Below are 60,130 nucleotides of genomic sequence, written 5' to 3'. Positions count from 1 at the left end.
ACTACAAAGAAATCACTCTCCTTTCTTTTTTGAAGACCTTTATAGGGATACAGACCAAGTCTAAAAGTCTGGTGGCATAGACCTATCATTTATATTTGTGTTACGATAGTGCCTGGAGGCCCCCATCCTGATCAAGGCCCCATTGTGGTATGTGTTGTAGAAATATAATGTGACACAATCTGTGCCCCAAAGAGCTTACTGTCTAAATGGACAAGAAATAGGCTGTAGGAAGGGATGGAAATACACTGACTGATCAGAGCAGTAGTTGCCAGACTTATTTCAATTTTTTTATTACAAATATGGCAAGAACATGCATATACTATTTTCCTTTCCTGATGTCACATTAATTCTGCATTTTTTTGGCTTTTTCTTTCATATATATACATCTCATAGAGAGATCAGATTATAACATGCTCTAGTTAACTCAACTGTTAGCAAAAGGTCAATTACCTAGGGAAGATTGGGTGCAAGTTTCATGTGATTCTCACGATGTGGGGGTTGGAATTAGTCTCCCTAGCAACCTTAAATATGTATTTCAGTACTGTTTAAATAGTTGGGGTTTCCTTTTTAAGTTGAAACTTTATTTTGTATTTCTAGGTTTAACAAAGTTCACATTTTTAAACTACGTTTTCTTTTTAAGGCATTGTCAAAGAACATTAGTAGAATGTCTGCTCAACCTCAATGAAGGGTGTTTTGTTTGGGAATTTTCTAAGGTTTTAAAAGCACTTAATTATTTTAGTTGACAGGAATCCCTTGAGTTCAGGGACTGTAGGAGCACAGATGGGAAGCTATGGAGTGAGGGAAGGCAGCTGTGGAGGGGAGAGGATTTGCAGCCAGAGAGCTGGCAATATCAGTTTCTCAGCCCCAGCTGTGTTCAAGAACAGTCCTGGCAGAGCTTACAGGCATCTATGGCTGGCTTGGAGAGAAGCAGGAACTAGCATGACATGACTCTAATTATGTTGTTTCATATTAAACCCTTTTGCTAGTGCCACCATAGAGTTGTGCAGGTGGGGGAAGTGAAATGCATGGATAGGTTGCTGGTGTCCTAAGACCAAAGCCCAGCATGCTGACCACTATTGTCTCGTTCTCTTCTTGTACTCCCCGTCTGTCTATCCATCTGTTGTCTTATATTGTAAGTTCTTTGGGGCAGGGACTGTCTTTTTGTTCTGTGTTTGTACAGTGCCTAGCACAATGGGGTCCTGGTCCAGGACTGGGGCTTTTAGGTGCTACGATAAAACAAATAAATAATAATGTTCTGAAAGAGCTCTGGCCTTTTCTATTGCTACTTGCCCCTTTTCTCTCAGCTTTGGGTTTGTGCTGGTTGTAGAATGATTTCATTATCCATTAAAATTGCCTTAGAATAATTTAAAACACCCACAAAATTCCACCAGTTAATTGGACCCCAGGATGCCTAAATTAATTTGGCAGAAAAAGCTGTTTATGTCCATGAAAATTTTAAATTTTTTGATTAAATTAATTATAACTAAAATTTTCATTTTTAATGAAAAAATAACCTGTGTCAAATTTTAATCAAAATGGAACTGATTTTTTGCAAAACACTTTGATTTTTGACAAAATTATATTTTTAATGAAAAAAGTGTTCAGTTGAAAAATATCAATCCGCTCCTGGTTTATACACTGATTAGTGACCCTAATCTTCATCCTAAAACCCCTCTTCCTCTCCCCTGCTCTTTCTGAGCCTGTTACCCCTCCCCCCCAGCATTCAGATGTGTCTAAAATTAAGATATTTGCTCAATGTTCATACTTCAGTGCAGTAGAACTGGACAGCTCAGCAGCAGGCAGCACCCATCCAGATTTAATGTAACACACCTGGAATAAGCAGGGAGTTTCTTGTATGTATTTGGAACTTGTAGAAATGTTTCTGGAATAGCCTTTCCTTTCATTTTAAAGGGCATAGAATCTTCTTGTTAAAAATAGTGCATGGCTATTAAGCTACTTTGTGGGTTGTTTGCATGAACTGAGATGTGACGCTTTCTGGGATACCCAGGGTTATGAGGCACTTCACTATTACCTGCTGGTAGCATTAGGAAGACTTGTCTGTGCCTGCCGTGAGTCAGCTCTCAATTTCCTGGCAACAGAAAGCCCTCTGTTTTAGGCTCTCCTGTCACTCTGCAGGTTAGCGATTGGAACATTCCAGCACTTGCGCCCTGTGAGCATTTCCCTGGGTTGTTCAGCTGCTGGTTCACTGGACACTCGAAATATTTGCAGACTTGCTTCTTCCCAAGAAGCAGTACACCCCAGCTTGCCAGTTTCACCTCTGATGGCTTCTTTGCTTAACACGCCACTTGGATGTGTTTATAGTGAAAACAGATGTTAGTCTAGTTAACAAAGAATAGAGATTCAAATAGTAGTAAGTAGAAGTATTGGAAACAAATGGTTACATATAAAATAAAATCATGACACACATTCTGGAACCTAGACTTAATTAACAAGATGCTCTCACATCTAACAATTATCGCTGACCCAAAATCCTTGCCATATCTAGATGGCCAGGTTGACTGTGACCTTTTCTTTCCTTAGTCGAGCGTGATGTCAGTTTGCCTCCTTGGTGAAAGATCCAGGATGTCGCTTTCCACTCTAGATACACCTGAACAATCCTTTGTCTTTATTCATAAACAGGACACACCCCTGTTTGTTTTTCTTCCTGTAGATTTCTTCTCTTGCACATTTCACAATATCTCAATTAGCCCTTTTCTCCATATGCAAATAACCATTCATTGTGAGGCACAGTGTACCAAATGGCCAAATGGAGATAGATATCTGTTACCTTCTGCTTGAAAAGACCACTTCTGGAGGTGGCCACTTCCTGGTGGCCTGCCTTAACTCCTAGACCTTAAGAACATTTTTGGTATAGGTACATAACTCCTTAGATATTATCAGTACATACATTTCACAATGATTATGATGACCAGGGAGCTACTGGCTCTTAGTGGAGACCTCACACACCACTCTATGGTGAACTATTTGCAAATCTCTGACCCAAGAGATGCCTGTAAAACAGTATGCATCCCGTGTCCTCTGCCAGAGATCCCTCTGTCACAGATGTATATAGATAATATGTATAAGCTGAATGTATTAAGATATCACTTGAAGATGTTAATATTCATCACTTACACAACTCTGTACACATTCAAGGCATGGAACAAGCATTAACTTCCACAGTATCATCTGTGCAAATATTTTCCCAATTTGCAGTTAGTGAAACTGAGGCAGGTATGTAAATGACTGACTGAAACTCAGAAGAGCAGTTTGAGCCTAACTCATTTCATTTCTGTTGAGTTGGATGGATGTTCTTTGAGCTCTGGAAACAGTTTCTCCTGCCTTCTATTCCCGAGATGCTTTCATATGAGAAACTGAGGTGTATATGGCATCTCTGCTCATGCTTCCTTTCCTGACACATCCACTTTGGGAAAGGGCACAGGCTGGGGTGATGAGTCCCTAGAACTGCTCCCTCCAGCCTGGATCAGGGGAAAGGGACCTTGCTGCAGTCCTCCCAAAGCCTGGGAGAGAGTGGTGACAAGCCTCAGGAGGAACAGAGGTGAGGCTTAGGGGGCTGAATTGCTGGAGGAACAGGAGAATGAATGATTTGGAGGTGGGGGCAAAATTAATTGCTAGGCAGGGATGCGCAGATGTGGAGGTGAGAGCTTCTGCAGTGGGAGCCATCATCATGCCTTACCCAATATATTTCTCACAAACAGGATGGGCAGAGAGTTTAAAAATCACCACTGGCCAATAACCGCATTTTTTGGACTTACGATTTTTGCTCTCTTGAAATTGGCAGTATGGAATAACTGAAGACAATTGCTAAATGCAGCATAGTAAGTATTTGGCCTGGGAAATAGGAACTTCAGAATTCTAATCTTTGCTCTGCCACTGACACAGTTTGGCCTTGAGTAAGCCACATCACTTTTCATTGTTTCATATTCCCCACCCGGTAAAATAGGGAGGATAATTGCATGTGTCAAGACTGTGGGGATCACACAGTTAATTATAGCACTTTTAGAAACTAGTATAGCTGCAGAAACAGATTTGTACAGTAACCAGTTATTAGTTCTTATGAAGGGAAATTCTAATTAAAAATGTAACTTGTTATGCTGGAAGATGTTAATAGCTGCTGTCAGGCATGTGAGATCTATGGGCAATTACAGACTTTGTTAAAACTGGTGGGTATGCAGCAGCTAGCCATCCTTCATTCAGGCTAAATGGAAGACAGCACAAGCCACTGTCTGAGGTGCTAAGCTACATGGAAATCTGAGCCATGTGGACTGAAGAGGTTCTTTGTGGACTGATTGCAAGTGCAGGGGCTGGGGGAAGGGTGACCAGATAGCAAGTATAAAAAATTGGGATGGGGGTAGGGGGTAATAAGTGCCTCTATAAGATAAAGTCCCCCAAATCAGGACTGTCCCTATAAAATCGGGACATCTGGTCACCCTAGCTGGGGGGCATTGATAGTTTGTAGCTGCATGTGTCTGTGTGAAAGTAACCAGACAGCAGTCTTGGGCATTGTCCTGAGGGTGAACAGAGATGGAGCTCTCTGGGGCACAGGATTGGCTGGAAAGGTAGGCTTGGAAATTGTTATTGTTACTAAGGAAACTGCCTACAGCTGTTTGTTTCTACTGTGTTCAGGGAAGCAGGGCTTTTGTATGTGCTTTGTAAATAACCAGGATTTTACTGAAGAATATACCTGCTGTGTATCATCCATGTCTCCTCCTACTGGAAACAAACCAGAAAGCCCCCAAATATTGGTGAACTGCTCAGGCCAAATGGCAACAAACCAAATGAGTTTTTTATTAAATATCAAATGGAACATCTTTTGCCCCTATGATAGATACAAATATGGTGAGATCTGTAAGCAGCATGACTATATTAGAAAAACCACCATTGCACTATGGAAATCCTTAACCCTAGTTTGGCTACATTTAAAATAATTAAACAGAACATCATAACATGGCAGATAATAAGGCTTATGGTTTGTTGTCTGATATAACATCTTATTGCTTCAGTTTTTACAGCCACGCTTGTGGAACAGTCAAGTGATGTGTTCTCTTAATTTGCTGAGAAACCCTGTATTTGTCTTTTCTTAGTCCTTGACTTTATAATCTGCTGCATGAGAGGCAGATTCCCTACAGCCACAAGGAGCCTCTCTGACTTAAAAGGGACTCCATATAGGCATGAGGAGCAGACTCCTGATCCAAGAGGGGATTGTGGGGGCTTCTCAAAACTGTTGTAGGGGGGTTGCAGGATTGCTGTACTCACTTCTATGCTGCTTTCAGAGCCCAGCTCTGGCACGCCTAGCTGCTAGTCATGGCCAGGGGTGGATTAACATGTGGGCCCTGCAGTGGTGGAAACCCCGAGCCCAGGCAGGAGCCAGGGGCAGAAGCCCCAAGCCTGGGTGGCCTAGAGTGCAGGTAGGAGCCGTGGGAGGTAGTAGCCCTGAGCCCAGGCACCTTGAGCTTGGGCAGGAGTCATGGGGAGGGGGAGTGCGGAAGCCTGAAGCTCGGGCAGGAGCTTCGGGGGGCGAAAGCCCCAAGCCTGGGCAGGAGCTGCAAGGGGCAGCACCCCCCATTCCAGGTTCCCCAAACCCAGGCAGGAGCCACAGGGGGTAGCAGGCCCCAACCCAGGAGCCACAGGGGGAGGGTGCCACTCTCACTTCTGTGCTGCCTGTGGAGGTGGGTGTAATCTCTCCCCATAACAGCTGTGCAGGGAAAGGACAAGTCCTGTTCCTCCCCAGCCTGGCTGATTTCAGGGACATCAGATTTCATGAGGAAGGGCTTATTTCATGGTCTATGACATGTTTTTCATGGCTGTGAAATTGGTAGGACCCTAAAGATAGAATCATAGAGATTCCACCACCTCCCTAGGTAACCCATTCCAGTGCTTCACCACCCTCCTAGTGAAAAAGTTTTTCCTCATATCCAACCTAGACCTCCCCCACTGCAATTTGAGACCATTACTCCTTGTTCTGTCATCTGCTACCATTGAGAACAGTCTAGATCCATCCTCTTTGGAACCCCCTTTCAGGTAGTTGAAAGCAGCTATCAAATCCCCCCTCATTCTTCTGCAGACTAAACAATCCCAGTTCCCTCAGCCTCTCCTCAGAAGTCATGTGCTCCAGCCCCCTAATAATTTTGTTGCCCTCTGCTGGACTCTCCAGTTTTTCCACATCCTTGTAGTGTGGGGCCTAAAACTGGACATAGTACTCCAGGTGAGTACCAATGTCGAATAGAGGGGAATGATCACATCCCTTGCTCTGCTGGCAATGCCCCTGCGTATACAGCCCAAAATGCCATTAGCCTTCTTGGCAACAAGGGCACACTGTTGACTCATCTCCAGCTTCTCATCCACTTTAACCCCTAGGTCCTTTTCTGCAGAACTACTGCCTAGCCATTCGGTCCCTAGTCTGTAGCAGTGCATTGGATTCTTCTGTCCTAAGTGAAGGACTCTGCACTTGTCCTTGTTGAACCTCATCAGATTTCTTTTGGCCCAATCCTCTCATTTGTCTAGGTCCCTCTGTATGCTATCCCTACCCTCCAGCATATCTACCACTCCTCCCACTTTAGTGTCATCTGCAAACTCGCTGAGGGTGAAGTCCGCGCCATCCTCCAGATCATTAATGAAGATATTGAACAAAACCGGCCCCAGCACACTCTGATACCGGCTGCCAACTAGACATGGAGCCATTGATCACTACCCACTGAGCCCAACGATCTAGCCAGCTTTCTATCCACCTTCTAGTCCATTCATCCCAGTGCAGTAGTCTGGGAGATTATCTTGTTTGCGAAGACAGGGGCAAAAAAAGCATTGATTACATTAGCTTTTTCCACATCCTCTGTCACTAGGTTGCCTCCCTCATTCAGTAAGGGGCCCACACTTTCCTTGACTTTCTTCTTGTTGCTAACATACCTGAAGAAACCCTTCTTGTTACTCTTAACATCGCTTGCTAGCTGCAACTCCAAGTGTGATTTGGCCATCTTGATTTCACTCCTGCATGCCTGAGCAGTATCTTTATACTCCCTGGTCAATTGTCCAATCTTTCACTTCTTGTAAGCTTCTTTTTTTGTGTTTAAGATCAGCATATTTCCTATTCTTTCTACATATCAGGATGGTTTGTTCCTGCAACCTCAATAAGGATTCTTTAAAATACAACCAGCTCTCCTGAACTGCTTGTTCCTGTGTCATAAACTATGCAAACACAATGAAACTGCCCACAGAACGCCCAATTCTCATCCCCTCATAAATCTGATTGCTGCAAAGGAGAATTTTTAAATAGTGTGCCTTGCACTGAGCCCTAAAGGGCAATACACTGGTGTTATTTTGGACTGGGGGAAACCTGTTCCAGAGTTGAGCCCCTCACAGAGAACACGCTGTTGCCTACCCTTCTTATTTAAAGCAAGAGGGATTCAGCGCGAATGCCCTGTCGACTGTTACAAATTTCTCAGCAACAGAATATTTGTCTCTTTAATTGTAAGAACAGTAAATACTACTACATGCTGAAAGGTGTCTGACAAACAGTTACAGCCACCATTTCAAATAATTTTGATCAAGACTACATCCTTGTTTACCTGTGAGATGACTGTGCAGTCAGCCTATACCAAGTAGGGCCTGTATTAAAAAAACACCAGTTTTTTTATTGGTGTTGCTGTGATCTGTGATTGAGCACCAGCTTGGGTCTTTCTGGGTTGGTAATCCTGGCTGTTTGTATGTGGGAAGAATTATCCCAGATGCAGGTTTTGGAACTAGACGGGTGTACATAGAATCTACCAATAATCTTTTCTCAGTGCGAACTGGATCTCCAAACAAGTTTGTTATGCTCTCATTGCAGAGGCCCTGCTAAACACGTACTGTTTGTTGTTGTTAAACAGCAGCTAAATTACAACTGTCTCATTCCTAACCTGAGAGGGTAATTGCTATGAGGACTATATAGTGTGTTCTAAAATTTAAATAATCTGGCTAGCAGGCTAAAGGGACTGATGATCAGCAGACTCCTTGTGTAGCCAATCTGGTATTTTAAGTATATTTGATGAAGCATGAACTAGCAAATATATAACAAAGGGAATTTCTCATTATTTCAGTATGGAAAATGTTGTTGTGGTTGTGGCTGAAGAGTGCAAGTCAACAATCAAAGCACACAAGATGTACAGCTAGGAGTTCTTTAATTTCTGACAGCAGTAAACAAGCTTGAAGTTGCTGAATACTACAGTAGCAAGGAATACAATTCTTAAACTTGCTCCCTCTAGCGACCGAGTGGGGTATTCAGTCACTTTATGCTCATAGTAAGGGACATCTCCTGCCTCAGTTAAGGTGGGTATGAGCTTTCTGTTTAAGAACTGATTTTTTTTCCAAAGTTCTTTAAAATCCATATGCATACTCTTGGACATTGCTGTGCATCCTCAGTACTGGGGTGTAGAGTTGCTGCAAATGTGAAATTTCTTGTTTATGACATTTCTGAGCGACAGTGGCCAGAAGATAAGGACCCATCAGTAAAACATTCACATTCTCATGGATTTGTTTGCACATACCTGTGGCTCATATTGTTGCACTGATTTCCCTTGAAAACTGATGTTGCCCAAATGGGTTTGATCTCTGGGGCTCATCTGTGAGCAACACAGGGAGCAATATAATTGTGAGCACTACTCCTTGAGCCTAGGGACTTGAAATTTGAATCTTGCCCTGAGGGGAGTGGCATGCTATTCACATTAATGCTCTCAACCTGCTTTTGTTGGTATCTGGGTTACACTGGGATTACTTTTGGAAATCTGAGTGGTGTGTACAATTTTGAAGATGTTCAGCACCCCACACATGTATTCTAATGCCATCTACTTGTCTGCCCAAGATGAACCAGAGACAGTGTAGGGAACAGAACTGTGTCCGGGATATGAAGCCTGGTATGGGGATGAGAGTGCAGGCTGATGTGACAGGAACTAGCTGCGACTCTGAAAATGATACTAGACAGTATCATTGGCACAAGAGTCTTGGCAAGGGCAAATCAGTTCCATTGCTGAACTCTGCTGGACAGAACTAGGAATGACAGAATGGATCTATGTTCAGTGCGCAAGGATTGGGGATGAGAACACCTACTGAGATCAATGGAGCAGTTCATCCCTCTCAATGCTATTGTTTTTTGTTTTATTTCTATGGGGTGTTCTCATTCCAGTGAGACCTGAGATGAAGGGGCCACCTCCCATCTCTGTGTGCAGAGCTCCTTCACCCTGTACTAGTACACTGAGTGGATTTTCCATCAGCTAGCAAATGAGATGTGCTCAGGAAGCCCATTGTACCACTCTTATAAATGCCCTTTGATCTCCATGCTCTGAAAAGGAACAAGGCAGTCTTAGGCAACCTTAATTCTTCATTAACAACATGTTTTGAAGTGATTTACCCTGAGTATGACATTTGTGAAGGAAAAGTTTGAAGGGCTTAAAACAACACTTTTCAGGGAGTGCCTTCTGCACTGCCAGGGACATACCGGCTTTAACATCTGTCTCACACGAATGTGAATTCATCTGTACATATAACCTGATTAGAAGGAGAACCCAAATAGCTCCGAGATTGAATTAGAAGCATGAATCTACAAATAATTTAATTAAAACCTCTTTCCATGACATGCAGGCTCCATGTGTTGATTTAATCTAGACACTGAACACTTTTAAATCTGATTCCCTAATGCACTTCGATCCTCTGCACTTTTGGGGCATTTCCTCAGCCAGTGCAAAGCTAAGCCAGGGTAAATTGTCAGAACTCTGTTAAAGTCAATGCACCCATGACAGTTTACACCAGCTGAGGACCTTTGCTCTATCGAATAGCTTTGTTTACAAGACTGAATATTCGAAGTTCCATAAAGGATCCTTCCTCTCTTACCTACTCCATAGATTTTTATACCATGCTTATCATGAGAACCTTAGAAGTTTCTAAAATTATTTTTTATTAGTAACTTCTATTACTTACATTTCTCTCCTACATTGAGATGTTTATGATGCTGATGAACATGGGAAACCTAAGTTAAATAAGTGAGATTTGCAAATAGTTTTGAAGATACTGAGAGTCATTGTTATAGGGTGGATGTGTTCTGGAGTGAGTTGCACAGCTGTGTCCAACTGCCAAGAAAACTCTGCAACTCATGTTCATGAATTTTATCCTTCTTGTTAACAATTCCATGGCTGGCAGGAGTGGCCTTTGCCGTGCAGAGAGGTTTTGAATCCCAAACCTCCCTCCGGCCTGAACTTAAGTGCCTAAGTCCCTTTGAGGGGCAGATTGAATGACCTCTCTCATCAGCAGTTCCTGGGTGCTTAACTCAGGGCTATGAATTCCACCGGGTTGCAAGGTGCCTAACAGTTAGATACTGGAACAACTATGTCCCTTTGTGGATCTAGTCTTACATCTGTAAACAAGAAGTATGGTCTAATGGATTGAGCAGCACCTGGAAGTAAAGAGTTCTACTCCTGGCCCTGCCACAAACCTTAGGCGCCCAATTTTGAAAATGTTGGCTTTAACCAATCAGGGTGTTTCCCCATCTGTTAAATGAGAGTAAGAATACATACCTCACAGGAACGTTGTGATGTGTATTCAGTCTGTCTTGGTAAAGTGATTCAAGTGCCTCATGTACAATGTGCTAGATAAATGTGGAAATTATTATAATAAATATTTTAGTTTTAAATCCACTGGAAATCCCAGCCTAAATAACAGGGGTAGGGTTTTGAAATATGTTCCCTGGCGTGTCCTGCTGCCTGGCCCAGAGGCTGTTTGTTCCACTCTCAAGCAATGCTGCATGATGTTTAATTATCACCGGATATTATTGATGGCTGGAACTTTGTCTTAAAGTCCCTTTAGAATTGAATTCTTCACCTGTAAACCTAAACAGAACACAACTGGTTTGGTCTCTACAAAAAGATCAGTGCAAACTGAACTAGACTCATTTCTCTGAGTGGTTAGTACGTACTCTTGTAATTTAAGGGCAGAGCAGCTGTAGCAGGGAAAGTGGCCCTTATGCTCTTGTTGATCAGATTTCTACAGATGCCATGTACAGTAGGAAATACTGACATCAGGTGGCCTATTAAATTAATCACAGGGATGCCTCTCATTAATTTCCCCTCTCAACTTCTCTTGGTTAAAAATGTCAATGAAACAGCTGCTGCCAACTAACTGCCCTGGCTAATGTATTTTGACTGACTGTGCCTTTCAAGTAAAGCACTCAGCCTTTCAAGCAAAATATACACAGTGCGTTTATTTACATGTTGTAACTGCAATACTCCACTCTCTAGCACAGGATTTTAGTTACAAAAAGAAGAGCTTATATAAGCTTGATAACTTGTCTCTCTCGCCAACAGAAGTTGGTCCAATAAAAGATATCTCACCCATCTTGTGGGCAGCTGCAAGCCGTTTTAAGCCAGCCCATGAGCCACACCATGCAGCTTGGCCTGGCTCCCGCTGGGGAGCTGGTGGGGGACCTCACCACCAGGCTCGGACCCACTCCCCTGGCTGGGGCCCTGGGTCGAGGGGCTGGACCATGCTGCTCAGCCCTGCTCTGGCGCTCCAGCTAGGGTGCTGGGTCAGAGCCACACCATGTGGCTTGGCCCCATTCCAACATTTCAGCTGGGGCACAGGGTCAGGATGTCTGTCCTTTACTAACAAAACTTAACCCTGCAGAGAAATAAGTCACTATGAACAAAATACAAATTTAGGGATAATGAGGGAGTTAGATTTAGGCTCTTTTTCTACTTATAATAAGAGATATACCCATCTCCTAGAACTAGAAGGGACCTTGAAAGGTCATTGAGTCCAGCCCCCTGCCTTCACTAGCAGGACCATTTTTTGCCCCTGATCCCTAAATGGGCCCCTCAAGGATTGAACTCACAGACCTGGGTTTAGCAGGCCAATGCGCAAACCAAGCTATCCCTCCTACCCCAATTACTTGTGAGCAATTCTAGTAATTCATTGGCAAACTACAACAAAATGTGATTGCTATGAAAAATCTCTTTGGTGGGAGAAAGTAATTATTTAGACCATGGCTCCTGAGGAGAAATTAGGATAAGGCAAGGCTGGAATTTGATTGATAGGAAGCTAGAGTCAGTTTCCCATTGTAAGAGTTTTATTTTTGAATGAACAAACCTGTAGCTGTTTCAAAGACAAAGGCTCTTCTGTGCTGACATGGAATCTCTTCCACTGGTTACACTGAATTCTTTTCAAAAACTACCTTCCTTTTGAAAGTATTTTGTTTCTAGTCTCACTACAAGGATTTCACTTTCAAGGCCCTTTATAAGCCATCAGTGCCCTACCTACTGCCTCTCATTCACTGAGATATCAGTTCCTGTCTCTGATCTGCCAGTGTTGCCCGCTTTCATTACTCTCCTTTGCTGTGATACCTACAAAAAACTGGACAATGGGTTGGTTATTGGTGTGCTGAGACCTTCGCTTAATACTATCTCATTGTTTCTTTGTACTCCCCCATCCATCTGTCTTAGCCATTGGTTGTCTCTAGTGTCATACATAGTTTGAAAGCTCTTTGTAGCAAGAACTATCTTTTTGTTCTGTGTTTGTACATAACTTACCAGAGCAGCAGGGTCCTGGTCAATGAATAGGGCTCCCAGAAGCTATGATAATACAAATGAGTTAAAAGTATATTTCAAAGGCTGGACATCATGTAGCCATTTTGGACAGGCCTACTTTATTCACACTAATATACTGGCCATGTCATTATTTTGTGTTTATACTGTGGTAGTACATGTTGGTCCCTCTATTCTAGGCACTGTATAAATGCATATGAAAACACTATTTATGCCTCAAAGAGCTTATGATAAATTTTCCTTTGACTCCAATTTAGGATTCATCCAAATCAGTACTCAGGCAAATCTTTGTGATTAACAACTTTATATTGACTTCTGTGTAATGTATGGAGCGGAGGGGGGCTTGCTCAGTAAGCTGTATCTCTGCTTCTACAAAGTGTATTTTTAAAAGTAGCTCTGGAATCAATTAACATACAAAAAGGTCATGCAGGTTGCAGTGTATGCGGTAAATGAGTCCCTTATCTGGTGCAAATTAAGTACCTGTTGTCAGATTACCAGCCACTATTAGTATAATCAAAAAGAGTACATGTAAAGCAACAGCCAATGAAGCATCTACTTAACCTCTTTTGGTTCTTCTTTTGAATACTAAAGGGAAACTGTCAAGGCTGGAGGGTTTAAAATTAGACTAGCTTTGATTGATTTCAAACAGGCACAGTACACTGCCAGTCTGCTTGGCCTGCCAGCTGTTCTTGTGAAGGTTACCAGCTGCCAGACAAATGCACAAACAGCCAGCAGGAATCTTGTGTTTATTTTTTATTTATCTAGCACGTTCAGAGTGAATGGCACTTTCTGGATATGACCCTTGGTCAGAGCTGTTTACCATCTAATTTAGGCTGATAAGCAGAAATGGTAGTAAACTACAGGAAGGAGGGGAAACAGAAAAGCTGCTGTTTGGAGAGCACTAGGCTCACAACACTTGGGTTATTTCATTTTGTGGTTTTTGGGGACAGGTTTCTTGAATGGGCATTTCTGGTACATTTACAGGATGATTCAGCATATGGGAACAGCCAGTGATAGCTGAGGTTGGTGAGGAAGAAAAGAAATCTCAGCAGGAGAAGGAAGGGGGTTGGCCCAGGAGCTGGTGTGTGGCCTAGTTGAAAAGCTGGGATAACGTTTTAGCACAACTCTCCTACATTTCTCAACAGCCAGAATCATGCATTTAAAAGTTAATTTTTAGGGAAGGTTTGATTTTTGTGTATAAGGTCACTTTAACATGCAAGTACAACATATTGCAGGCCTGGATAATATTCCTTATCCAGACAGATGATTTAATGTTCTAAATTAAAGTTCTCCATAGAAAATGTCCATATTAAATTGCAGCTTAAAGGAATTTTTATGACCAAGTTTATTCCTACCCCCATTCCTACTCCTGCTGGCAGGTGTAGCTACAATATGTATTATAAAAATCCATGTTTATTACAGTGAAGATTCACTTTGACACAGCTGAATTCTCATAAAAAAGATGTTTTTAAAAGCTTTGCTTTTATTTTCTATACTGGAGCTGAACTACTGGTCTGGCATAAAGGGTAAACTTAAGCCAGATCTCAGTTTCAGAGTGGTTTTTTTACTGCGATTGGATGTAGTGAAAGCTTTAACAAGTTCCTGGGAGAGGAGCTCACTGTGACACAAATACACAATGATATGTAACCATCTCCAAGAACAGCATTTATACACAATGCCAAGAAGGGGCCTAAAGTGCAGCTAAATAAAAATGCCTGCCAAATCTGCATCTTTCTATACAAAGGAGAATACTGCACTGCATGATCTTTTTAAAATGAAGTTACAAAATTATGAAGCATAATCCAGAAGATAATTGAGCCTAATCATAATCAAAACATGACTCCCATTGACCTCAATGAGAACTGATTTGAGCCCTCAGGGTACATCTACCATGCACAACAAGTAGCCTGTGGGACTCTGGTTTCTAGACTCAGTATTTCCAAGCCTATGCTTGAGCATCCACACTGTTTTGTAAACCTGTGCTTCCGCCTGTGCTGACTGTGTCCATAGTGCACTACGCTGACCTGAGTCATGCTGTTTCTGGAGGTGCATCTGCCAGGGTTCCTAGTGCCCGTGTTAAATACAGCCACTCCAGGGCATGGTTCATAGTGGATTTTGGGAGAATTTGTCTGTCCAGCCTGCGTGAATTGACTAGAAGTGGTGGGGTGAGTGGAAGGCAGGCTTGCTCTTCAGTGTCCAGCCCAGGGCCTTCCCTCCCCTTGTGTGATTAGGCTAGGGCAGATGATGGTCTGTGGGTGACTGGTGCCCCTGCACTGGGCAAGGAGGGCATTTTTTTTAAATAAAAAAAAAAAGAGAAGTCACAGTAAACAGAACTGTAACTCTTACTAAATTTAGTGACTACTCCATGATTTTTGACTAAAAAAAATGCTGTAACAAATTACAGCCCAAGCCCTAGCTTGTGGACCTGACTGCAACAGGCCTGGGAAAAGGAAGTTCAGCTATCTGTAAGATGTTGGTTGAATGTGTATTTGGCAGATTGAAATCCCGTTAGCTGGGCCTTCAGACCTGTTTGGATAACAGGGTTATCAATGCTATTGGTGTCCTTGTGGCCTGTGGCTTTCTGCACATCTGGGAGGACAAAGGAGAAACTGTCAATCAAGAGTGGATTCAAGGAACTCCTGGATTTCCAAACTGGCATGCACGGCCAGAAAGTGCACCTGTCATAACTGGGGCTGCATCCCCATGCACAGCAAAAATGATGGATGCTTTGTGCACTTATGTAACAGGCTTATGTGATCCCATGCAGGAGGAAGAAGGAAGCAGCATTTGTAAGTGAGCTGTCCCACAGGACAGGGGCTTGAAGTATAAACTGAATTATAGGATTAAATATAGGAATTCTTGTTCACATGGCAGTATCTAGCCTCATGTCAGGGACTTTTTAAATCTTCCCTTCAATCCCAGAGAAGCTAGCAAAGTTGAGGGTCTTCATGACAAACTATTACCTAAGCTTGAGAGAGGTACGCTTTGGTTGGACCTCAGTCCTGCCTGTCTGTGTTTCAGTCTTGTACATTATCACAAAAATACATGTAGGAGGGAACAGTCCACACACCCTTAAATCCAATTCCTATGCTATATATGATTCCGTTGAAGACTATATCCACTATCGAATTGACACTATACATTAAGTTTTCCTCTAATTTTCTACCTCATTTAAATTTTACACCTTGAAGCAAGGAAAAAGTTTATTCTTTACTTCACCTTCTAAAACGATGCATGATAACTAGAAGAGTTAAATATAGTGGCAGACTGGTTTTGCTGCACTGTATAAGTTTATCTTTTCTATACAATAAAATTATAGATGTGCCAAACCTGAAAGCTCTCATGCAATTCAGAAGCTTCTATTCCATCAACCTTCTGCAGTAAAACAAAACAAAACTGAAAGATGTCAATATTTAATATTCTGTTATACCAAAATGATTGCACATTTTGACCATGCCCTCTTTGCCGTTAAAACTTATAACAATTAAGCGAGTAACAGTTGACAGGGACATTGTTAATATATTCAGTTATTTGCTAATAAGAAATGTTCAGCGTTCTAACAGTTTCAAATGTAAGATTCACAATTAGAAATATTTATTCATGTTAAATTAACCCACTAATACTGGCATTTACGATAGTGCAGTATATCCCACAACGAGCAAGGGTGGCCATGCTTTGTGATTCAGAGGGCTGTACTGGCAATTGACTTACATATTTTTACATAAGGATTTTATGCACACACCTGTATGTATAGCTTCTTTACTAGAGGAACAAACCATGTACTTGTATTTACTAGAAATACTGTAATATGAATTTATTCAGCATCTTCCATTCCAAGACCTTTAAGCATTTTCCAAGCACATCTAGCCTAACTCCTCTCCTGTGAAGATTAATGTCTCTTTTACAGGAGAGGAAGCTACAGAAAGTCTGGCAGTATCAGGAACAGATTCCATTGCTTTTGACTCCTCATCTTGCATCTGAACTACATGACAATCCTGTGGCATACACCTGCAGTTTCAGCTTCCACTCACATTGCAGAAGTCATAGGGAGCAGGCTGCAGGAGAATGTCTGAAAAAATTTGCAGGTCTCATGTTGTGACACCTTCAGTTGTTTGATTTTACTAAATCTAATCCCCATCAGCAGTTTGTATAGACACAATCTTATTTATGGGTAAGAAGGGTTTACATGCATAGCCTTTCATATTCACAAGACTACATGAATGTCTATGATTAGTTTAACAGCTCTTTACATTTATTTCTGTATGGGATAGTTCTTCTCAAGAGAGTACACTGATTGCATTTACTAATGCATATCCTTATTGTGTCATCATATCAGAACCCTCCCCACCAGTGGCATCCTGGGAGATATGGAGATCCTCTAGCATCTCAGCCAGACTGATTCGTGGAGCACCTTCATCATCTGTATCACTTTCCACTGGAATTTTTGAATCTAAAAAACCAAATAAGGGAATAATAGCTTAAAGCTAGTACATCAATAATACACCCTGTCACTTTCATACAGGGTGCTGAATTATATACCAAATCCTTCCCACAACAGTATTTTTTCCAAATTAGACTTCCATTCCAATCCTACCTTTGTTGCAAATACAAAACATAAAGCACACAGTAATCAAAGGCTGTAAACTATTTATTGACATTATGACCTCAAGTAATATGCATTCTTCCAAGTGTATGTCACTTTACCCTGAGCATTCAAATCCTCTGAATTACCAGAAGCTAAATAAAATCTGAAGTCACAAGTGTTATGCACAGTTACATGGTTCAGGAAAATTTACCTTTATAAATATTGACATTCCTTCTAATTGCCTCATCTTCTTCAAGATCTTCAAGGAAGTCCTGGTACTGCCTAAAAAGCAACAAACTCAATTGACTAAATTAACTCTTCCTTTAGAATTATGCAAACTCTGGAAGGCTAGCAGCCCAGTGGAATCCAAACTGAGTCATGCCAGATAACTAGTTAGGGCCAATCCTAGAGGTGAAACGCTACTGCAGGTAAAAACCCCTATGGGGATGGGCAGGGAGAGACTTACTCAGAAAACTTCATGAGGTAACAAGTGCTCTTGTTTTATTATACACTGAGAATACTTAACATTTTGTAGAAGTTGCAGCTATGTGCTTCAAGTACAGATTAAAAAAACTCAAGGAGGAGCTGCTTATATTTCTATGGGTCCTGCGGGAACCAGTGAACAAGTGGCAGATCCCTAACTCCATCCCCCAAATCCCAAGTTGCCCAAATGTGTTCAAAAACAGACATAAAACTAGGGTTAGGGGACAAGGGTAGGCATGGACTCACTAACCACAGCCCTTCTTCTTGCATGGGTTTAAGACACTTATATTATGTCTCGGGCATGCTGTCAGCACTTAAATAATAACTGCTCTACATCTCACTTCTTTGCTTCCCGTAAGGCCCATGAAGTGTAGGGAAGCATTGCACACCAAGAAATGATTACAGGATTTGGTCCCTCACACACACACACACTTTTATAACCTCCCCTTCTTTGTAATTCAGTCTTTGTATAGTTGATATTTATAGTATGCCATTAATATTCTGTTGCTTTTACATTCCAATTTAACTGTAATCTTTTGCTTTCATTTTCCAGTTAGGCATTAGTCAGCTGTCATATATAATTTGTTACTGAATATACCAATGACAAATGTTTCCCCTCCCTTGCAGTGGTCTCTTCAGACAGCTTAATGTATAATTGGTCGTCCCACCAGACGTGGTCTGGGACTCCACTCACTAACGATTCCAGCTTTTTTATTTTTATCTATCTATCTATCTATCTATCTATCTATCTATCTATCTTTGTAGTCAATGCTTATATTGTGTAACCTTTAAGGGCTGCAAGATTGTGGGCAAAATTCAAGAAAGTTTTACTATATTGTCTCAAATATCAATCTCCCCTGCAATTTCACAGAGCAGTCAAAAGCGGGATGAGATTTCACTCTAAGCACTCAGGGCTAAATTGTGTCTTTAAGGCACTCCCTGCAGTAGGGAGCAGTGAAGAGGTATACCTCTCTCTAGAATGCAGGGAGACCAGACCTGCTAAGCATGCACTCCTCCTTATGGAGTGCCAGTTGAACCTGCCTGCGTGGAAGGAGGAGGAGTGGTGTCTCCACTTATTCTGGATACCCTTTAGACCAGATAATGGTACTAGATCTAGTTTGTGCGCAGGAGAGATTGAGAAATGCTACCCATTACTGGACCTGCACAGATGGTTCGAGGGGAAAAGTTACTGAGCAGAAACCAAACCTTTCATCATCTGTATCCATGCATTCTCTGTCCCTATCAAGCTCTTTCAGTTTCCAGTTTCTACGACGCTGGCGTTTAATGCGGTCATAACTCTTCTTTATTAATACCTATGTAGAAGATATCATTTTAGACTAACTTCCAGAAAAACACTAACATTCTTTGGATTTATGAATCAAGGAATTGTACTGCATTGTGGATTCTGCAATATTATAATTGGTCACAAGAGGGCGGCAAGGGAAAGCTGTACCTCAGCTGTGAATAAAGGATTGAGTAAGGCACCTCATTGAGCCTGAATAGTGAAGTTCTCACACTATATAGTGCTTGTCATACAAAGGGCTCCCAAAGTCCTTTCCAAGCTATATATGCGTATGGGAGGAACAGTACAGCATTTGCGTAGCACAGATAGGACACAATACTTTAGGGAAGGAAATGAATACTACAGATCCAGAAGAGCAGAAGGGATAATTGTGATCATCTAATTTAACCTTCTGCATAACACAGGCCACAGGACTTCCTTGAATTAATTCCTGTTTGAGCTAGTGCACATCTTTCAGAAAGAAAGCCAATCAAAACATCAGGGAAAATTTAAACAGCAAGAATATAATTTCCAAAACTGGTATTTGACCAGGATGCTGGTGCTAATACCTCGTTTCCCTGGATTTTTAGGCTAGGACTACAACATATATTTTATAGACCATAACGTACTCATCTTCAATAATCACAAGAAACAAGCTTCTCTTCAAGAAAGGAGACTCTAGGACCTTACCACATCAGGAACATTGTGTGGGTTCATCTTATTTGCAAATTCGTCATTGAGGTTACAATTGGCCAAGTCAAATCTAAAAGGAAGATATTTACAACACACTTAATAGCTTGAACATTTAAACCTTTCATTTTTATACTTTCAAGAAGAAACATTTTATAGTTCGTACAAAAGAGACAATACTTCCAGAAAGAAGTAATAATACACAACAGGGAAGAAAATCCATGCTACTAAGCATCCTTGATAAACAAGTTAAACTCTTTACATTCTAAGATACATCTCTCTCTCTCACACACACACACACACACACGACAAGCTATCAACCTGCAGAGCATACCCTTCAACCTGTTGTCTCCATCCCCTCTCGACTTCTGACATACTCCAATATACTTGGTCTTTGAACAAGTCACTACCATGGCATCTTAACCTGCCTCCCACCCGCCCCCCAGTCTCCCCATGTCTAAGCAGTGCGTCTGTCATATGTGCATTCTATACACTCATTGATTTGACTCTGACTGCTAGGTGACTGACCCCATTGCAATCTGCCTTCTGTCCCTCCATGCCATAGAGACTTCTCTCATTAAGGTCACCAATGACCTCTTCCTGCCCATGTCTAACGGCCTCTTCTCCACCCTCATATTTTCTGTCACTTCTAATTTTGAAATTAGAACAGTTCACAATTCTGTTGGTAAAGCATGAGCCTGAGCTGAATGCAGATCAGCTTCCCACAGATGTGCTAGCTCTTCAGCTCTAATCATAGCAAAAAGTGGAAAAACAGCAATTAGATACAATTCTGAACATGCACATGCAGCAGTACTGAGTCAAAAGGTGCCTTTTTACAAGTTTTGGTTTAGACCAGGGCTTCTCAAACTTCATTGCCCTGTGATCCGTGTGACAAGAAAAATTACTACACGACCTCAGGAGGGGGAACCAAAGCCTGAGCCCTGCCACTCTGAGTGGGTGGGCGGAAGCTGAAGCCCAAGGCTTCTGCTCTTGGCAGGAGGCCTGTAATCTGAGCCCTGCCACCCCGGGGCCGAAGTCAAAGTCCGAGCCCTGCCACTCAGGGCTCAGGCATTGGCCCTGGACCTCAGCAAGTCTAATGCCAGCCCTGGCGAGCCCATTAAAACGGGGTTGCAACCCACACTGGGGTCCTGATCCAGTTTGAGAACCACTGGTTTAAACGGACACTTTAAAAACAGAAGCCACCTCTCTTCTCCTACCAACCCCAAACCCTTTTCCACAATGACAGAATTACAAGATCTTTCCTGTCCCACATGCCCTGTAACTTTGAGGTCAGTGTTATAGGAAGTTGAGATTTTATTAACCTGCAGGATCTGTCTCAGGCAATCAAATATTGATTGAAAATAGCATATATCAATACAAACCCCACGACTAGATCTCCAGGATTTAGAAGGTGCCCCAAGTGAGTGCGGCAGAAATACTGATTATCTGTATTCATCTCTGAGGTTTTCTGTACCCAGGCTTCAGCAAGAGTGTGCTTGAGAAATGGAAATAAACATTTTTGTAATGAGATGCAAATAGTTTCATTTGCTGGTGCATAATTAAAACACTTCTATTGCTGTACTATGTATCATTTGATATTGCATCAGTAATAATACTGGCTTTTTCTGTAACCAACTTTATTTCCATTTTCTTATAGTTAATGATTGCCTTTTTACTGAAGACAAATGGAAACCATGGGAAATTTTCACAGATCCCATTTAGATTTCCTCTATAAATATGATCACAAAGATTGTTTTTACTTTGTTATGTACCACAGAGTTTTTGGAACAAGCAATATTGTTTAGTAAGGAAATATAACAACTTAGAGCAGCAAACCAAAGGTTAGGCATTGTTACATAGAAGTCTCTAAGTAGGACAAAAGTGCCAAGCCACAGTCTTGTGTTATTAAGAAAGAACAACTGCTACAAGATCTGTAATAAACTAGTAAGAGGTGAATGGCCTTCTGAACACCAGTCTCTAGTACTAGTTTGACCGAGGCAATCAGGTGGAATATTTGTCAAGATATTTGTCAATAAGGTTCATTTAGTTATATATAATCTTAGCTGGTATACAGAATCCTCTAAGTGTTGGAATGCATAAAATGCTTCATTACTAAATTTTGACTTAAAATATTAATCTAAGAATAAGAAGCTTATAACAAAATCAAATTTTAAACTTCATTTTGAAGCAAAATAATTTTTGAAAAAAGGGAATTCATGTGATGTGTACGCAATTCCCAACGAATGAGAATAATGTATTGCACTTTTCTTAGGGGAGGGCTTCACTAGCTAACAACAGTCAGAAAATTTTTGGATACATTTGGAAAAATGTGCGGTTTGCTTTGTAACACTGAGTGAGCCAAAACAGAATTCCAGACAAGGAACCAAGTTCCAAAAGTGTTAAATAAGGCAAATAAACTCTTACTTTGTTTGATCTCATCCCTGCACCTGCATCTTGTTTTCTCTCTTGGACCCTGGTGATATCTATTACAATGAACTCCTCCAACTGCTTTGGATGGAACAAGCTATTGAAAGGGTGACGCCAGTAAGTGTTTCCATCAATGTCAGCAACTGAAAGAGAAAATACAGACCTTTGTGGGCAAAGGAAAATTGCCACATACAAAATACGCATTACTAAGCCAAAAATCAAGGCAACTGCCAAATGATCGGTTATATTACACTTCAACAAAGCAGACGCATTGGGGCCAGGTGTACACTATAAACTACTGCTGACGTAGCATTGTCAAAATCAGAGTGTGATCTGACAAGAGTCCCTAGAGTAGATGCAGTTATACCAACAAAACTGTACTTTTGCCAGCATGCTTATTTTGCTAGGAGGAGAAGGGAAGAGAAGATGGGAATAAGCTACACCCACAGTAGGAATGCTTTGCTTGGAAAATATACTGGTGTTGCTATTCCCGCAAAGTGCTCCTCATGCAGACCTGGCCTGAGTCACAAGTTAGTTAGCATTCCATATCTCCATCTTAATTCTAAAGGAATATATGTCTATGATAGACTAACGCCTCGTCTACACTTAAAGTGCTGGCAAAACCCCTAATGTTCTGGTATAAAACTACACCAGCAATATAAGAACTCAACTATCAGAGTTGGCCAGTAGAGCTATAACAATAAACCCTTTCTAAAGTAGACACGGCTTACGTGTGCACAGCAAGATGACAAAAGGAAAGAATCATCCAGACAGCCCAAGGACCCCGTCTGTAATTCTTTAGTTTGTGGTATATTTTGTATACGATAGTAGAGAATTCAGGGGCTAAGACATCAATTTCTTAGTTTGCCATTCATTTGTTTGGCAGTGAGAAGACTGATTTAATCTTTCAAAATTAAGGTCTGAAACACAAGATGTGCATCAGGAACAATGCCAACAGAAGAATTACTACTAGACAACAGGATTAACTCTCAAGGGAAAAAAGAATAACTCCCCTCCCCCAACTTACTTTGCAGGGTGTTGGGATCAATGAGGCGGACAGTACTTGTTACTCTGATGCACACACAAATCTGGCTCATATTCCCAAGACTCTGTGCCAGTTTCGGAGACAGACATACAACATTGTCCTGTGCAGCAAACACAAAATTGCACACATTTGTTTTCTTGCTTAGTTATATTTGATTTTTAGCAAAGTTCTAAAACAAGTCCTTAAATTGAGTTTGACAGCAATCACTATCACCATTCAACATAGAAGCTATGAATAAACAACTGAGGGGAAATCTACTACAACAATATTGTGTGGCTGAGAAGTGAGTTTCTAACGTTCCCATGGCAAAACTTTGACACTTGATAAGAAAGTACCTTTTTTGTTACAGCGCAAAGCCATTTTCCCCACCCTTCAGTTGAACAAAGGAGGAAGACATTGTCCATCTGCATAGTGCATTTTGCATGGTTCTCCTACTTATCAGAAAGTTTTGGCTATTTCTGTAAACTTGACGAAAGATAAGGTTGAACCATATTCTGATTTCATGGTTTCTCCAGGGATCATTCTTTACTTTTTCAGGGATTACCATTAAGTTTTCTCAGGGTATGAAGTACTTATAAGAAGTCAATAGTGCAGGTCTCAGTCTCCTAAATTAGTAAAAATGCTCAAAAGGTGGAAAAGATTTTTACGCTAATTAACTATAGTACATATTCAGCGGGGCTCAGTTTGTGAGCAGCAATATTTTTCTTAACTACCCAAATGACTAGGCTATACATTTTGGATACATTTTCAGACAAACTGTCTAAAACACAGATCTCAATTATCTACATATAACCACCCCCATTTTTAATATAAATATTGTAGCAATACCCAAAAAGGCTAATCAAAATCTCATTAAATCCCCACTGTGCTAGGCTCAGTATAAACACATACCAAGACTATCCCTGCCCAGAAGAGTCTTTCACACTTGGATACAGTTGTATTTTTTCAACTTTCCCAGAAATTTTGCCTATATTTTGCTTCTCCTGCTACTGGACAGACAAACCCACATGACACCCTGACAACCATTACCACTGCTAATGGTCATCTTCATTTGGGTCAAGCAAACTTTCAACATGTAAATCGAAGTGAAAATGAATACATAATGCATGGAAACACAAGGATATGTTTTAAGTCCACTGAAATATGTATTTACTTTAATATTTAAAGGTATTATTACATAAGTGCTACTATGTCAGAACCCTCTCGAAAGCCAGCAAAAAAAGCATTTTTACGTGTTAAGCAATACAGAACAGAAGTGCACTTTGAAGGTTATAGGTAAATCTGCTTTTCAGTGTTATGAGCCAAAAACTCAGTTTGGAAGATCTCTGAAAGTGAACAGGGAAATTCTCAAGCCATCATCACTCTCAAACACTTCAAGCGATTGTGCACCAAACTTTTCAGTCAAATTCTACCATGGGATGAAAATTTGGCATGTAAAATTTTGAGGTGGATTGGTTTTGCTTTTGATGCAATTATACAAATATGTTGCACATTGGGCTTCTAAGCGCTGGTTTCAGCCAGAAGTATGGAGAAACAAGCACTCTACCCCCTTTCAAAATGATTTTGAGCACACTTTTTAAAATACTTTCCAAGCTAATGGAATGCCTGATGAGAGCTTTTCTCTCTAAGAATGCATTTATCTTAAAAGACCCTTAAAAAAAAAATTGTGCATCACAATCAAAAATGTAAATTACAGCCATTGTAAGTTGGTAATATATTTTATCCCTTAAAAATAAAAATATATATATTAATAAAATAAAGGGAAGCTACCTTGCATATTGGAACAATCTCCACAGAGAAGGTGCTTTTGTAATTGTAAGCATTGCTATGAATATCATGAGATATCAAACGCTGGGACGATTTTGATCTAAAAAACATAAGTAAAACTTTAAAGCAGCAAAACAAGGCATAAGAAATATACAGAAGATAATTCATTCCACCAGCACAAAATATCGTAGTAGAAAAAGACTTGCAAAGATATGCCTTCATATCACAAGAAAACTAGAAATAAAGTGGAAAACAGGACAATGGACAAAAGAGTTAGTTCCATGATGTCTCAGCTGATGGAAAAATTTGGAGACTTAGATGGGATGAGTCTTTTGTAATTACAGAGAACTGTTGGTTCTGCACTTCACATATGATTTTCAAGATAAAGGTTCAACAAAGTTATTTTCCAATAGCTCTTGAAAATCTGAGTTAGAATGTGATAAACTATGGCAAAATACCTGGAAGGAACTGTACACTGAAGAAAGTCTACCATCTTCTGGGCATGTTGCTTTGAACCATAATAGAAATCCAGACCATCTTAAAGAAAAGACAGCTACATGAAGAAACCTATTTAAAAGTACAACATAGTATTTTTCAACGTAAAATAATGGGCTATATATTCAAGATTAGGCATCTAAATCATTCCTGTAAGTAACCAATGTGCACAAAAATGGAATACTAGTACTTATTTTTCAGGCCTAACACAGACTTCCAAATTCGATTACTTCAGTCATTTTACATAATTATTGGCAAGCCACTTCACTTACCATGAATCTCTTTGATCCGAAGAGTATTTTGATGAAGCCTGTGTTTTAAAATCAATTGTTCCAAATAGTAGAAAGTCTTTTTGTGCAGAGTCTAAAATTAAAAAGTCAAATCCAGGTTACATTATGAAAATATAACAACCTTCAAGTATTCTGCAAATGCATCAAAAACGTAACCATTAACATGGAATGATCGACTGAAGCAGAAATAGTAATAATAATGCATAGTTCTTATATAGGGCTTTTTATCAGATCTCAAAGCACTTTACAAAGGAGATCAGTATCATTATCCCAAAATTACAAAATGGGGAAACTGAATAAGCTTAGACACTGAGCAAAGTCTTTGTTACAAGAGAACTACCGAAAATTTACCATACATGTGCATAAGCAACTGCTCTATTTATGCCTTGCCGTGTTTCTTTTAATCCTCTATTTCTTATTTACTCTTATATCTTGCTTCTGTAATATTTATTTTTCAACAGTTATAAATAAGCCATCCTTCTGATTTTAATGGGACTAATTTAACTGATATTAAAAAACCAAAATGATTAACAACAACAAACAAACAAAAAAACCTAGCCCCACGAGCTACATGGCACTAAAACTGTAGTATGCCCCCATTCTCTTTCTTTTCTCATGTGGTGAACTTGAATACTGGTAAAAGAAATGCAAATATGGACATATATAAAAACCAAGCTATTAAAACGTTTAGTTTATCTATCTGATCACCTCATCAAACACTGCATAGCTTAAAGATTATTGTCTAGGAAGTGTGTTTTCCAGCATTTTGGAAGCCAAACAGTTTCAGGAGGATGCAAACTGCCAGCAGGCAGTCTGCTAAGAACCAGATTATTTAGACTAATCAAGTCTTAGGCAGCCCTGTAAGGACTCACAAAAGGACTGTACAAAACTAAGGGTATGTCTACAATACTTGCAGTTGGGAGTGTGCCTGCCAATCTGGGTAGACATAGATGCTAATATGTGGACATTTGTGGCACTGGCTAGCTGGCTGAGTACAAGCCCACTTGACCCCCCCAGTCTGTACTTGGGTGGCTGGACTGTACTGATGATGAAATAGCTACATGGCTAGATTAAGTGGATTTATAGATTATTAGGATTGGAAGGGACCTCAAGAGATCATCTAGTCCAACCCCCTGCTCAAAGCAAGACCAATCCCCAAATGGCCCCCTCAAGGATTGAACTCACAACCCTAGGTTTAGCAGGCCAATGCTCAAACCACTGAGCTATCCCTCCCCCCAAAAATCTCAGGGCTGGAAGGGACCTTAGGAGGTATCTAGTCCAACCCCTTGCTCCAAGCAGGACAAATCCCCAGACAGATTTTTGCCCCAGATCCCTAACTGGCCCCCTCAAGGATTGAACCCACCACCCTGGGTTTAGCAGGCCAGTGCTCAAACTACTGAGCTATCCCTTCTCCCACCAAGTCTGTATACCTGGTTGGAAGTCCCAGTTCCAGCTGCAGTGTAGACATACTCATTAGTGTCTGAGCAACAAAATGACTGAAGCTGGCTGTTGATCAAAGCAAAATATTGTGGTAAAGCAAAACATTTCCTGCTGCTTTTTCCTAGCAAAAAGTGAAATAGTCACAAATGCAGCTGTTAAAATCTGAGAAATTTTTCAAGTACATTAAGTGTCCTAAACATTATTTATTTTCAAGCAGGAAAAATCTAAAAAAAAAATTCTTAAAAAATGATATCAGGTCTTATTTTAATAAAGCACATTTTACATTCTTACATTACAAAGTTTTAGAATTTTTACATAAGGCAAAGGTGCGTCCTCTAGAGAAGCTCTACATATTGGTAGGACGTAGCAAGACAGCATCATGTTATGTTTTCATGTTTAGAAGATTACCTTTGCAACCAAAATGGTTAGAAACCACATATTTTTAAATAAAAACTAGTAGCTCTCAAGATGACCAGTGAGTTGCAGTGAAGTTTAAGAAAAGCAAAAATTGAAGAATTTGTAACAACCCGTGACAGCATGATGAATAACCTGCCTTAACAATGATATATGAAATGCCCACCAGGAAGGTGCAAAATAAAATATATCAGAAGGTTCAACTTAGATGCTCAGACACTCACTATATCTGAATTAGTTTTAGATTTATGGAAAAAAGATGTAGGTGTTAGCTCACTGTATGGCTAGGGTCAAAAAAGGAAACAAGACGTCAGCTAATGTTAGGAGGAGGCTGGAGAATAAGGAAAATATTTCAGTACCATTACCTTATAGGTGAGGCTGGTAGCATCACTTATTAAAATTGCACAGCACTTCCCACTATAAGACCCTGTTTTTAGCTGCTTATAAATTTCGCTGACCTTTACTGTTAGGGCTGAAACTTCCATGCCAAGAGCCTGCCTCTGGCTGATATATTTTTATTTTTCAATTTCAGCCAAAAGGGTTCAGTCATTTTTGGAAACAAGGCAAGGGAAACACTAGTTCTGCAATGTTTAAGTAATTCTGGTGACTTTTCTTTGAAAAGCTCTCATGGCCCCATACTCGTGGCCCCATATACAAGGTTGGTAATGTTAATTCTGGCATTTCCTAAATATCTGATTGACTGTGCAACTTTAAAAACGTTTCTTGAACTTTTTTTGTGCACAATATACTATATATGCATGAGATTGGCTGACCTGGAACAACACTTCCTCAGCTCTCGTCCACTCACGCCCCTGCTCTACCTATGTTACATTGATGACATCTTCATCATCTGGACTCATGGGAAGGAGACTCTGGAAAAATTCCACCACGATTTCAACAGCTTCCACCCCACCATCAACCTCAGCCTGGACCAATCTACATGGGAGGTCCACTTCCTAGACACCACGGTGCAAATAAGTGATGGTCACAATACCACCACCCTATACCGAAAACCTATCGACGGCTATGGCTATGCCTACCTTCATGCCTCCAGCTTCCATCCTGGGCACATCACACGATCCAATGCCTACAGCCAAGCACTGAGGTACAACCGCATCTGCTCTAACCCCTCAGACAGAGACCAACACCTACAAAATCTCCATCAAGCATTCTCAAAACTACAATACCCACAAGAGGAAATAAGGAAACAGATCAACAGAGCCAGACGTGTACCCAGAAGCCTCCTACTGCAAGACAAACCCAAGAAAGAAACCAAGAGGACTCCACTGGCCATCACATACAATTCCCAGCTAAAACCCCTCCAATGCATCATCAGGGATCTACAACCCACTCTGGACAATGATCCCACATTTTCACAGGCCTTGGGTGGCAGACCAGTCCTTGCTCACAGACAACCTGCCAACCTGAAGCATATTCTTACCAGTAACTGCACACCGCATCATAGTAACTCTAGCTCAGGAACCAATCCATGCAACAAACCTCGATGCCAACTCTGCTCACATATCTACATCAGCGACACCATCACAGGACCTAACCAGATTAGCCACACCATCACTGGTTCATTCACCTGCACGTCCACCAATGTAATATATGCCATCATATGCCAGCAATGCCCCTTTGCTATGCACATCGGTCAAACTGGACAGTCTCTACGGAAAAGGATAAATGGACACAAATCAGATATTAGGAATGGCAATATACAAAAACCTGTAGGAGAACACTTCAACCTCCCTGGCCACACTATAGCAGATCTTAAGGTGGTCATCCTGCAGCAAAAAACTTCAGGACCAGACTTCAAAGAGAAACTGCTGAGCTTCAGTTCATCTGCAAATTTGACACCATCAGCTCAGGATTAAACAAAGACTGTGAATGGCTTGCCAATGACAGAACCAGTTTCTCCTCCCTTGGTTTTCACACCTCAGCTGCTAGAAGAGGGCCTCATCCTCCCTGATTGAACTAACCTCGTTATCTCTAGCCTGCTTCTGGCTTGCATATATACACCTGCCCCTGGAAATTTCCACTACATGCATCCGATGAAGCGGGTATTCACCCACAAAAGCTCATGCTCCAAAACGTCTGTTAGTCTATAAGGTGCCACAGGACTCTGCTGCTTTTACAGATCCAGAGTAACACGGCTACCCCTCTGATACATGAGATTGATGATTCACCTTCACTTTAAATTCTGATGCTCACCCTTTTAGGCCAGGAAACAGATTTTCTCATCCCTTCCCCCAAGGCCGGGTGAGCTGGAAACAGGGAGGAGCAGAGTTTTCTCCCTCCTTTCCTTATAGGTGGGTGAGGGTAAGCAGCTAATATCTCAATATGCCTCTTCCATACTCGCCCGTTCTCCATCCAAGCATGTCAATATTGCATACTGTGTGGCACATGAAGATGCAAGCCAGAGAGGCAGATCAGGAAGGGTGTTTACCTGTCTACATGAGACTCCTCTCCCAGCTACTGGCTTGGTTCACTGGGAAGCATAGGCTTAAATGTTTTGGATAAGAGGAGAGTAAGAGTTCCTAACATAGACTGATTAGTTTAGAAAAAAGACGACCAAGAGGGGATACAGAATAGCACAAAGAAGGCTAGTGACACATCTGCAGTTACTTTAATTGGGATACAACGTGAAAGGGCCATTACTGTTCATGCCTCAGAGAACAGAACGGCTGGGGCGAGGGAAAGATTTCCACTATATTTCTGCAGATTGGAATATTCCTTTATTGGCCAGATGCACTGTGAGAAGCTTACGCTTCAAAAGAAGGCATTCAGTATTGGTCACCTGACAGGTTACTGAACAAAACGGATACTGAAGAACATTAGTATTTTTTTTTACCTTTTGTCTGACTTGAACCACTGCTTTCCAGAAATCCTTAGCTTCAACTCTATGACAGTCATCACACATTTGAGGCTGAACAACATACTCCACCACAAACACTTGTTGAAGGATTGCTCCATTCATCACCTGCAGAATCAAATTTAAATTTAAGAATGATTACAAATTTCCTTTCTTCTGGTTGAAGATGTGCCATTTTATAGTTTACGTCACTGACCCAAATATTCAACCAAAGATTAGTATATAGTAGTTCAAAGTAACTGGTATAGCAAGATTACTTGACAGCCATTGTTATGCTATGCATGGAGGTTGGCAGTACTATTAATGGAACATAAATGTCATGCTTTTATAAAGACCTCAATTTTCCAAATAATTACTTAGAAAATGAAGATAAAATAATATTTTAACATGTTTAAAAAACAAAGTTCACTTCTGAACACAAGCAGATAATTTCTTTTTTATTATAAGCCTGCCTCTTTAGGCGGTTGAATCTTTCATTAACTTCTCTGCCTGCATATTGATTACCTTTCCTCCTCGCAGCCGAGAAAGCAAAATGCCTGACTCAGGCCACTGTCAATACTGCTCCATTTGTGGACTTTAGGCACAGTGAAATCAGCATCGTCCTCCAAGATAAGCAAATAACCTCTGGAACATGCTTGGTCTCTACCAGCCAACAGAGAATTGCCTTTCTGTACACTGCTGTATTTGTTTCCTAAAATAGTGCTTAGAAAAAAACCTATAAGAGGTGCAATAGATCTCAATTACCTCTTTTTGTACTGTCAGCTTTATTTTAAGTCTCTTGGAATGTGGTTCAGTCCAAACAAAGCTTGCTTCAATCAGCCGCACCTGTCAGTAGAAACAGAGAGCCTTATTCACTATCCTATAGTTGATAACCTGTCAAACTCTAACATGCATGTTTAAAGCATGAAAAGTTAACCATTAAGATCACAAGCTTCAAGTAATGAGTTACAAAGTACACCATCAGCAACTGAGGACTGGAAGATGTCTAAGAACCATGGTTAGCAGTACAACAAACCCAATCAATATTATTCATGCTACACCTCCACATAATTACATTGAAAAAAATTCCTTCTATCTAAAACCATTAACACAGAAATACTACTACTACCATTTGTGCTTTTCACTGCAAACTGTCAAGTAACAAACTGCCAGTTACTTAAAAGTCAATGTAAAAAAGGCTTACTGAAATTGTTACTTTACTGTGTACTACTTTAAATTTAACTAAGTAAATAAAATAGAGTTAAAACCTAAACAGTTTATTTTGTAGTCCAAATTGCAATGTGTTGGCATAAGACCAACCAATATCTCAGAGGTGGGCAAACTATGACTCCCGGGCTACATTCAGCCCATGGGACCATCCTGCCCAGCCCTTGAGCTCTTGGCTGGGGAGGCTAGCCTCTGGCCCCTCCCAGGCAGCTCAGCTTGCCGCACTACCAGCACTCTGGCCCACTGCTCCGGCCAGGCAGCGGCTGGCATGGTAAGGGGGCAGGGAGGCCTGGGGGTGCACTTCGATGGGGCAGAGGTTCAGCAGAGGGGGAGTTGTCAGGGGGTGGGGGGGAGAACAGGGAGCGGTTGGATAGGTGTGGGAGTCCTGGGGAGCCTGTCAGGGGTCAGGAGTGTGGATGGGGTTGAGGCAGTCAGGGGACAGGGGGTGTGGTTTTGAGGGGGGCAGGAAGTGGGAGGGGGCAGATATGGGATGGGGGCCAGGCTGTTTGGGGAAGCACAGCCTTTCCTACCCAGTCCGTTTTGCAAACCCGTGTCGAATGCATAATATATCTGTTTGTTTTAACAGTGGAAATTAATTTCAGTAACTAAATGCTTTCTTTAGGGATTTGTTTTGTTTGTATTAGCCAGATCTAGCTCCAAACTCTGGGTGACATCCTAGCCTTGTGCAAGTCAATGGGAGTTTTAGAAAATATATATATAAAGAATATCAGGGTTGGAAGTGACCTCAGGAGATCATCTAGTCCAAGCCCCGGCTCAAAGCAGGACCAATTCCCAACTATTTTTTTTGCCCCAGATCCCTAAATGCCCCCCTCAAGGACTGAACTCTCAACCCAGGGTTTAGCAGGCCAGTGCTCAAACCACTGAGCTATCCCTCCCCTCCATTACTACTGACCTTAGTGAAGTCAGGATTTCACCCTCCATCTTTAATACGAATGAGCTGATATACGGTAGGGGTAAATGTGACTGACTACTCAGAAAGTTCTAAAGTCTATACAAGTTAAAAAGATCATATTTTATACAGTGCAAATGCAATTCAGTGACTAACCTTACTAAGCGAAGCTTTGATTTTTTTAAGACACAAAGTAAGAAGTTCTCTTGATTCTAAGGCACACTGAACCCAAGTTCCTGGAGGCTGAAGATATCTGAGATAAGGGAAAACTTTCAATGATTTAAATTATCCAGAGATCACTGTTTATTTCAGACATTATTAGGTTTAGTAAAACAAAATGTTTACTATAAACCCAAAACTGGTGCTTCTGTAAGAAAACATTAAGATCCATATACTTCAGAGATACAGTACTTGAACTTTTTGCTACCCACTTTTTCCTTCAGAAATTACTTAAGCCATCTACTTTTTCTACATGTGGGCCCACATCCCAGAATCACTAATATTGCTTCTGCAAAAGAAAAGCCTTAAAAATAATAATTTTTTTAAAAAGTACCAAATAAGGTCAATACAGACATTTGCATTCTATGAATATAAACTTGGTCATTTCCAACCATCGCTTATGATATTCATGAAAATATCACAAATTAAACATTTTAGTGACATATTAGCCTAAAACCTACAGTGTAATCATACCATACCTCTCACACTGTTTGCAGAAGTGAACCGTGACTTGTTTGGGGATTCCTTCTGTGATATCCACCCGAGTTCGTAAACATGCAACACACATGTTCGCAGGGTTTGGTGGGATTGGGATGCCACACTGGCAGCACAGGCTTGAGTAAATGAAGCAGAATTAACACACGAAAAATAAGCATCATACTTGGGGGGGGAGTGAGAAGTATAAGGACAAAGAAAAATGCTGTGATGGGAGGACGGCCTGCTGCCAGCCAGGACACACATCAATACATCCTGTCACTGTGCACTTAGTCTGGCAGGTTGCATGGGTTTGGCCTGAAATGAAGACCCAGCTCCCCCCAGGGTGTCAGTGACCAATGGCCAACCCATCTCAAGCCCACCAGAGGGAAGCGACGCCTGTCATGGCTGCGTTGGGGAAGGATTCCCGACTCGTGGCTCTTCTCCACGGACTCCTCTCGCAGGGAATTTCAGAGAGGTCCGAGCTTCCATTTCCTCCCTCCCCGCCTCGCTATCGGCTCCGGGGACCCGGCCGGGGCCTCACAAGAGACCGGGCAGTTCTCTCCAGCCCTAACCAACCCGACCCATAACTCCCCCGAGGCCCCACCCCGTCCCGCAGGCAGCGCCAGGCCCGCGTTACTTACATGTTCCCCTGGCTGGGGGCCACCGGCTCCTTCATGTACTCCATGGCCGGGCACACGGCTCCTGGGAGGGCGGAGAGCGGGGTTAGCGCGGCTCGGGGCATCCTGGTGGCGATGTACCCGCAGGCTCCCTGCACACGGGGCTCTCCCCGCACGCAGGCGGAGGGCGCGAGGCTACGGTAGGCCCGGGGCGGCGTGTGTGGGCCTATAGGGGCTCTGGGCCGGAGCAGCCCGCGCGGAGACACGTGTCAGGCCAGGCCAGTCCCGCTCCGTCTCCACCCACCCCTTCTCGCCGATCCCGCGCCCGGCGGCGCGCGGGCCCCTTTACTCACCCGCACCCGCTACCCCGCGCACGCTCTGCGCTCGGCCCTTCCCAGCTCAGCTGCAACTTCCGGGCTACTTCCCGCAGAGCCGGGGGTCTCGAGCCCGGCCGGAGCCGAAATCCCGCGAGAACTGGGCGGAGGCGGGGACGATGGTTGTTTACATCAAGCAAGGCGGAGCTGACCTGCCCTTGCGGTTTCTTAGCCAATCCGCGGCCGCGGAGCCTATAGTTACCGCTAGGGGGCCGCATTCTGGTGCGAGACCGCATGTCCCGCCCCCGCTCAGCGAGACTGGCAGGGTAACACGGCCCGTCTAGCCCCGCCCCCTCTTTGCCGACAGCCAATGGGCTGCAAAGAATTGTTAAGAACGGGAGAAGTGCACCTGATTGGCCGGGATCAGAGAGTCACAGCGAAGGTGGCTTTGGGCGGCTGTAGGGGAACATCTGTGGTTATCGCCCGCTGGGTCAGTGTGGACGGCGCCAGCCACCTGCCGGTGTCGGATGGGTTTGCTTCCTTCAAGCAGCCGGCAGAATTTCCCCAACATCCCCTCCTCCCCGTCTTGTGATCTAGTTACATGCCAAGTTAGTGACTTTGGAAATCTGAATTTAAATCGGAACATTAATACACACTTTAAAAGCATATACAGTGTATGATAAAATATGTGCATCTGAAAAAGTAGAATAGATTTGAAAAGTATGAACATAGGCTAGCTTACTTAAACAGCTGTTGTCTTTTAGGACAATGTCAGTGCATTCGTTTTGGTGATGTTGGCCAACTAATACTTTCAAATATTTGTAAGCAAAGTCTCCCTGATACCTAGTGATGAGCTGGGGGAAAGGCTTCAGAACCAGCCTGTATTTACATTTACACCTAATCTACCTAGGTATCCAGCAAACAGCTGTTTTGCCCTAGTGATAGATTTTGGCTGGGGCTGGGTTACAAATCACTTGGGGGGGGGAATGAATTGTTCTTACTGTATGAGTAAAGGTCAATAGAACTGTACTTAGCCTCTGCTGATTGGGGGCATTGAGAGACGGTGAGGAGCCTGTCCCTCTCCACTGTTTAAAGACAGAGCTGATTAGGCTCCATAGATAATCTTTTGTTCTGATAAGTGACCAGTGCAGTTGAAATCACTGATAATCAGGTTTAAGTGCTTAGTCCTGCTGTGGGGACTGTGTTTCTGTGGAAGAGAGCCTAGACTGCACTGGCAGTGAGGTTCCCCCGCTGAGAGCTCAGCTGAAATCACTGAGAGCTGGGTGGAACCTCAAGAGATTAACTCGCAGAGGTCACAGTGGCAAGTGGCAGCAGAAGGTGACTGCACAGGGCAATTGGAAACAGAGTAGTGGAGTGAATGGTGGCTCAACAAACAGCAGTGGCCAGAGTGAACAGTGAGCAGCTGGAGGAAAGAGCAAGGTGCTTTCTTTTCCCCCTTGGGAGGTGTACTCCGTGAAAGCATCTCTGAACTCTGAGTCGCTGCTGACCCAAGGAGAACACTGGTGAGTGGAGTGCAGTGGAGGGAAAAGTGAGGGGCATGTTAAATAAACATTTGTTTGTTGAACTATATTTTAGTAACTTTGCTCCAGAATGCTAGATTTGTGACTGCGAATGGAAACTTATATGTTTCCTAGTAGGCCAAGATTTTTAAAATGCATTATTTGCCAATGTTGTTATCTCACATTGTTGCTATTTTGAGAGGTCACTGTGTTGGGGAGTTTCTGTACTAAACATTTTTATTATTATAACTAATTTTTACATAAGAATGATCATACTGGGTCAGACCAATGGTCTGTATAGCCCAGTATCCTGTCTTCCAACAGTGGGCAAGGCCAGCTGCTTCAGAGGGAATGAACAGAACATGTAATCATCAAGTGATCCATCCCCTGTTGCCCATTCCCAGCTTCTGGCAAACAGGCTAGGGACACTCAGAGCATGGTGTTGCATCCCTCTCCATCCTGGCTAATAGCCACTGATGGACCTATTCTCCAGGAATTTATCTAGTTCTTTTTTTAATCCTGTTATAGTTTTGGTCTTCACAGCATCCCCTGGCAAAGAGTTCCACGGGTTGATTTTATGTTGTGTGAAGAAGTTACTTTCTTTTGTTTTTTTTAAAACCTGCTGCCTGTTAATTTAATTGAGTGACTGCTAGCTCTTGTGTTATGTGAAGGATTAAATAACATTTCCTTATTCATTATCTTCACACCAGTCAAGATTTTATAGGCCTCTATCATATTCCCCCCCTTAGTCGTCTCTTTTCCAAGCTGAAAATTCCCAGTCATTTTAATCTCTCCTCCTGTTTCATACCCCTAATCATCATTGCCCATCTCTGTACCGTTTCCAATTCCAATATATCTCTTTTTTTGGGATAGGGTGACCAGATCTGCACACAGTATTCAAGGTGTGCATGTACCATGGATTTATATAGAGGCAATATGATATTTTCTGTCTATCCCTTTCTTAATGATTCCCAACATTCTGTTTGCTTTTTTGACTGCCGCTGCACATTCAGTAGATGTTTTCAGAGAACTATCCACAATGACTCCAAGATCTCTTTCTTGAGTGTTAACAGCTAATTCAGACTCCATCATTTTATATGTATACTTGAGATTGTTTTCCAATGTGCATTACTTTGCATTTATCAGCATTGAATTTCATCTGCCATTTTGTTGCCCAGTAACCCAGTTTTGTGAGATCACTTTGTAACTCTTCACAGTCTACCTTGAATAGTTTTGTATCATCTGCAAATTTTGCCACCTCACTGTTTACCCATTTTTCCAGATCATTTATGAATATGTTGAACAGTAATGGTCCCAAACCGACCCCTCAAGGATACCACTATTTATTTGCCTCCATTCTGAAAATTGATAATTTATTCCTACCCTTTGTTTCCCATCTTTTAACCAGTTACTGATCCATTAGAGGACTTCCCTCTTATCCCATGATGGCTTACTTTTCAAGAGTCAATTTAAATTAAATACATTTTTTTAAATTTATATTTTTTTAGAAATCTAGACCTGTTATGTGTTTTGGTGTAACTTGCATTATCCGTATGTTAAATTTGCATTATCTTAACAAAATATTTACTTTATTTATATCTCTTTTATACATTCCCGGTCAAAGTGAAAATGAAAAGACAAAAAACAATGCAACAATTTTTCCACTCAAAGGCCTCAAAAACTAATCAAGGTGAAGAACACATCAAGAACCAAGAATATATCAACATGTCATCTGAAGGTTCAAGTGGTATATCTACATCCAACCAGCCCGAAGCACAAATACAGCTACCTACTGAAGAAACAGTGTCTCCAAAAACCTAAAGGCAGTTCCCGATGTTTGTCGGTCAAAGTGTTCCCATTTATTGAAGTTACAAAAGATGACTGCTGGTGCACCTCTTGCAAAAAAATCTTACAAAGGAGGAAAGCTTCCCAATGCTATAATTGGTAAAAGTGGAGGAGCTTGGTTTGTCAAACCGATCAGTAAAGCCAATGCTGACAAACTACATGAAAAGGCTGCAAAACACCAGGCCTCTGGAGTGCATCAACATGCAGAAAGCCTTATAAGCCCACTGTCAAAGACAGTTTTAGTGATGAGGCTGTTATGAATGCTGGAGACACAACACAGTTCATGTGAACAAACATGGCTGTGGCATCCTACTTTCTTTTTAAGCAAGAGATACCACACACTACAAACTGGAGGCCAGTGTTAAGTGCATTGTTAGTTGTTCATCCTGAAGCTGAACACTGGTTCTGAACAAGGCTCAGGCTTCGTTTCCCCCCGCCCCAGGGTCGTGTAGTAATTTTTTTGTCAGAAGGGGATTGCGGTGTAATGAAGTTTGAGAACCTCTCTCAGGTGGGCAGCAGCCAGTCTCCTTGCAGGGCAGCTAGTTCTTCTTCATCCTTTGCTATGGTGTTCATTTATAGTTGGTTAGCATCCTCCATCCCTGATGTCTCTGAGTGCAGGGCTGGTTTTAGGAAGTGCAGGGCCCAATTCGAACAGTTTCGACAGGGCCCCGGTAGGGATGACTTAAAAAAAACACATGTAAAAAAACACGTGGGGCATGTACTCACTGCGCGGTGCTCCGAGTCTTCGGCAGTACTTTGGCGGTGGGTCCTTCACTCGCTCCAGGTCTTCAGCGGCACTGAAGGACCTGCTGCTGAAGTGCCGCCGAAGACCCAGAGCAAATGAAGGACCCTCCGCCGAAGACCCGCCAGGTGAATAAAAATTAAAAAGGCACCTCTAGCCAGGGAAGGGATTCTCACTAGGCATGGGGCCCTCTTAGGCGTGGGGTCCGATTCAGGGGAATTGGTGGAATAGGCCTAAAGCCGGCCTTGTCTAAGTGTGTCCTGCTGCTGAAGTCCTTGTGCTCCTGGATCTTATGCAGATGAGCTGCCTCCTCCTGCAGCTCTTTCCTGCTTGCCTGTGGGACTCCACCAATAGACTCCTATCACAAGTGGTGGTTCTCACTGCTTGGTTTTTGTCAGTAGGGATATGCAGGTCCTATTCCCAGGGGGAGGGATAGCTCAGTGGTTTGAGCATTGGTCTGCTAAAGCCAGTGTTCTGAGTTCAATCCTTGAGGGGCCACTTAGGGATCTGGGGCAAAAATCAGTACTTAGTCTTGCTAAGAAACGCAGGGGGCTGGACTCAATGATTTTTCAAGGTCCTGTCCAGTTCTCAGAGATAGGTATATCTCCTATTTATTTATTTATAAGTCAAGACCAGAGTCTGGACAGCAGCCTCCAGGGTCAGATGCTTGGCTTGTGGGGGGCCTCCAGATGTGCAGGAAGAGCTACTGGTGGTGGTGCAACATGCCATTTTCCTCTTGTGGTAGGTTCTTCCTTGTAGAGTACCTGCAAGTTAAGGAAACAAAAGCAATATCCAACCCTAGCTTGCCATCTCCATCAGCTGGCTAACTCCCTTAGGCCTGAGCTACACTAGCTGTGGGGTTCAAATTAAGATACTTACACAGTTGTGTAAGTATCTTAGTTCGACTCTCCTGGCTGTTCTCACGGCAGCGAGTCGACCTCTGCGGCTCCCCCGTCGACTTCACTTACTCCTCCTGCCGAGGTGGAGTATGGGTGTCGATTCAGGGATTGATTTATTGCGCCTAGATGAGACATGATAAATCGATCCCCAATACATCAAACACTACCTGCCGATCCAGTGGCTAGTATAGCCATACCCTTAGTCTCCCTACTGCTGTTGTCTTACCAGCCACAGGAAGCCTGTATTCTTTTTAAAGATTGGGCCCCACGGACAGCTGGAATGGGTGACTTAACCCCTGTCACTCATCCACTCTAATCACAACTGTATTCAATTACAAGCTGCATTGTTCTCATTTCAAAGGACCCCTTGCTAGGAAGCAGGGGCTGACACACCAACTGCAGGGCAGTCTAGCCCAGATTTCAAAACCCAGCAACCACTCTAGAGTCCTACCAAACTTGATGGCAAGTTCCCAGCACAGAAAGTGCTTCTCTTCCGCCCCTCCCCCTAAAAGTTGATCAATTATACAATAGAAGTGCTTCCTTAATCTCCCAGCTGTCTTTGACTCACCAGCCACATGTCTAGCAGTGCAGAAAATAGGGGCCTGGACTATTAGATAAGTGAAGGCTAATATAAAAGTAAGTAGAAACAAATGTTTACAGCACACAAGTCTCATGAATCCCAGATCAATCTCTGTTCCTCTATATATATGGTAGGCCTGATCCTGGACGTTCCTGAGCACTTCCTGCAAGCTGCTGAAGGCCCTCCTCTCCCATTGATTTCATCTAGGCATTGAATAGATGTGGCACCTTATAGGATTGGGCCTTGTAGTAATGGATACCTAGGTAATTTAGCATAACCGTGTACAAAAGGACAAAAATGTCTCATTGTTGCTCTGATGTACATCTTTGCTCTAGGAAGTTCCTTCTCAGGAAGTGTTGATTCCCACTGTGTAACTTCAGAGGGACTGAGACAAGAGCTAGGGAGTTTATAAGGCCAGGGAGAAGGAAGTGTTAGTGATCTGCAGGAGGTGAGCAGGGGTTGGATGACTACAGTCTTAGATAGTCTGTAATGGCAGTCAGACAGGTCAATGATTGCCTGTCAGAACAGCTGGAACTAAAACCTGTTGCACTGTGGTGCACACCTGAAAACATTTTCCTGCTTCCCCCAGCGTTACCCTTGAAGGGTTTATAAATGCACCAGTAGCAAGTGTTCCTTTTTTCAGTTAAGGATCTTCTCCAAGTTCCCCAGCAGGACTTGTCAGCTCTTCCAGCATTAATCATCTTGCTCTGAGGGTGGCTATTGGGCTTTTAGAGTTCTGCTGCAATTAACTAGCTGAGTACAAATGCTTGCCACAACTCTGAAGGTGAATCACTTGAGGCCCTCTGTACCACTTAAATCCTATATTGGGGCTAGAGGGAGGGGCTCCAGTGGAATGAATTAATAGAGAATGCCTTCTGTGTGTTGTAGGAGTTATTGCATAGCTCTCTAGTGTGTACGGGGGAACACAGCAAGAGGAATATGTTGGCAAACCATCACTCCTATCACATGAATCCAGTGGCCCTAATATCCTGCACACCTGGTGAGTAATGTACTAGAGGCATTGGTTACAGATACTGTTCCAAACATTCAATCTCCCCAGTGTTACCAAGGGTATGTCTACACTACGGGATTATTCCGATTTTACATAAACCGGTTTTGTAAAACAGATTGTATAAAGTTGAGTGCATGCAGCCACACTAAGCACATTAATTTGGTGGTGTGCGTCCATGGTCCAAGGCTAGCATCGATTTCTGGAGCGCTGCACTGCGGGTAGCTATTCTGTAACTATCCCATAGTTCCCGCAGTCTCCCCCGCCCCTTGGAGTTCTGGGTTGAGATCCCAGTGCCTGATGGGGCAAAAATCATTGTCGCGGGTGGTTCTGGGTAAATGTCATCAGTCATTCCTTCCTCCGGGAAAGCAACGGCAGACAATCATTTCGCGCCCTTTTTCCCTGGATTGCCCTGGCAGATGCCACAGCACGGCAACCATGGAGCCCGTTCATCTTTTTTTTTACTGTCACCGTATGTCTAGTGGATGCCGCTGACAGAGGCGATACTGCAGCGCTACACAGCAGCATTCATTTGCCTTTGCATGACAGCAGAGACGGTTATCAGTCGTTCTGTACCGTCTGCTGCGCCATTGTAAATTGGCAATGAGATGACGGTTATCTGTCGTTCTGTACCGTCCGCTGTTGTCATGGGTGCCCCTGGCTGAGGCTGGCCGGCGGCGCAAAGACAAAAATGGGAATGACTCCCCAAGTCAATCCCTCCTTTATGGTATCTAAAAATAGAGTCAGTCCTGCCTAGAATATGAGGCAAGTCTACTGGAGAACCAGAGAGCATAGCCGCTCTGGGTCAGAGCCCCAAATATCCCGCAAAAATGATGAGCTGCATGCCATTCTAGGGGGTGCCCCTGCAACAACCCCACCTGTTGCTTCCCTCCTCCCAAAACCTTCCTGGGCTACCGTGGCAGTGTCCCCCCCATTTGTGTCATGAAGTAATAAAGAATGCAGGAATAAGAAACACTGACTTGTTACTGAGATAAAATGAGGGGGAGGCAGCCTCCAGCTGCTATGATAGTCCAGGCAGGACATTAAGTGGTGTGGGGGAGAGGAGCCCAGCATCTCGCTGCTACGATAGTCCAGGCAGTACAGAATCTTTTCTTTACACATGAAAGGGAGGGGGCTGATGGAGCTCAGCCCCCAGTTGCTATGATGAGGATGGTTACCAGCTGTTCTGTACCATCTACTGGGAATGACCGGGAATCATTCCTATTTTTACCCAGGCGCCCCCGGCCAGCCTCACCTGAGGCCAGCCAGGAGCACTCATGGGCTCATGACCAGGACGGCTATCAGTCCTACTGCACTGTACCGTCTGCCACCGGGGAGAGGAGAAGAGAGGAAGCTACTGTTTACTGCTGCAGCACCGTGTCTACCAGTAGCATGCAGTATACATAGGGTGACATATAAAAAAGTCAAGAAACGATTTTTCCCCCTTTTCTATCATGGAGTGGGAGGGATGGTAAATTGACGAGATAGACCCTGGACAATGTGTTTGACCCTACAGGCATTGGGAGCTCAGCCAAGAAAGCAAATGATTTTCGGAGACTGCGGGGACTGTGGGATAGCTGGAGTCCTCGGTACCCCCTCCCTCCCTCCATGAGCATCTATTTGATTCTTTGGCTTTCCGTTACGCATGTCACGCAGCACTGTGCTGTGGACTCTGTATCATAGCCTGGAGATTTTTTTCAAATGCTTTGGCATTTCGTCTTCTGTAACGGAGCTCTGATAGAACAGATTTGTCTCCCCATACAGCAATCAGATCCAGTATCTCCCGTACAGACCATGCTGGAGCTCTTTTTTGGATTTGGGACTGCATCACCACCTGTGCTGATCAGAGCTCCACGCTGGACAAACAGGAAATGAAATTCAAAAGTTCGCGGGGCTTTTCCTGTCTACCTGGCCACTGCATCCGAGTTCAGATTGCTGTCCAGAGGGGTCACAGTGGAGCACTGTGGGATACCGCCCAGAGGCCAATACTGTTGATTTGCGGCCACACTATCCCTAATCCGATATGGTAATACCGATTTTAGCGCTACTCCTCTCGTTGGGGAGGAGTACAGAAACCGATTTAAAGAGTCCTTTATATCGATATAAAGGGCCTCTTTGTGTGGATGGGTACAGCGTTAAATCAGTTTAACGCTGCTAAAATCGGTTTAAACGCATAGTGTAGACCAGGCCCAAGTCACGATCTTACTGCAAGTCTTGTAATATTTAGTGTTTACTGTAATGTGCCAGCTCTTGGAGACAAGTGATTAGAGGAGAATCTCAGCTTTCATTTAAAAATAAAAGTAAATTTCTAACTTATGGATAAAGAAGAGTCCGAAAATGTGAGCCAAGTGAACCCTGAAGACTCAAGCCAGGTCTGTACTAGAAAAAAATTGCCAGTATAGCTGTACCACAAATCTGTCCAGTATAGATGCAGCTTATATTGTCAGAGTCCTTTTGCCAGCATACCTTCTACTTGTTCCCTAAGTGAAAAAAGTTATATTGGCAGGAGAGTGCTTTTGGTGGTGTAACTGCTTCTATATTAGGGCATTTGCTGGTATAGAAATGTTGCAAAAAAATCAGTCACACCTCCTAGGGCACATTACTGTACTGGCAAAAGTTTCTAGTTTAGACTTGGCTTCAAATGCTTGGAGCTGGCAGTACTGCTAAACACATTTCACCTGCATATAGCTTGCTTCCTTGGCCTTTCAGTGTTTAATGTGACTTATACCTTAAATGAGGGGCTCCTAAAATATTTTATTGCACATACTTAGTGTTAAGTATCAGAGGGTAGCCGTGTTAGTCTGGATCTGTAAAAGCAGCAAAGAATCCTGTGGCACCTTATAGACTAACAGACGTTTTGGAGCATGAGCTTTCGTGGGTGAATACCCACTTCCTCAGATGCATGTAATGGAAATATCCAGGGGCAGGTATATATATGTGTGCTAGCAAGCAAGCTAGAGATAACGAGGTCAGTTCAATCAGGGAGGATGAGGCCCTGTTCTAGCAGTTGAGGTGTGAAAACCAAGAGAGGAGAAACTGGTTCTGTAATTGGCAAGCCATTCACAGTCTTTGTTCAATCCTGAGCTGATGGTGTCAAATTTGCAGATGAACTGAAGCTCAGCAGTTTCTCTTTGAAGTCTGGTCCTGAAGTTTTTTTGCTGCAGGATGGCCACCTTAAGGTCTGCTATAGTGTGGCCAGGGAGGTTGAAGTGCTCTCCTACAGGTTTTTGTATATTGCCATTCCTAATGTCTGATTTGTGTCCATTTATCCTTTTCTACGGAAAAAGGTGGCCATCCTGCAGCAAAAAAACTTCAGGACCAGACTTCAAAGAGAAACTGCTGAGCTTCAGTTCATCTGCAAATTTGACACCATCAGCTCAGGATTGAACAAAGACTGTGAATGGCTTGCCAATTACAGAACCAGTTTCTCCTCTCTTGGTTTTCACACCTCAACTGCTAGAACAGGGCCTCATCCTCCCTGATTGAACTGACCTCGTTATCTCTAGCTTGCTTGCTAGCACACATATATATACCTGCCCCTGGATATTTCCATTACATGCATCTGAGGAAGTGGGTATTCACCCACGAAAGCTCATGCTCCAAAACGTCTGTTAGTCTATAAGGTGCCACAGGATTCTTTGCTGCTTTTACATACTTAGTGTTGTATTCACAAATATAAATACCGGTATTTCCCCCACAGTTTACAGCTCTTCTCATGAACATTTACATGGAAAATTTGAATTTCAGAGATCAGACTTTTAGCTATTTCTATGAAAAGCAAGTTGTGTTTATTAAACACTAAAACAAAATATTGGGGAATAATTACCTTCACTCAAGAGGAACTGAAAGGAGTTTGCTAAAATTTTCCAGAAGTTCTCCCTTCCAGCAGAGACCAAGTGCAGAAAAATTTCAGCTCAAAATGATGCAAGATTTAGGAAGTTCAGATGACATGAAAGCTGTTTTGCAATCTTTAATGTGACTTCTATAATTATAATTACATAATCTTTTCCTTTAGAAGAGATAGTACAAACTGATTAGAAATTGGGTTACAGTCTTCTCACAATAGTTCAATAATCAGCCATTCCTTTTGGAAGACAAGCCCAGTACTGGACTGTCATAATGTGAAAGATATTTTTTGCAGACCAGTGTCCAGTTTCCATATTGTTGCAAAGGCAGAAGAGGGTAGTGGAATGATGCTGTTATATCAACTCATTGCATGTCATATATTTAATGTCAGATAATATCTTAATGGAAAATTTAAGTGTTTTTGCAGCTTTGGAATTATGATGATTATAGGCTATAGTGGCACTTTTTTCTTTGGCCTTTGTTAGTCTGCTGCTTGTTTTTCACTTTTCCTCATTTGAAATTAAAGGGTTGCAAAGGAACTTACCTGATATTAACTACACACCCTTTCATTTTTTTTTTAATTTTTTCCCTGTACTTCAGCTGTTTCTGAACATCTGCCTTAAAGAGAGTGTTGTACGTGTCTCGCATTCTTAATTGCAACAGTGAATGGTTGATTGCTTTGATGCATGAAATGACATATCTTGTAAATGACAGGCTTTCATGTTTCTAGTTTCATGTTGCAAGAGAGATAGAGGGGAGTGGGGGAAGCCTGTCATTTATGTGAGTCAAATTTGTTATGAAGCTACTGCAGGGAGGGTTTTATTCTAAATGTGTCCATTCCAGGTTTATTTTCAACTTTGAACTTTGCTTCACTGCTAAAATACTGAACCCTGTCTAAATTGAACCCATGAACGCTACCTGTTGTCACTTAAAATCTGAACTATCTGTAGTCATTAAATACTTTTGTAGTACTGTAACCCACACGCCACCTGGGTGTGGTGTTCTGTCCCATCTAGTGGCACTGAGACCACTTAAAGACTAATGCAGGAGTGGGCAAACTTTTTGGGCCGAGGGCCACAACTGGATGGGGAAATTATATGCAGGGCAGAGGGTTGGGGTGCGGGGTGTATGAGGGGGCTCAGGGCAGGGGGGTGGGGTGCGGAGTGTATGAGGGGGCTCAGGGCAGGGGGTTGGGGTACAGGAGGGGTGCAGGGTGTGGCAGGGGGCTCAGGGCAGGGGGTTGGGGTACAGGAGGGGTGCAGGGTGTGGCAGGGGGCTCAGGGCAGGGGGTTGGGGTGCAGAAGGGGTGCGAGGTGTAGGCAGGGGGCTTAGGGCAGGGAGTTGGGGGTGCAGGGTGCAGGAGGGGTTTGGGCTCTGGACAGGCTTCCTGCACACCTGCCCTGTCTCCGGCCCCATGCTGCTCCCAGAAGCACTGCAGCCCGTGGGGGAGGAGGGGCAGAGGGCTCCGCGTGTGCTGCCCTTGCTGTGCCTCCAGGTACCTCCCCCGAAGCTCCCATTGGCCGCGGTTCCTTGTTCCTGGCCAATGGGAACTGTAGTGGGCGGTGTCTGGAAGCAACGCACAGAGCCCTCTGCCCCCCGGCTCGGGGGCAACAGGGACGTGGTGCTGGCAGCCCTGCGGGCCGGATCCAAAGCCCTGAGGGACCGAATGTAGTTCAGGGGTGGGCAAACTACAGCCCATGGGCCAATGAGTCTGCTCCACAGCCTTAGCTAAGAGCCACGTGGTTTTTAGCTCACACAGCAGAGGCTCATGCACTAAGCTCCCGACATCCCATGTTTGATCCCGTCTGCTGATGACCGGCGTTACAGTACTTCTAAATGGTTTCCCAGCGCCCCGCCCCCTGCACACAGTTCTTGCTCCACAGTGCTACCAGCCTTTCCACTTACTGAACCAAAATGTTAATAATATATAGCACTGCCAATGTTCAAAGAACTTGTACATCTGATAACATACTGTATACAGTATGTTAAAAAACCAATCATGGAATGCCTGTCTCAAAGAACTTGCAATGCAAGGTCTCAATTCTTTGTTCTGAAGGGTTAGAGGCCTCAAATTATTTAGCGGCCTCAGACTGTGGTCCACCAGCAGCTAACCCTGCGGAGCCACAACCCAGAGTTTGAAAACCCCATATCTAGATATTTGCCTAATTTTACAACAGGCTACGTAAAAAGCACTAGCGAAGTCAGTACAAACTAAAATTTCATACAGATGATGACTTGTTTATACTGTTCGATATACTATACACTGAAATGTAAGTACAATATTTATATTCCAATTGATTTATGATTATATGGTAAAAATGTGAAGCATTTTTTTCCCCAGTAATAGTGTGCTGTGGCACTCTTGTATTTTTATGTCTGATTTTGTAGCAGGTAGTTAAGGGAGGTGAAACTTGGGGGTACTCAAGACAAATCAGACTCTTGGAAGGGGAACAGCAGTCTGGAAAGGTTGAGAGCTGCTGCTGTACAACCACAGAACAGAAAAGACAGTTCCTGCTCCTAAAGAGCTGGGACCACATATACCGTTTTCCAAATACATCACTCTGTTGCTTTCTTTCTTAAATATGAATAGATTAGAGCCTTTAATAAATGATTTGTATATGTTCCTGGAAAGGCTGATTGCCAGTGCAAGAGACGCAGAAACAATCGGTTAGTCAAGATGTGCTGGCCAGAGCAGTTGGCTGGTAGCAGTTTTATGTAGGTAGCATTTTTAACAAACAGGAGGAGTGGAGAGTAGGAAATTTTATCGGAGAGGCATATCTGTGATTAATTAAATAGACCACCTGATGTCAGTATTCCTTCACATAAATTAAAGCCCGGAAAGAATCTTATCAGCAAAGCCATTAGAACTGTTTGCTCTGCCACAGCTGCGCTGCCCTTGGCAGGGGTGGGCATGGGGTGAAGTCTGTACCAGCTGGTCAGAGATTAATCTGGTTCAGAAGACCAGCTGTGTTAAATTCAGTTTCAAGATTGTCAATTCAAGTCTGAAGGGTTTTAGGATTAAAAAGCAAATGGAAACCCCCCCCCAAACCCAGCCATATTTTCCCCCCACACCATGACTGTTAAAACAACAAGAAAAACAAACAGAAACTAGGCCCTAGGAGAGAGAGTGGCAAACATGGCCACTAGGGGAGGCAGCAGCACCAGACAGTGTACAATTAAAAATAAAATCTGCCTCCTCTTTAACTGCAAAAAGAGGATGGGGAACTGCAAGAAAGAAATGTAGGAAGGGACCAAGAAAGTAACAGTTCAACAGAAAGAACGAGGAGTACTTGTGGCATCTTAGAGACTAACAAATTTATTTGGGCATAAGCTTTTGTGGGCTAAAAGCCACTTCATCAGATGCATGCAGTGGAAAATACAGTAGGAAATTATATATACACAGAGAACATGAAAAAATGGTTGTTGCCATACCAACTCTAAGGAGACTAATCAATTAAAGTGGGCTATTATCAGCAGGAGAAAAGAAAAACTTTTATAGTGATAATCAGGATGGTCCATTTCCAACAGTTGGCAAGAAGGTATGAGTAACAGTAGGGGGGAAATTAGCATGGGGAAATAGTTTTACTTTGTGTAATGACCCATCCACTCCCAGTCTTTATTCAAGCCTAATTTAATGGTGCCCAGTTTGCAAATTAATTCCAATTCTGCGGTTTCTCATTGGAGTCTGTTTTTGAAGGTTTTTTGTTGGAGAATTGCGACTTTTAGGACTGTAATTGAGTGACCAGGAAGGTTGAAGTGTTCTCTGACCGGTTTTTGAATGTTATAATTCTTGACATCTGATGTGTGTCCATTTATTTTTTTGCATAGAGACTGTTCAGTTTGGCCAATGTACTTGGCAGAGGGGCATTGCTGGCACATGATGGCATATATCACATTGATAGATGTGCAGGTGAACGAGCTTCTGATAATGTGGCTGATGTGATTAGGTCCTATGATGGTTTCCCTTGAATAGATATGTGGACAGAGTTGGCAACGGGCTTTGTTGCAAGGATAGGTTCTTGGGTTAGTGTTTTTGTTGTGTGGTTGCTGGTGAATATTTGCTTCAGGCTGGGGGACTGTCTGTAAGCAAGGACTGGCCTGTCTCCCAAGATCTGTGAGAGTGAGGGATTGTCCTTCAGGATAGGTTGTAGATCCTTGATGATGCACTGGACAGGTTTTAGTTGGGGGCTGAAGGTCATGGCTAGTGGCGTTCTGTTACTTTCTTTGTTGGGTCTGTCCTGGAGTAGGTGACTTCTGGGTATTCTTTTAGCTCTGTCAGTCTGTCTCCTCACTTCCCCAGGTGGGTATTGTAGTTTTAAGAACGCTTGATAGAGATCTTGTAGGTGTTTTGCCTCTGTCTGAGGGATTGGAGCAAATATGGTTGTATCTTAGAGCTTGGCTGTAGACAATAGATTGTGTGATGTGATCTGGCTGAAAGCTGGAGGCATGTAGGTAAGTATAGCAGTCAGTAGGTTTCCGATATAGAGTGGTGTTTATGTGACAATCGCTTATTAACACTGTAGTGTCCAGGAAGTGGATCTCTTGTGTGGACTGGTCGAGGCCAAGGTTGATGTAGGGATGAAAATTGTTGAAATCATGGTGGAATTTCTCAAGTGCTTCTTTTCCATGGGTCCTGATGATGATGTCATGAATGTAGTGCAAGTACAGTAGGAGTGTTAGGGGATGAGAGCTGAGGAAGTGTTGTTCTAAGTCATAAAAATGTTGGCATACTGTGGGGCTATGCGGGTACCCAAGGATCTCCATGGTCATTAGACAGTTTGTCCATTGTGAAGGCCTGAGCCTGCACTCTTTCCTAAGGTTTTGGCTTTGTTTCTTTAGCCTTAGTGGTTAGCTGATATTCAGGGCCTTCCAGAATTGTTTCCATTAGGAGGAGAAATGGCTGATTAGAGTCAGGTATATTTCTTGGTGCAGTCCTGTTTGTTTACAAAGAACATTTACAAAGTCCTGTTTCCCTGAATACAGTAGAAACAAATAGCAGGCGGTTTCTTTGCTCATAATTTCCAAGTCTCTACCTCCACTGAACCCTGTGCCCAAAGTGTGTGCTCTCTCTCTCTCTGCTCTCTTTCAGGGCCGTGCTATGACTGCTTATATTGCTGTTTTTTGACTTTTTTTTTCTTTCTGCCTCTCTTGTGCACATAACTTGCCAAACAATCTACTAGCCCCTCTCCCTATGTTTGCAACCAAGGAATCTCTCATCCCACACATGGACAGTAGCTTCCCCTGTTACCAGCTACATCTCTACCCCGCTATAATGTGGTCGAGGGGAGCCAAAAATCCCTACCGCATTATAGCTGAAACCCCATCATATTGGGGTAGGAGTGGCAGGGCTCCAGCAGTGATTTAAAGGGCCTGGGCTCCCCATAGCAGCCGGAGCCCCGGACCCTTTAAAGCGCCACCGGAGCCCCGCTGCTACCGTGCTATACACGAACTTGTGTTTATATTGGGTCACGTTATAGCGGGCTAGAGGTGTATTTCAGCATATAAAAGAGCTTAATTGCTCCACTGAATGTGAAAGGAGACTGTGTAGGATGAGGGAGCATTTCAGGGAAGATAACGTTACCTCTAATGTCTTTTCCTTGCATACCCAGCTTCTCCGGTGGTGTGAGGATGGTGGGGGTAGAGGGATGGAAATGGAATGGTATTATGAAGGCAGCTGGCCCCCTTCCAGATGGGGCTCCTCCATGTGCTGCTCTCTGGGGGCTGATCTACGCTGTAATTACTGGAGCATGGTTCTAATTAATTTCACATAGATGCACACTGCATCTGATGTTTTGCACTATTTTATGTAAATTTACCAGACTCATTAAGGCTTTAATACCTGCTCCTTAAATGAATTGCATGCTGCTGTATCATAGATGTCCACACCAAATAATTTATAGTACTATATTTTATTTTCTGATCATGCCCCTTCTTTACAACCAACTCTCTTGTTTGTAAATCAAGCAGAAAAATTAAAATAAGATTCATGAGCCATCTTGTTAGCAACTCAGATTTATTATTCTAGATCTTGGTACATACCCGCTCTGGACCTTTGAATGTTCAGCTTTGCAATAAACCTATTAAATACACACAAGGGTGTAATTGAAATTAGGAACCCAGTTTCAATAATATTTTATTGGAGTTTGAATTTTACATAATCAAACTTTAACTGGCTTCTTAACAGATGCATAGCTGTGATTTGATCTCCGATAAATGCATTCTTCTTTTAATTGGGTTATATGTTCTCAACTTCTCATTAAAATATGATCAGAAAGGTAACAACATGGCTGAGCCAGTATAGTGCAGAGGACACTTCTTGAAAAATGTTTATTAGAGCAGTAGGTTAAGTGTCAATATTTTTTCTTTGTTCTGCAGTATAATGGGTGCAATACATACATACAGTAACCTGCAAATGCTATCTTTTCTCACTTGAGGGAGCTAGTTCTCAACGTTTCTTGCTACTATGTGAGCAAGCTTGAATTAGCTGAATACTGTGTCTGCCAGAAACAAAGATGCTACTTAAGTGCAAATCCAGTTGTGACCTTCCCTTCTGGTGTTATCTAGACCAGTGATCTGCTAGGTTACCCCAATCCTTGCTTCTGGGACCCAGCCTTACCCTGCTGTGCTGGGAGAACCCCTACTCCTGTGCTGTTCACGCACAGCCTCTGACATGTAAACTGCTCCTGGGTTTGTGCAACTCAGTGACACTCGCCAATATCTTTGGTCCCAGACACAACCACAGGAACCTCTGTCTTGCAGTGTCCAGTTATGCCTGCTTATATGAGTTTGTCAATTTAACAACGAAATTGATCTGTACCAGGCTTGTTATTCCAAAGGGAATCTCTGACACACTTTAAACCATACACACTGCTTCAGGTAGAATAAACAAACAGATTTATTAACTACAAAGATAGATTTTAAGTGATTATAAGTCAAAGCACAATAAGTCAGATCTGGTCAAATGAAATAAAAGCAAAATGCATTCTAAGCTGATCTTAACACTTTCAGTGCCCCTACAAACTTAGATGCTTCTCACCACAGCTGGCTGGTTGCCCTTCAGCCAGGCTCTCCCCTTTTATCAGAACTTCAGTTGCTTGGTGGTGGTGGTTTTTGTAGATGTAGGTGGAAGAGAGAGGAAGAGCATGGCAAATGTCTCTGTCTTTTGTCATGTCCTTTCTTCCCTCTTGGCTTTGCTCCCCCACCCCCCTTCACAGTCAGGTGAGCATTACCTCATCGCAGTCTCAAAGTGACCAAAGGAGAGGGGGTGACTCACTTGAGAGTCCAGCAGATTTTGTTGTTGCCTAGGCCAGTGTCCTTTGTTCCTGTGAGGCTGGGCTGGGTTTGTCCCACACATGCCCTGATGAGGTGTGAACTGTGCCTCTGCTTCTGGAGAGTTTTTGCCTAGGCCTGCGTTAAGCCATGAGTGCACATTTTCCACCTCGTAACTATATAAAGTTACTATAACATTATTATAATAACGATTACTATAACATTACCATAACAACAATGCTCAGTACATCGTGAGCCTTCTGAAGACACCCGACATGACAAACTTTGCATTAGGTACCACACAATCATATTATAAGGATGAACTTGGAGGTGCTGGGTGTTCCCCTGAGGTACAGGACGTCATACCTCTCCCCTTAGTTTACTGAAAGATGGTTAGTCACTGACTGTCTCAAAGGCAGTGCGCTCTGGGTCCTCTTTCCTGGACAGGGTGTCTGCTACCAGGTTTTCCCTTCCCTTTATGTGTATAATTTCCATGTCAAACTCCTGCAGGATCAGAATCCAGCACAGAAGTTTGGAGTTCGTGCCTTTTGGTTCTGTTTAACCATACCAAGGGCGAATGGTCTGTCAGGATCCTAAATTTTCTATTAAAGAGATAGGGCCTCAACTGTTTAACTGCCTACACCATAGCATAACATTCTTTTTCAATTACAGTAATTTTGTTCCACTGGTGACCAGAAGGCAATTGGGTGTTTTCTGTTACCCTCCTCTGTCTGCATCAGTACAGCACCCACCCCAATGTCTGAAGCATCTGTACATAGCTCAAATGTTTTTTCAAAGTCAGGACTGGCTAGTATGGGTTTTCCAGACAAGATTGTCTTTATCTTACCAAAACCCTTTTGGCATGCTTCTGACCAAACCACTTAGTAGGTTGGTGCTTTTTACACGTTTGTGATTGCGGATACAATGTCGCTGAACCGACGCACAAACCTTCTGTAGCAGTTTGCCAGACTGATGAATGATTGAACCTGTCTTTTAGTTTGGGGCACAGGCCAATTTACAATGGCCTCCACTTTAAGGGGATCAGGGGATATGTCCCCCTCCAATACAAGGTCCCAAATAAGGCACTCTTGCTGTTCCTATTTTGCACTTGTATTGATCACTTTTTAAATACATTTTAGATACTGTACTGAGGTGATTGTAGCAAGTTATGGTGATTACACCATAAATATATATCGCTGGGCAAATTACACTCAACAGTTACTTCAATTCCTTGCATATGCAAATAAAAAGCCATTCTGTTTATGCTTTCCTCTCTATAGGTGGCACCAACAATTTCGTCATTAAAGACACTTCATTAAGGGGCCCCTTTCCTTTACAATGAAATTTTTCATCTTAAGATGTCGAGACCATGAGTCGACATGTTTGTGAAATGTGTTTCATGAAGAAAACCACTGAGCAGTCAGTCAACTATTCATTTACTTTAGAAATGTTCCCAAAGAGCAATTAATTGGTGTCCCAGGTTTAGAAGTGGGACCAGTCAACAATTTGGCCCCTAGGGACAGAGTCTCTAAGTGATTGTGCATTTGTATAAACTTGTCTAAGGGTTGAATCACGTTTGGGAGAAAAAAAGACTATCAGTAAATTGTGTGTGTCCTTTATTTAGTTCAAGAAGCTACACCTAGAAAAGATTTACCTCTGCTACACAGACAAGGAACCAGAGAAAGTGGGCACCAAAACCTGAGAATCATTAGTCCCATGCACAAAATTTATAATCTAAATGCTTTCCACAATGCTTTGACAGGAAAAAGAAGGTTAGAGTCTCAAACAACATTTGAAGAGATGCTGGCATATACTATTTCATTTTAAATACTGAAAGTACTCAATATACTGTCACTGAGAACTAACAAAAGAAAATTAGTGCGGGTTTTGTAAGACTGATAGAAAGATAATGTTTCATAGTCTTGTGCTGATTATATTTTTGCCAGGGACTATTGAATTACCGTTCTGAGAGCATTGCCCATTCCTTTAGATTGCTAATAATAAGTAGCTGTGGTAGTAACGTTATAAAACAGCACTGGAAACCTTTGCATTCTTATTTCATGTGTGGACAAATAAAATGTATGTGATGCAGCTATCTCTCTGAAGTTAAGATAATGCCACTTAGTTACTAGCCAAAATTTTCAGAAATAGGGGCCCAAAGTTAAGCTCTGAAGGTGAAATTTTCAAGAGTGTCTCAGTGACCTACAATCCTAACAGTACTCTTCAGAATCCCCTGGGACTTAGGAGCCCAGCTTTAGACTCCTATCTTTGAAGGTTTGACTACAGATATTTTTTTCTTTAAAATTGTTTTTAGTTCTGATTCACAGCCATAAGACCCAAACCCCTTAGTTTAGCTGCAGGATAGGTACAATAGAGTGCAATCCTCTGAATGCCATCCCATCAATATGTGCCTCAACTCAGCCCTGAAGAAACCACCTCCAGCATTTAATTTTCTATGGCCCATTCAGTACGTGGCCTTTCTGCTCAGACTGCAGACAAGGCTGCTCATCATTGTTAATTGTGGGTATGTCTACACTGCAGTCAAAAATCTGTGGTTGGCCTGTGTCAACTGACTGGGGCTCAGGCTACAAGGCTGTAAAATTGCAAAGCTGGGGCTGGAGTTTGAGCTCTGGGATCCTACAAGGTGGTTGGGCTCAGGGCCCCTCCTACTAACATTGCAATTTGACAGCCACGCAGCCTGAGCCTTGTGATCCTGAGTCAGCTGACATAGGCCAGCCAAAGGTGTGTGACTGAGGTCTAGACATACCATGTGATGACAGTTTTTATTAAGATATACATTCCTGCCTGTTCAATGGGACCTGTTCTGAGACCGTGATCTTTTCACAAAGATAAATTGTAATTTAATAATCCCTTTTATCAGAGGTGAGGTTTTTGCTTTGTTTTAAAAGACCTGGATTGATCTTGCTATTCACCACTGCCTCCTATAGTTGTAACTTTTGAGATTCTGAGTACAGCCATGCCTAAGTCCTTTTAATCTTAGCTCAAAAACATTTTATGAAAGGCTAAACCCAGTGAGCTGGCTGTATGTAGAGGGAGGCACTGGCATGCAGGAGGGAGGGACATAGGGCCACCGGTGGTCCAGGGCAAAAAAGTCATACTGCTGGAAATTATATAAACAATCAGTAAAGAAAAAACATGTGGTGGGAGAAGAGTGATTGGGGAGGGAGACTAGCTCACCTAAAGCAGTTTGTGAGTCTGAATGTACTATGTATGGAATATCACACAAAGATGAGTGGTGTATGAAACTGACTGAAGTGTCAGGACTGAGAAATATTGTACTTTTAACCAATATAAAATATAGTTGCAATAGCCTGTATGATGATTTATACATTGTTTAAGCTGATCATCAAGATAAATTCCCATGTAAAGGTGTTGCAATGTTTCATGTGTGAGGTGGCGCTTCTGCTTCCCCCCTTTTTCTGAGCCAGGCACATCACGGGGGTCTGGCACATCATTTCAAGCTGGTTGAAAGAAGTATGCAGTGTTCCTCTGCTTAAATATAATGAACTATAAAACTTGTTCCAGGTATAGCATGCTGCTCAAAATAAAGCACCGACTATATAGATCAGTCTGACTGTCTTAGGGGTGCTGCTCTGGTGCTGATCAGGGATGGTTCTGGCTAATCTCAGTAGGAGAGGTGTGTGTGTGTGTGTGTCTTTTATTTCAAAGACTCAAGGCTGCTGTTCCATTGCTGTTTCTTGGACAAACCATACTACGCATCCAGGACCGTTGCCACTTCTCACACGCTTTACTACTTTTTTGGGGAGCTCACTTCAATGCCAATTTCCCAATTTCTTATAAATGCTGTTTAGGTTGCATGGGTTTTCAAAGGCACAGTAACTTTGACTAGAAAGCTAATGCTGAAATGGATTTTGGGGTCTGGGATATGGATTAACAATGTAAACTCAATAGCAATTGATCGGTGTCAGAGAAAAATATGCCCTTTATTTTCAATAAAGATCCTTTGGACAACAAAGGACTGGGCCTAATGGGATCCAAGTTAATCAGATTCATCCAGATATAAAATGATTTACATGCAGGGAGTGTTTAATATTAATTTGATTTTTGTCCACACTACTCATGAGAAAACACCATCCCAGTGAAAACCGGTACTAGCTGCAGAAATCAATATACTGTTGATAATAGTGGATTTACTATACTTGGGTTTTCTGATGTGATTTTCCATATGAGATGTCGCCATGTTTTTTTTTTAAATTTAAATATATTTGTCAAAAACTCCTCTCTCCAAAATCTCAGGTGTTCCTTCATCATTAAAGCATGGCTGAATAGAGCAAGGCACTGAGTCCTCAGAGCATGTCTATGTAATGTCTGTGGAAGTTGTGACTTTTAATCCTCTTGTCAGAATAAAAGGGTAAAAAGATCAACAATTTACTAACATCCAGATGGGTCATGGGGAGCGCAGACTTCCCTGGCATCTGCATGAATGTCTTCCTCTCCTACATTATTTACCCTGGCCAACATATCCTGTACATCAGGCAGGTGACTAATAACTGCGCGTACATCCCTGGTGGTTACATACCTCCATTAGGTTTGAACCGCCTCCCTTTCACAGATACTATTTCATCATAAACCTTTCAGAATCTATGTCTCCAGTAAATGCTAATATTCTGGGACACCACCGTCTTTTTGATGTTGCACAACTTGCCGCAATGAGAGATCTGAAGTACTGATGCAAGCTTTTTCCTCAGCCAGCCAGAGGAATTGGGTGATGTTCCCTCTCATCTTTTTAATCTTTTAACTGCACCTATATAACTTCAGGAGGTACCAATTTGTTTTATGATGCTTTATGCTGAGTTTAGCGTCTGCTGTGTTTTGCTTCCAAAACCCAACATGCATTATCATTATTTTGATATACATTTCACCTGCAATTTCTCTTCCTCGGTGCTTGTTTTAAATCTGAAAGACTGACTCGAGGTGAGTAATTCTCACCTCAATGTGACTGAAATAAGTCATTTCTGACATCGGGCAGCTAGCCTATGCTGCCACTTGTGCCTCGCTTGTGCTACCACTCACCACTACTCATGCTACTGCAGCTACACTACTATTTTTAGCACACTCGCTCAAAGAGAGCGAATGTGTGTCTGCTTGAGCTGAGACTCCCACTCCCATCTCCAAGTGTAGACATACACTATGAATGTGTAGCAAATATGAGAACTGTCAGAAAGAAATGGATAAGACACTATCCTAGCTGACAATGAGGTAGTCCTGGTCCTCTGATAATTCATCTTTTCCTCTTGATTGCTGGAAACAAATCCCTTAGAAAATTTACACCGGATTTTCCTCTCCCCCGCCACCTCAAGCACACACAACCCCTTCTCAACCCCTATGTCACTATTAGTTACAGGGCCGGCACTTCCATTAAGCGACCCTAGGTGGTCGCCTAGGGTGTCAGGATTCGTGGGGGTGGCATTTTGTGTGCTCTCCACGGGGCGCGCAGGAGCTTTCGGTTCTGCTCCTGTCGCGCCACCGAAGAAGGACCTTCTGCCGATGTGTCGCGGAAAACAGTGGCAGGCGATTGAGCAGCTCAATGACTGCCGCTGTCACCTGCGGCATTTTGGCGGAGGGTCCTTCTTCAGCGGCGCGACGGGAGCAGAACCGGAAGCTCCCGCGCGCCCCGTGAGGAGCGCAGGAAATGCCGCCCCCCGAATTCTGCCTAGGGCACCAGAAAGCCTGGCGCCGCTCCTGATTAGTTCTTTGCTTTTTATTCTCTCAGTGGGGAGATGACTCAACAGTTCTCAGCAGTAGCTTACATATTTAATTCATAAGAGTCCACATAGCTGGGTTATGTTTCAGTTTTAAAGGCAGGCTAAAGCTGACGTTTCTCTATCTAATCTACCAAAATATGTTTTTTTTATTTATTTGGCAGTTTACACCCAGGGACAGAGTCACATGTTTCTCACTGTGAGGTGTTTGCTCAAATGTGGACTGAGCTGTCCATTTAATTCAGAGTCCGACTAAGCTGTTCAAACTGTTGTGGAGACCAGGGATGGAGGGAAGTGTCTGTTCTGCTTGAGTTTCAGCCACTATATCTTGCTGGAGGAACTTTGGGCTACCACTGTGTGTTTAGATTCAGTCTGCCCCTGGCTGTTGAGGATCCATGAGGTGTTGGTAGCATTGTCAGAACCTCCCTTAGACCATAGTGTGGGATAGGCAACCTGTGGCACATGTGTCAAAGGCAGCATGTGAGCTGATTTTCAGTGCCACCAGTCCGAGGAGCTCTGCATTTTAATTTAATTTTAAATGAAGCTTCTTAAACATTTTAAAAACTTTATTTACTTTACATTCAACAATAGTTTAGTTATATATTATAGACTTATAGAAAGAGACATTCTAAAAACATTAAAATATATTACTGGCAATCAAAACCTTAAATCAGAATGAATAAATGAAGACTCAGCACACCACTTCTGAAAGGTTGCCGACCCCTACCTTAGTGTAAGAAGCCATGTCTACCCACTGACAAACTCTCTTATCACTATTTTCAATCTCCTGGGTTTTAGGGATGTTTATTTAGATATTTTTAGCAAGGCAGCTACAGGTGCATTGGATTCCTCTAGTTTCCTTGATCCCAGCCAATGTGGGATTAGGTCTCCATGTGGCACATAGGTACTGCCCTGGTTCTGTTGATTGATCCTCCTGTTACAGATGAAGAGCAGGTGCCTATGCTGATTCTTCTACAACCTGGCTGCTATTTTTGATAACATACATCACCAGAAGCTCTTGACTCAGCCTGGCTCCCAATAAGATGAGATGGAACTGCTTGAGTAATTGCATTTTTTGTGTGTGTTGAGAGATCCCAGAGGTTAGCAAAGATGATGGTAATAGCTCATCATTGATAACAGTTATCTCCTGCAGAGTTTCTTCATGATGGTCCTCTTGTCCAAAGTATACAGGAGACTTGAAGGGGCATACCTCCACACTGATAGGAGATTAACAAGCTCCTCTGGGCTTGTTCAACACCAGTGAGGTGCACCTGCAAGGCTTGTTCTGCCTGGAGGGTGGGAGAGGGAGGGTTTGGCGTTTAAAAGGGAAAATGTGCCACAGGAGAATGGGTGTTGAACTTGGAGAAGGCTTCTTCAATTCAGACAGGCTTGCTGAGAAGGAGACAGCAACATGTCCCACTGTTCTCAAAGCTGTGTGACCCAGCCTCAGAGCAGCATGCTCCAGGAGGAGGGGACTCCATGTAGACTAAGCCCAAAGGGCTCACTCAGGAAGACTACCTGAGTTCCAGGTCACCTTTGCTTCTTTTTGATTTCCTATGGATTCTCCTCTCCCTTAAGGGAGGAAAGAGAGGAGAGAATTTTTCTTTGTTTACTCCAAGAACTCTTTGGACATCTGCTAGGGGAGGGGGTGAGAGACAGTAAAAGGACCTGAAGCAGGGTTGGGCGGGGATTCTGGCTCCCCGCAGGGACCATTATGAGAAAATATGGGTTTTGGTCGCTGTTATGTGAATAACACTAGCTCTATATTCCATCCCATTCAACCTGGATAGGACAGTCTAACAGTTTGCCCGGTGCCTAAAAGAGATTAGAGTGTGGATGAGGGCTCTCTGGCTGAGAATCAGCCCAAACCATACGGAGAAAATTCTTTTTTGTTGGGGAAATAACCTCAGTTAATTAATTCACTCATCTCAGGTCTCTTGGGATAGGGATGTTTGCCTGCTGTTTGTGACCCAGAATCACAATCTTCAGGTTTTACTGTGCAGGGCCATCCCTAAGTGTTGTGTCACCTGGAGCAGAAAACATTTTTGGTGTCCCTCTCAATTCTACCCACCAGAAGGTGAAAGGAAAAAAAAATATAAACAGCAACCCACTTATGTAGTGATATTTCACAGGGACACTATATTACACTGGTGATCCATGATCTGCACTGAGTTCCAATCATAGGCTGGGGGAGGCTGTGTCTCCCCAAACAGCCCAGCATGGCCCCGCTCACGCTCTGCCCAGAAAGCTCCCTCTTGCTTGCCATTCCTGCTTGACCCCAGCCGAGGCAGGCTGGCTGCTCCTCTTCAGGGATGTGGGCTGGGGCTAGGGTGAGGTGGCTGTGGTGCTTGGGGGTGCCGGGGCTGGGGAAGCTGGGGGGCCACATGCTGCCTGCCAGACATTTGAGGGGCTGCCTGCTTGGAATTTGGGGGCTATTGGGACTGTGTGCAGCCTGCCCAGTATGCTGATGTGGGGGCTAATGGCTGCAGGGGACTCTGGGCTCTGGCAGGGGAGGTAGGGTGGGGATGGCCAGGGGCTAGTCTCCCCAAGCTGGTGGAT

At 42.9% G+C, this 60,130-nt stretch overlaps 1 protein-coding gene across 1 annotated transcript; it reads right to left on the bottom strand.

Annotated features, from left to right (window-relative positions):
- Positions 1 to 15,978: 15,978 nt before the first annotated feature.
- Positions 15,979 to 34,273, bottom strand: NMD3 (NMD3 ribosome export adaptor). Its single transcript, XM_030574909.1, has 16 exons — positions 34,157 to 34,273; positions 33,828 to 33,888; positions 33,189 to 33,323; positions 32,647 to 32,743; positions 31,119 to 31,199; positions 30,354 to 30,482; positions 25,628 to 25,718; positions 25,319 to 25,397; positions 24,864 to 24,960; positions 23,076 to 23,193; positions 22,046 to 22,191; positions 21,004 to 21,116; positions 19,622 to 19,694; positions 18,856 to 18,962; positions 17,378 to 17,448; positions 15,979 to 17,031 (listed from the first exon to the last, which is right to left on the bottom strand). The coding sequence occupies exons 2-16, from the start codon at positions 33,869 to 33,871 to the stop codon at positions 16,898 to 16,900; spliced, it is 1,515 nt and encodes a 504-aa protein (XP_030430769.1). The 5' UTR covers positions 33,872 to 33,888; positions 34,157 to 34,273; the 3' UTR covers positions 15,979 to 16,897.
- Between the last annotated feature and the right edge of the window lie 25,857 nt (positions 34,274 to 60,130).

The sequence above is a fragment of the Gopherus evgoodei genome, chromosome 9, assembly GCF_007399415.2.
Source record: "Gopherus evgoodei ecotype Sinaloan lineage chromosome 9, rGopEvg1_v1.p, whole genome shotgun sequence".
In the NCBI taxonomy this organism is placed as follows: Eukaryota; Metazoa; Chordata; order Testudines; family Testudinidae; genus Gopherus; species Gopherus evgoodei.
This window is presented reverse-complemented; position numbering and strand designations above follow the sequence as displayed.

What these genes read in the sequence shown, in the direction of transcription:
- NMD3 (XM_030574909.1), bottom strand. Translation starts at nt 33,871, where the DNA reads ATGGAGTACATGAAGGAGCCGGTGGCCCCCAGCCAGGGGAACAT. An exon ending in TCGGATCAAAGAGATTCATG is followed by an intron (nt 25,398 to 25,627) that starts GTAAGTGAAGTG and finishes CTTTTCTTTAAG; the next exon opens with ATGGTCTGGATTTCTATTAT. An exon ending in TGATCCCAACACCCTGCAAA is followed by an intron (nt 22,192 to 23,075) that starts GTAAGTTGGGGG and finishes TTTCTCTTTCAG; the next exon opens with TTGCTGACATTGATGGAAAC.